The sequence below is a fragment of the Malaclemys terrapin genome, chromosome 4 (assembly GCF_027887155.1).
Source record: "Malaclemys terrapin pileata isolate rMalTer1 chromosome 4, rMalTer1.hap1, whole genome shotgun sequence".
Lineage (NCBI taxonomy): Eukaryota > Metazoa > Chordata > Testudines > Emydidae > Malaclemys > Malaclemys terrapin.
The window spans coordinates 133,345,796-133,401,047 of NC_071508.1; the positions used below are offsets into that span (position 1 = coordinate 133,345,796).

The 55,252-nt window shown below is 43.3% G+C and overlaps 2 protein-coding genes across 7 annotated transcripts; one reads left to right on the plus strand and one right to left on the minus strand.

Annotated features, from left to right (window-relative positions):
* Nucleotides 1-398: 398 nt before the first annotated feature.
* On the minus strand, nucleotides 399-15,010 carry CKB (creatine kinase B). 3 transcript variants are annotated; one of them, XM_054025470.1, is made up of 8 exons: nucleotides 14,906-15,010; nucleotides 13,054-13,269; nucleotides 11,761-11,915; nucleotides 10,156-10,288; nucleotides 6,073-6,244; nucleotides 4,140-4,263; nucleotides 3,018-3,207; nucleotides 399-765 (listed from the first exon to the last, which is right to left on the minus strand). In XM_054025470.1, exons 2-8 carry the CDS (start codon nucleotides 13,244-13,246, stop codon nucleotides 587-589), a joined length of 1,146 nt encoding a protein of 381 aa, XP_053881445.1. In that variant the 5' UTR covers nucleotides 13,247-13,269; nucleotides 14,906-15,010; the 3' UTR covers nucleotides 399-586. The 3 variants fall into 3 exon arrangements, with proteins under 3 accessions (XP_053881445.1, XP_053881446.1, XP_053881447.1); XM_054025471.1 differs by lacking the exon at nucleotides 13,054-13,269 and adding an exon at nucleotides 12,416-12,603 and having other exon boundaries at nucleotides 14,906-15,003; XM_054025472.1 differs by lacking the exon at nucleotides 14,906-15,010 and adding an exon at nucleotides 12,416-12,603 and having other exon boundaries at nucleotides 13,054-13,068.
* Nucleotides 10,297-54,786, plus strand: TRMT61A (tRNA methyltransferase 61A). Of its 4 annotated transcripts, none has more exons than XM_054025474.1 (4): nucleotides 10,297-11,255; nucleotides 24,061-24,425; nucleotides 40,122-40,388; nucleotides 53,341-54,786. In XM_054025474.1, the coding sequence occupies exons 2-4, from the start codon at nucleotides 24,095-24,097 to the stop codon at nucleotides 53,667-53,669; spliced, it is 927 nt and encodes a 308-aa protein (XP_053881449.1). In that variant the 5' UTR covers nucleotides 10,297-11,255; nucleotides 24,061-24,094; the 3' UTR covers nucleotides 53,670-54,786. The 4 variants fall into 4 exon arrangements, with proteins under 4 accessions (XP_053881449.1, XP_053881451.1, XP_053881450.1 ...); XM_054025476.1 differs by lacking the exon at nucleotides 10,297-11,255 and adding an exon at nucleotides 21,392-21,410; XM_054025475.1 differs by lacking the exon at nucleotides 10,297-11,255 and adding an exon at nucleotides 21,768-21,786.
* Nucleotides 54,787-55,252: the final 466 nt, after the last annotated feature.

Below are 55,252 nucleotides of genomic sequence, written 5' to 3' on the forward strand. Positions count from 1 at the left end.
TTACCCTTGTCAAGATATTGAAAGACTTTACCAACAGTACAGCAAGTGAATTCAAGGGCTGACTACACATGCTCAAGTCTTAGAGATGTGGCACTTTTACAGGACAGTATTGTAACTGAAGTGTGAACATTTGTTCTTTATGCCACTTAATAGGATTATAAAAAAGTTACAGCAAACAATTAACATCACAGGCGGAAAGACTGTTCCCCAAGAATTGCAACTGGGTGTATCAATTTCAGAATTCACTTCTGGAGGTAAGCAGCACAGCTAGGATGATACTACAAACACTGAGTCCTGCCACTCCAAACAGCTGGAAGAAACAGCCAAATGGCCCCCTGCCTTGTGCTGCCATGCTAGATTTTAGGATTCAGACAGATTTGTTTAATTAAAAAAACATGTCAGGCCAAAACAATAGTTTATTTCATTTTTTTCAGCAACATCTCAGCCATCAAAAAAATAAACTCTAACACAGATGGATGGAAGACTTTTCTACAGTGTTACTAGTGGGTTTTTGACCCCAGGGCTTTGATTGGAGTGATGTTTCTTATTCATCCAATAAGTTAGGAAGCATGGAATTAAAGTGCTTTCATTTCTGAGCTGGTATGAGGTCATCAATGGACTGGCCTTTTTCAAGGCGTTTTTCCATTTCAATCAGTAACTTCACACCATCAACCACCATCTGCACCAGCTCTACCTCAGAGAAGCCTAGCCGGTCAGCATTGGAGACATCAAACACTCCTCCAACAGCAGCAGTATCCACACCCCCTGAAGAAAGAGGAGATTCAGTTTAGAGTTGTGAAGTCCTTCACATCAGCAATACACATAGCAAGAGTCCACTTGGAGCAAAATAGTTTCCCTTGCTGCATTCATACCTGGTTATGGGCAGGGAGGTGGAAGGGCATGGCTTGAACAGAGGGATACTTCCAGTTTGCTTTCAGAGTAGCAGCCATGTTAGTCTGTATCCGCAAAAAGAACAGGAGTACTTGTGGCACCTTAGAGACTAACAAATTTATTAGAGCATAAGCTTTCGTGGACTACAGCCCACTTCTTCGGATGCATACAGAGTGGAATAAGTATTGAGCACACACACACATACAGTCTTAATTGGCCTCTCAGAGTTGGTAAGACAACTCCCACCTGTTTATGCTCTCTGTATGTGTGTATATATACATCTCCTCAATATATGTTCCATTCTATATGCATCCGAAGAAGTGGGCTGTAGTCCACGAAAGCTTATGCTCTAATAAATTTGTTAGTCTCTAAGGTGCCACAAGTACTCCTGTTCTTTTTCCAGTTTGCTGCTGAGTTAATAGTACAGTACAAGTTCTAGCAGACAGGACTCTCCCACTCCCAGCTTTATCAGTCTGAGTGACCCTTGGCAAGTAACTCAGCCTCTGTGCCTAGGATTATCTGCATCATTGGGATAGTATTCTACTGGACAGAAGTCAAGTATCTTGATGCTTTTAGAGAGGGTTTTGATATAAGTGATAAACTGTTCTTGGGGGACAAAAAACAAAACAAACAAAAACAAAAACAAAAAAAAACACCCCACACACAAAGACACTTTCCTTAGCCGTGACTGCAGCTGTAGGCACTCACAGTGAGTAAGCTGTCTATTCCAGACACAAGGGGATGATTTGGACATGGACTGTAAAAGGTGCTACTAATAGAATGCTGTAGTGCAGTTCTGTTGACCTCTATCCCATTTGCCTTCATCTAGTATACTATTTTTTATGAGGTCATCCTGGAGTACTATCCCTCTATTGTATGCACCCTTGGGTAGGGTGAATTGGGGCAACTGCCCTGGGCCCCCATGCTTTGCGGGGCCCTGCGCTTTGATAAAAATTGGGACTATCCTGATAATTAGCCCTTTGTCCTGCATCCCAACCTATGTACGATCAGAGTGCCATTTGTCCAGATATTCAGGAGAGAGGCAGGCAGGTGAGGCGGGAGGCTGGCAGGCAAGGGAGTGGGGTGAGGAGGTGAACGGGGAGGCGAGCAGACAGGAAAGGGGTGAGGCGGCAGGCAGCAAGGAGGAGATGGGGAGGTGCTGGATGGACAGGAGACTGGTGGGCAGGCAGGGGGTGGTGGGAGGCAGGCAGGGGGTGGTGGTGGTGTGGCGAGGAGGGGCAAACAGCAAGGAGACTAGCAGGGAGGCTGATTTGTCCCAAGCCCTGCACCTCCCCCTAGGGATGGCCTTAACTGCATGAGCTGGGAATTAGTCTTCTAGACCAGGGGTGGGCAAACGTTTTGGGCCAAGGGCCACACCTGGGTGGGGAAATTGTATGCAGGGCCAAGGCAGCGGGTTGGGGTGCGGTATGCAGGAAGGGGCTCAAGGCCAGAGACTGGGGCAGAGGAAGGGTGCGGGGTATATGAGAGGGCTCAGGGAAGGGGGTTGGTGCAGGAGGTGGCTCAGGGAGGGGTGTGAGGTACAGCAGGGGGCTTAGGGCAGGGAGTTGGGGGGGCACGAGGTGCAGGAGGGGTTCGAGCTCTGGCCCAGTGCCACTTACTGGCTCAGGGGTGGCAGTGGCACACACTGGGGCCAGGGCAGGCCCAGCCCCGTGCCACTTCAGGAAGCACTGCGGCCCTGGGGGGGCGCAAGGGGGATGGGGGCAGAGGGCTCCACATGCGCTGCCCTTGCTGCGCCTCCAGGTACCTCCCCTGAAGCTCCCATTGGCCGCAGTTTCCCGTTCCTAGCCAATGGGAGCTGCGGGGGGCAGTGCCTGGAGGCAAGGGCAAGGGCAATGCACAGAGCCCTCTGCCCCCTCACCCGGAGGCCGCAGGGACGTGGTGCCGGCTGCTTCAGAGAGCGGCACAGGGCCCATGGCACCACGGGGGGGGGCAATCCCGCAGGCTGGATCCAAAGCCCTGAGGGGCCGGATCCAGCCTGCGGACTGTAGTTTGCCCACCCCTGTTCTAGACACTACCTCTAGGTAATCCAGGCCCCAAAACTACTCTTGCCAATAGCAAAGTATTTAAAGGAAGTGATGCATACAGAACTGCATTCCATTTCTCACCTGTGCCTCGCTTCTGCAGCCTCAGCCTCTTGAGGATTTCTCCAAACTTCTCATGCTTGCCAAGGTTAGGTAGTTTGATGTGTACACCACCACGGAGACCTGTCCCAAGGTTGGATGGGCAGGTCAGGATGTAGCCAAGGTGTGGATTCCACATGAACTCATAGTTTTTGGTCTTAAAGAGAGTTTCAATCTAGAGAGAAAAAAAGCCTTTTAGAGAGACTGCCTGGTCTGTTCCTCCTCTAAAGGTTTGAGGATTTGATGACTATTTACAGTCTCATTAATGTATCTAGCTCCATGATTCACCATCCCTCCCCAGATAGTAGCATGACCGGAGCTGAACAGCTGCTATCAGTGGAGCCTCTGAAACCCTGAAGCTCCCTGGATTTAGAAGTGGGGGCAAGCAGCAGGGCATTTCCTTCTCCCCCGCGCCTCCCCCCACACAAAACCCAGATGTTTAGAACTTGACTAGTTCAGACACTAGGGAACAAAGTTAGATTTAGTTGCTTTCAGGGTACCATCTAAGCCCATCTGTTGATACAGGCTTGTGGGAAGAGAGCGGATATTTAGTGATGTGTTGTCAGGCTTGATTTAGTGGCGTTTGTTCCTCTTTGCATTGGTGGACATGGGGAGGAAGTGCTGGTTTTACTTCCCCCCACACACTAGTGTTTTAGCGAAGGTACTTTATGTAGTGTAGCACCACTACACATTTACTGAATCTCAAGACATGTTCCATTATTTGTCTGTAGGCAGTGGTAGTTCATATTGTGTATTAAACCCCATTTAAGAGGAGGAAGCCAGTCAGGATGTTAGAGGACCTTCCTTTAGACTTCATAACAATAACTTAGTCAGAGTAAGTGTTTGAGCCCATAGACCCCTGGAATTTACTTGTGGAAAGATACACTAAGATGCTACCAGATGCCTAAGCTACATTGTCAGATGTTTACACAAGTACAATACAGGACTTGTGCTAGCACTGAGATTCCATGCCACACAGTAGCAGTACATGGCAGTATATTTTTAGAGCCTGTTTTAAGTAAGCACTCTGAACACTGCATCAAGTCCTGCACCATTTAAGGCAAGAGCAATTCTCTTTAGGCTTCTTGTTACAAATGTTAACTTCACCTGTGTTAGCCCAGTACAGAAGCGGGTGAACACTTCCTTCATGTTGCCACCTTTCTGCATGGAAATAACTCTAAGGTGATCTTCCTCATTGATCCAGACAAGGAAGGTCTTGTTGTCATTGTGCCTAGAAGACAGAAGCCAAACAACTCATTTCTCCATTTGGAGTGGAGTTTTCCAGATGGCAATCCAAGGGAGTAAATCTACAATGGGTTAAGTCTAAATCAGTCCAACTCTTATCTGAAGAGCTCATGTTGCACTGAAAATTGACACTAAAGTCTCAGTGTCATTTACTCTTACATGACCGTTTCAGAGTTAAAACTGAATCTACTGTATCTGCTCTTGTAGGTTAAAGGGTCAAATCAACTCCATATATAGACCTTCCCGAAATATCAAAGCAATTCAGCTTTTTCTGCCCTTAAAATCTGAATAATTGTTATTTGACTCCTCCTTCACCCTGCTTAGGCATGCACCCGTTCCTATTAGCTTACTGCTCAACCTTGATGCCATGTCAAGTCTTAAATTAATTTGCAAGTCCCCAGGGACAGAAAGATTCAGTCCCTTTGTTCCATGGAGTGTCACTTTTGAGCAGTGTAAGGGGTGAAATACATTAGCATATATTCCTGAGATGGCAGCACTCTGCATCTTGACTATCTCACACCAATGGTATGCAAGGAAACATGATGTGCAACCTAACTGTCTTGTCAAGGTCAATTAAGTTACCTTACATGCAGCAATGACTCAGCACATGAGTAGATTCAAGAAACAAAATTTTGGATATTCATTTTAAGCTGCAGTTTAGAAGGAAGAATGCTGCAAGCCTGATGACCCATTGGTCCATCTACCCTTGCCTTTGGATTTTAGTTGCTGCTGCCAGATTAAAAAAATTTAGCCCAATACTGATAAGCTAGTCCACGACAGCAGTCAATCTGGGTATTGAATTAGTTAGCTGTCAAGATGAAGGTTACATAAAATGTTAAAAGCTTCCATTTAATTGGAGACTCAGGTTTTAGAGTCATGGCTCAGTCAACAAAGCTATCTAGTGTTGGTATCTCTTGCAGGCAGGTGATGAGTTATCTTGGAAAGGTGACCTACAAAACCAAACATGTTCAAGATCCCACTGTTGCATGAGAGACTGGAGGGATTCTACTGAGTGTAGCAAGAAGCTTTTAGTGACTCTTGTTGACCTGGGAACATTCACAGGAGTTCAACCTTCAGTGTAGAGGAGAACAAGAACATTTTTTTCTTCCACTAGTTGGTTGGGTGTTAGAGGTCTGACAAGTTAACTCCTTCCCTTTACTTGTTCCTGTGTCAAGACATATTGCTAGCTGTCTAGACAGAAAAGGGAAGGCCTGATGTTTCCAGTGCAAGAGAGCCACATAAGAGGCCAGGTCTTCTCCTTACCATAAGCAGAAAGACACAAGCACTAGTTCCCTTTTAGGTTTGCTTGGTTGACATTGCTGCAGAAGGCATTGCTTTTCCTGCAATGTGTTTTCCGTGAAGCCATTTTTACTGCAGTTTTTTTTTTTTTTTTAAGTCCCAAAAGGCTAGGTTGAGTTACTCATCATAGTGACAATGCCACTAGTTCACCATTAACTGATTTTAAGCTGCCTCCCTTAAATGAATTATTTCTGCAATTCTTATATCCCCAGTAAAGGGGCAGAGAGCCACAGACATGCCAATGAGGGTAAACTTAAAGTTTGAGGGCTTTTTAAATTTTAGCTTTATGGGCTTGATCTTGTGGCCCACTGAAGCAGATATTAAAGCTCAAATTTAAGTGAGAGCAAAAGCAAAGACAGTATGCAAGTTTCTGCCAAGTGAACACTAGTGTACAGAAGCTGTTTCATTCAGCTAGATCATTCAGGACCATAGATTTCTGCGTGGTACCCACTGCAGATGCGTTTAAAGGATTCTGGTTTCCATTGCATATACTCACCAAATACCTCTGCCATCAGGCCAATCTCGTGCCATTCCAGAAGCCAACAGGAGAGGAGAAACTGGTTTATCAAATAGGAAGTGATCATCAATCAGCTGCTGCTGCTCTGCATCAGTCATGTTTTTCAAAGCATAGTACTTTCCATTAAGGTCACCTTCCAGGCTAGCCAGGGCTGAAAGCAAGAGTCACATTTAGTACACAAACAGGATGCTAGGTGGTATTTTGATACGTTCCCAGCAATTGAGTGGCTAGATACACAAGCCTAGTGGCATTTCTGAAACTGATCAGTTTTGTTTCCTTCCTCCCCTTACTGTAAGGGACCATGCAGTGTTTGGTTCTTTCAGCTTTGAAGGATCGATCAGGCTGCTGCCCATTGTTGGGAGTTACTGTAGCCTTTATTTCTTTAAAGGGCATTTGTTTTCTGAGGAGCCATGAAACTAGATTTAATAGGACCTATATAGCTTATTCCACTTCTGGCTAGAAATTTTAATAGTACATGAATAAGCAAGGCCACTTCAGTCATTTAGAGGTTAGAGTAACATTACTTTCTGTATTGAGGAGTCCTAAACAGAGTTGTCTCAGCACAGAGGACAGCATTGCCACTGTACAAGACAGTCTCCTAAAATACATCCCACTGAAACCCACAGCCCACTTCCACGGTGTCATCTTAGTGGAAAGCTAGGTGGCTCTTAACTGCAGCTCTTGCATATGTTACAATACATCACTGAATTTGAAAAGTCTAACACCTGCTCTAGGTGAGTGCATGCTCACTTGCTATCCCACACAGACAGCAAAGCCTTCAAGGTCACAATCTCATTACTTAATACAATCCAATTGCCCTCTACTTGCTTCCAAATCACTTCCAGTTGAGAAAGCAGCTCTAGTTTTAGGTTAGTCATCCAGCTACATATGTGGTAATTTGACAGATTCCTAGTTCTGCATTTGGTGCTCTAATATTTGAGAGATTTTTGCAGTTGAGGAGGTAGGCAAAAATATTCATAGATTCATAGATTATAGGACTGGAAGGGACCTCGAGAGGTCATCGAGTCCAGTCCCCTGCCCGCATGGCAGGACCAAATACTGTCTAGACCATCCCTGATAGACATTTATCTAACCTACTCTTAAATATCTCCAGAGACGGAGATTCCACAACCTCCCTAGGCAATTTGTTCCAGTGTTTAACCACCCTGACAGTTAGGAACTTTTTCCTAATGTCCAACCTAGACCTCCCTTGCTGCAGTTTAAACCCATTGTTTCTGGTTCTATCCTTAGAGGCTAAGGTGAACAAGTTCTCTCCCTCCTCCTTATGACACCCTATTAGATACCTGAAAACTGCTATCATGTCCCCTCTCAGTCTTCTCTTTTCCAAACTAAACAAACCCAGTTCTTTCAGCCTTCCTTCATAGGTCATGTTCTCAAGACCTTTAATCATTCTTGTTGCTCTTCTTTGGACCCTTTCCAATTTCTCCACATCTTTTTTAAAATGCGGTGCCCAGAACTGGACACAATACTCCAGCTGAGGCCTAACCAGAGCAGAGTAGAGCGGAAGAATGACTTCTCGTGTCTTGCTCACAACACACCTGTTAATACATCCCAGAATCATGTTTGCTTTTTTTGCAACAGCATCACACTGTTGACTCATATTTAGCTTGTGGTCCACTATAACCCCTAGATCCCTTTCTGCCGTACTCCTTCCTAGACAGTCTTTTCCCATTCTGTATGTGTGAAATTGATTTTTCCTTCCTAAGTGGAGCACTTTGCATTTGTCTTTGTTAAACTTCATCCTGTTTACCTCAGCCCATTTCTCCAATTTGTCCAGATCATTTTGAATTATGACCCTGTCCTCCAAAGTAGTTGCAATCCCTCCCAGTTTGGTATCATCCACAAACTTAATAAGCGTACTTTCTATGCCAATATCTAAGTCGTTGATGAAGATATTGAACAGAGCCGGTCCCAAAACAGACCCCTGCGGAACCCCACTCGTTACGCCTTTCCAGCAGGATTGGGAACCATTAATAACAACTCTGAGTACGGTTATCCAGCCAGTTATGCACCCACCTTATAGTAGCCCCATCTAAGTTGTATTTGCCTAGTTTATCGATAAGAATATCATGCGAGACCGTATCAAATGCCTTACTAAAGTCTAGGTATACCACATCCACCGCTTCACCCTTATCCACAAGGCTCGTTATCCTATCAAAGAAAGCTATCAGATTGGTTTGACATGATTGGTTCTTCACAAATCCATGCTGGCTGTTCCCTATCACCTTACCACCTTCCAAGTGTTTGCAGATGATTTCCTTAATTACTTGCTCCATTATCTTCCCTGGCACAGAAGTTAAACTAACTGGTCTGTAGTTACCTGGGTTGTTTTTATTTCCCTTTTTATAGATGGGCACTATATTTGCCCTTTTCCAGTCTTCTGGAATCTCTCCCGTCTCCCATGACTTTCCAAAGATAATAGCTAGAGGCTCAGATACCTCCTCTATTAGCTCCTTGAGTATTCTAGGATGCATTTCATCAGGCCCAGGTGACTTGCAGGCATCTAACTTTTCTAAGTGATTTTTAACTTGTTCTTTTTTTATTTTATCCGCTAAACCTACCCCCTTCCCATTAGCATTCACTATGTTAGGCATTCCTTCAGACTTCTCGGTGAAGACCGAAACAAAGAAGTCATTAAGCATCTCCGCCATTTCCAAGTTTCCTGTTACTGTTTCTCCCTCTTCACTAAGCAGTGGGCCTACCCTGTCTTTGGTCTTCCTCTTGCTTCTAATGTATTGATAAAAAGTCTTCTTGTTTCCTTTTATTCCCGTAGCTAGTTTGAGCTCATTTTGTGCCTTTGCCTTTCTAATCTTGCCCCTGCATTCCTGTGTTGTTTGCCTATATTCATCCTTTGTAATCTGTCCTAGTTTCCATTTTTTATATGACTCCTTTTTATTTTTTAGATCGTGCAAGATTTCGTGGTTAAGCCAAGGTGGTCTTTTGCCACATTTTCTATCTTTCCTAACCAGCGGAATAGCTTGCTTTTGGGCCCTTAATAGTGTCCCTTTGAAAAACTGCCAACTCTCCTCAGTTGTTTTTCCCCTCAGTCTTGATTCCCATGGGACCTTACCTATCAGCTCTCTGAGCTTCCCAAAATCTGCCTTCCTGAAATCCATTGTCTCTATTTTGCTGTTCTCCCTTCTACCCTTCCTTAGAATTGCAAACTCTATGATTTCATGATCACTTTCACCCAGGCTGCCTTCTACTTTCACATTCTCAACGAGTTCCTCCCTATTTGTTAAAATCAAGTCTAGAACAGCTTCCCCACTAGTAGCTTTTTCAACCTTCTGAAATAAAAAGTTGTCTCCAATGCAGTCCAAGAATTTGTTGGATAGTCTGTGCCCCGCTGTGTTATTTTCCCAACATATATCCGGATAGTTGAAGTCCCCCATCACCACCAAATCTTGGGCTTTGGATGATTTTGTTAGTTGCTTGAAGAAAGCCTCATCCACCTCTTCCACCTGGTTAGGTGGCCTGTAGTAGACTCCTAGCAGGACATCTCCCTTGTTTTTTGCCCCTTTAAGCCTAACCCAGAGACTCTCAACACTTCCGTCTCCTATGTCCATCTTTACCTCAGTCCAAGTGTGTACATTTTTAATATATAAGGCAACACCTCCTCCCTTTTTCCCCTGTCTATCCTTCCTGAGCAAGCTGTACCCATCCACACCAACATTCCAATCATGTGTATTATCCCACCAAGTTTCAGTGATGCCAACAATGTCATAGTTGTATTTATTTATTAGCACTTCCAGTTCTTCCTGCTTATTCCCCATACTTCTTGCATTTGTATATAGGCATCTAAGATACTGGTTTGATCTTTCCTCCCAGTTTTGTCCTGACTCTCCTTTCTCTCTGCCAATATAGCCCACACTCCCTCTCGTTTCCGACCCATCTCCCCGGTCTCCATGTTCCCCACTTACCTGTGGGCTTTGCTCACCTGTCCCCGTCGAACCTAGTTTAAAGCCCTCCACCTCCTCAACTGTCAGCCTCAGTTTAACAAACATTGAAAGTCAGTCCATAAGATCAGAACTTTCATTTTACCTTCAACAGAAAGCTTCTCAATAGCCCGTCTCTCTCCTCTGCTACAATGAGGGGGAAGGCAGAATCCACGGATGCTCCTACCAGTTCTGACACGGGAGCTTAGCACGTAGTTGGGGTCCAGGTCATCACCACCCTATAAGAGATTGAGAAGTACAACCATGCCACCAAGTTCTGCCCTGAATTATGTACAGCCCCTATTAGTTTCATAGCATGATTTGACCCCAAAGCCTTCAATATTTGAGTAGGATTTAGCATTAATGCAATAAAGCCACCATGTTACTATCTCATATTTTAAGTGGATAAGCTAGTGTAGTGCATGCATACAATCCTCATGTCAGTGCTCTTAATACATTAGAGCTGCTTTCCTCTACTAACAGTTGGAAAAGATCAACTCATTAACAGAATTTTAGATCTGTGTTTGCCTATGTCCAAGTTTAGAGTTTTATTTCCCCTGCAGAAGTGGGCTCTAAATAATGCAGCTCCTTGTGTTTAGATGCTTGTCAAGACACCTTGTCTTGTAGGTGGCAAACAGAGTTATGAACTCAGGTTGCTACAGTTAAGAGTCTTCCCATTCAACTTTAAAAATCTACTTTATAAATAGTTCACATGTTAGGGATTCCTAGTAGTTTAATATTTCTAGAATAAACAATTGGAAAGGCAGGGAAAGATCCTGAACTCAAACTTGGGAATGGATGGGACATAGTAGTGACTGCAACAGCTCAAGTGGTTTGTAAGATCCACTTGTGTACCAGGACCCAGCCTAGAGCCATCCTTAAGGATCCTCCAGGGTGAGACAGGGCTGCCCCAGAAGTTGAGTAGAAATGTGGATGTTGAAGCCCACACAGCTAAGACAGGAGTAACTGTTCCACTAGAGCAGAGTGAGCTAAGGGCTGGTCTACCCTACCCACCGGATCAGCAGGCAGAGATCAATGTGTGTGTGTGTGTGTGTGTGTGTGTGAATTTATCACATCTATACTAGATGTGATAAGTCAACTGCTGAGAGCTCTTCTCGTTCTGGTGGAGTACTGGAGTCGACAGAAGCACAAGCGGAGTCAATGGGAGAGCATCAGCTGTCTATTTACTGCAGTGAAGACACTGTGGTAAGTACACTGGATCCCCGCTAGAACGTGGGGTTTTGGATCCATGCGCAGTCCCGCGTTACCATGGATTCCAATGAAGGTAATTAAATTTGGGATCCATGCACGGTCCCGCACTATAACCAAATTCACGCTATAAAGATGCGCATTTTAGGGAGGGTCTGCTGTACGTCAACTTCAGCTACACTATTCATGTAGATGAAGTTGTGTATCTTAGATCGACCCCGTGCGGTAGTGCAGGCAAGCCTTAAGTCACAGCAGTATCTCAGGTCACATAGGACAGGCGTACTGTAGTCATTCGGAAGTGGTTCCACCCAGCCTGTGGAGAAGAGTCCTTACTGAGACAGACTCCAGAGAGCAATAGCTAGGAATACAACAGATTCTAACAAGTGGTCACTCAAGTCACAGGAACAGATTCTGACTGACAGGGACAAGCAACTGCACTAGTTTTGCCCAGGCTTTATACTTTTGTCAGATGTCTGACCATTGCTGATGAAAGACTCTATACCTGTAGGTTATCAGGATTCAAGTCAGTCTTGTGCTGGTCACTTGGTTTGTAGCCTCCATGTCGGTCCTTGATAATTGGGTCAAAGAGTGCCTTAAACACCTCATAGGATTCTTCATCACCAGCTACGCAGCCTACTGTCATAATGAAGGGATGGCCTGGAGTGGTAATAGAATTGCAAGAGCCAGATTTGGGTGATGTTTAACTGTATCCCAGAACAGCATTAGCCAGATAAGTTTGTCCTTATAATGGTAGGTCTAGTCACATTCCTACATACACACACACATGACAAGAACCAGTTGAAGACAAATCTTAGACACTTTACATTTCATCCAGCTAATGAAATGTAAAGTTACTGAAAACCCATAACTGTTGCCAATAAGCCATATTTGGACAAGTGAATCTAGGTCAGGGCAAGATTTTTGTTCATAGTCAATTTTACTAGTTATAGTTTAATCAGATATTTTATGCTCAGGCATTGCAGCCATTAGAATACGCTGGGCTTGGACTTCATGGACAACTTGATTTTTGGTTCAGACTGCTACTGATTGAGTTGCATTGTTGTAGTTTGCTCACAAGAGTCACCTCCACAAACTTAGTCACCATATGCATCTCTTATTTCAGCTGGTTCACATAGAATATTCTCAATGCATTTTACCAGGATTATCAACCCCAGTCTGAATGACATCATCCAGGGTGAAGCCACTGGGTGTAACTCTGTCTCTCAGTTTCTTGTACAAGTCCAGGGTTAGCACCTTGGCCATGTGGTTGTTGTGGGCGCTCAGGTCCGGGTACTCCTCATCAGGAGGCAGTCTCTGATTATTTAGTTGGGCCATTTTGATATTGCTAGAGTAAAAATAAATACTGGAATGTTAACACATTAATAAATCTGCTCCCCCTTTTTTTCAAAGAAGTGCCACAGAACTTCATATAGCCAGTTTGGAATAGGAGAGATCAAAGCAGCCAAGTAAGCCCTCAGAATGTCAAATTTTTAATCATGGTGTTTGTAGATAAGTTACACTTTTAGTCAGATTTTGTTTCAGATCAAAGCATTTAGCAGAGCAGTTACATAATTTGAGTGTTTGGTCTGTCAGAACATGGCATGCATTTATAGTGTTCTCTGCATTGCCCAATGGGATAAGGCCACCTTTAACTCTTAGTGGGCAGTGCTTTTGGGCCAGGACTCACTGCTTGAGAGATTTTGACAGCTCTAGGAACCTTGGTGCTGCTATCAAGACGCACTTCCTGTAATGAGGGAGAACAGATGGTTGTGGATCAAGAGGCTCTGTCCTTTACCTGGGTTGTCAACCCCAGTTTGGATGACATCATCCAAGGTAAATCCACTGGGAGTCTGTTTGTCCCTCAACTTCTTGTACAGGTCCAGGGTCAGCACCTTGGCCATGTAATTGTTGTGAACACTCAGGTCTGGGAACTCATCCGCAGCAGAGTACTTCTTCTTCAGGAGGTTGTGGCTGTTTGAGAAGGGCATGACTGATGCCTGACTGCAAGGTGCTAGGGGAGAAGAAAGGGGAAACCTCACCTTCAGTGCTTGGCACGCCCTTCCAGGCAGGCTCTGGAAGGACGCCATGGCATGCAGCAAGGTCACCTTGGCATGTACTTCACCTGCCTGCGGCCCAGTAACCGCCTGGTCTCTAAGGCGCCTTCCACAACCTCCTAACAAGGGCACCCTGGGGGCCGGGCTACCCCCTTCTACACACGGGGAGGGTGCAGAGCCGGGGTGGGGAGGACTTGCCGCAGGTCACGCAGCAAGTCGGTGGGAAAAGTGCCAGATCTCCCCGACTCGGGGCTTCAGGCAGTGGCCAGCCCCCCTGCGGAGAGCTCTTTCCCGGCCCTGCCGGAGCGGGGCCCCTTCCGGGGAGGGGGAACCCGCGTTAGCTGCAGAGCCGCGCGTCCCAGCTGCTCCCACACCTGCCCCCCCAGCAGAGGTTACGGGCTCGGCAGCTGCCACCCAGCAGCCGCACTCGGAGATCAATGCACCGGGCCACCCACGCCCTCGGCAGGGGGCGCAGCCGCGAGCTCGGGGCTCCAGCACAGGCGCCCGGCTTTCCAGCCAGGAGAGCAGCGGCGCTCCCGACCCGGCCGGGTTATCTCCCTCCGGCCCCAGGCAAGCGGGGCGGGAGGCGGCTCAGGAGGGTGATGCGGCACCTGCCCGCGCCTGAGAGGCAGTGGGACGAGCGCGGCAACCGTTCCCCAGAACCCAGCACCTGCAGGGAGGGTGCAATGCAATGCAATGCAAGCGCCCCCCGCCAGGAGAGGGAAGGCAATGCAGCCCCTCCCCCAGGCTCAGCCGCCGGGGCCAGGAGGACGATGCAACCTCGCCCCACCTGGGGGTAGGGGAGAAGAGTGGGAAATGCAGCCCCCCGGCTCGCTGTGCGCAGCTCGCAACCGGGACCCAGCTGCAACCGCAACCAAATCCCGTAGGGAGCGTCCGGCTGCTGCAGATCAGCCAGCGCCGGAGGGGAGAAGGGAGAAGGTGAGGACTGACTGGGGAAGAGAAATTCCTCCGGTTTCCCCAAGCCTGGGGGGGAGACAAAGATCCCAAATACCCAGCACAAGCTCTGGAGAGCCCGGCACCCTCCCATCCCTGCGGGATCCCCGCTGGGGAGAGTTCGCCCATCCCAATAGCACTGCCCACCCACTTTGGGGACCGGGTTAAATAATCCCCTACACCAAGCCATTATGCAACAAACGCCTCATCCGAGTGGGGGGTGAATATCTATGTAAATACCCTGCTAAATAGCGGCTTAACCTGGCTTTAAAGTTAGAGCCGATCCAGTTTAACAAACCCTCTAGTGCCTGCATCGAGTTAGGGTTTAATTGGTTGCATTCTGGGCGTCCATATTATAATCTGTTTCCATCTCTCCCTTTATCTATAAGCCCCCCCGCAACGCCTCCCCTCCCTTTTTCAGGGTCCGGAGACACACTCCGGACCCTTTGGTAGCTAGCACTAACACACAATACATTTAGCTGCAATACAATATAGACCCTTCGGGTTACAATTTTGGGTGGTGGGGTTTTTTTTTTTTTTTTGGCCTCGAAATAGTGGTTTTAAATCAAACTGTCTAAAACAGGCTAAATAGATCATCCTCCAATTTTAGTGTTGCCAGTCAGGTCCCCCAGCACTTACCGAGCACCACAGAAACCGCCCTTGTTCTTGCTCTTACACCCCAAAGCTGTCAGAGAGCGACCTATATGAAGTGGAGTCTCACCCCCACAGCCTCACCAGTTTTATATACAGCAGGAGCTGGCCTCCCATTGGCTGGTATTTATATTCCATTCATTCCACTGGAAGATTGTAAAAGGGAGTGGCGAAGTCCCTTCGTCTATTATAACCTATTGTTACTTCCATTTTGCCAGGCCTCCTAGTCGCAGGGTGATGCTGGCTGTCTCCGGTTTCTCTGTGTTAGCCTGAGCTACAACTTTCCTTCCAGGCTATCTAAAAATATGAGGGGTTTTGGCTCAATCGTATGGGATTTATTTGCAATGCTCTTGTAAAATGCAAATACTGTATTAATGCACAACCACTTCCCATTATTACAGTGTTTCCCTGCACTATTAGACCCACACAGCGTTTTTGCCATTCAGACTTGCTGCCTTTAGTAAATATTTAACAATGACTATAATAATCTGATGTAATAAAAGTAAGGTCTTTGTGATGTTAGGACCAGCCTGATCTAAGAGTCATCTGAGTGATTAACTGCCTCTGTGTTCACTGGTTAGAAACTATGATAAGAATAATGGCTGAAAATCTAGTACCTATTCTCAGCCTCCTTGAAATATTAAAATAGTGAGTTTATCTCACAGTTTAATTTGAAGGAAAGCATACTTGATTAATAAAGTACACCAAGCCTCTTATTTTATTGTGTGCAAAAAAGGGGGGGAGGGGGATAGGTAGGGGAGAGGCTGCATTGGAGAGTAGCTGAAATGGTACAAAGGCATGATCTTAATTCCCTGTTGAAAACAGAAATTAAAAGACTAAAGCTTGCTCACCTTATTCATGAAAGTAGTGCTATTGATTTTAATGGGATTACTCAGGTGACTACAACAAGCAGGATTGGGCCTAAAGTTAGATGCTACTAAGGCTAAGGACAAAGCAAAGTTAATGACTTTACTTTCAACCTTATACTATTACACTTTATATTTCTTTCTGAAGCATAGTTATTACAGTAGGCCTTACATTTGTCCAAATGGGACAGGGGATTATACATTTATATAGGTTCAAATAAGAGGATTGTTATTTTAATGTAAATTATGACTGTCATGGGATATAAATCCTAGTTCCTCTCCCAATTCCTACCCCCACCATCATTATCCAAATTCAGATAAAGGAAGAGTCAAAGTATTGCAAATAAAAAGTATTTGGGATAAGGAATGAACGTAGACCATGACTATAAAATAAAAACTCAGTCCACTACAAACAAAATCGCATTATGTTTGGCACGGACAATATCTGAATTAATCAAGGTCCATCTGATATTCAGAGGTGCTGAGTACACAGAACTGCTGAAGTCATTGGGGACTGCTAGTCCTCAGGCAGGCACCCTGTCTCCAGGAACAAAAAACAAATCCTCTCAATATCCTTTCTATCTTTCAAACCATATTAAATCTCCTCCAAACTTTCTAAAGACCCCATCTGTATGTACCAGTCAGGTTTGTTCACAGTTTGCACAGACTTCTAGTGCACAATTCTGATCTCAATTATACTACCATAAATCGGCAGAGATGACAGTAAGTTACACTATGGTAAAATGAATGTGAGTGCAAAATCAGACCCATAGTCCTTGAAATAATACATTTAGCTATGGATGCTCTCAGTAGCAACTTCTTTTGTAATTTTGTCAAAGTTATTATGTCCCAATGTCATGTACAATTCAGATTCTGGATCATTTGGTGCAAAGTGCCAAGAACATGTTTGGTGCTATATTAATAATAATAACTATAAATAACAAAGACAAATGCAAAGTGCTCCACTTAGGAAGGAAAAATCAATTTCACACATACAGAATGGGAAAAGACTGTCTAGGAAGGAGTACGGCAGAAAGGGATCTAGGGGTTATAGTGGACCACAAGCTAAATATGAGTCAACAGTGTGATGCTGTTGCAAAAAAAGCAAACATGATTCTGGGATGCATTAACAGGTGTGTTGTGAGCAAGACACGAGAAGTCATTCTTCCGCTCTACTCTGCTCTGGTTAGGCCTCAGCTGGAGTATTGTGTCCAGTTCTGGGCGCCGCATTTTAAAAAAGATGTGGAGAAATTGGAAAGGGTCCAAAGAAGAGCAACAAGAATGATTAAAGGTCTTGAGAACATGACCTATGAAGGAAGGCTGAAAGAACTGGGTTTGTTTAGTTTGGAAAAGAGAAGACTGAGAGGGGACATGATAGCAGTTTTCAGGTATCTAATAGGGTGTCATAAGGAGGAGGGAGAGAACTTGTTCACCTTAGCCTCTAAGGATAGAACCAGAAACAATGGGTTTAAACTGCAGCAAGGGAGGTCTAGGTTGGACATTAGGAAAAAGTTCCTAACTGTCAGGGTGGTTAAACACTGGAACAAATTGCCTAGGGAGGTTGTGGAATCTCCGTCTCTGGAGATATTTAAGAGTAGGTTAGATAAATGTCTATCAGGGATGGTCTAGACAGTATTTGGTCCTGCCATGCGGGCAGGGGACTGGACTCGATGACCTCTCGAGGTCCCTTCCAGTCCTATAATCTATGAATCTATGAATCTATAATACACCAATAATTTAATATTGTATTTATGTGGTCTCTGATTTCTTCCCAGAATTGTTATGCACTCTTCTCCTCTGGTAACAGCTCCAGCTGTGATAAATCTCTTTAATTCCAGCCTCCGCATCCCACTAGGCATCCATTATGTTACAAAGGTCACTTTTAGGTTATTCCCGGATAAGATCACATGATCTTCATTGCATCATTGCTAACCCTATTTTTCATTTTCAGCAAGAATTTTATAACTCTTTCATTCAATCTCCTATTGCCTGGCTTCATTCCCTCTTTCCACACCAACAATGGAAAAACATCAACATATACAGGTCCCATTGGTGGGCTCTGTATATGCTGATGTTTTTCCACCAAATGAACACTTAGGCAAGAAACCATCCTTTATTATACCCATTTTTAGATAAGTAAATTGTGGCATAGAAAGGTGAACTTGCCCAATGTCATGCAGCTACTCAGTACAGAGCCAGAAATCCTGATTCCAAGGCCCCTGCTCTAATCACTAGACATACTCTTTCCCTTCCAATATTCCAGAAGCAGGAATATCACTATTATTATTACTTTATATTCCATCAGAGCCCTCAATCTGCCAGGCATCATTAACACACACAGGGAGAGAGACAATCCCTGCCCTACAAAGCTTTCATCTGAAGAAGACAAGCAACATGCAAAAGGTGAGGGAGTAGGAGTCAAACAAGCTATGTACAATTCACATGTATAATAAATACATATGAACGGTACCCAATAGCCCCTCATTCTGTCCATCATTATTTGGCAAATTTCTTGTAGTCAATATGGCAGAAGTGGTTTTGTCTGACTTAGCTATCTTTGGCTCACCTAGAATTTTGAGATTTGCTGAGAGTTTTATCTAAATTGGATCCATAGTCTTTCTGTTACATCAACCCCCAGACTTCTCAGGTGGCTTAATTGTAAATGTTGTGCAGTAGACTAAAGTTAATGTGCCACCAGACAGTGACTGACCATTATATCTAGTTCATCTGCTGAAAAACAGTATTTTCTTCAGGTAAGCCCTTATTTGCTGGTCCAGCTGCAATAATGGCAGCATTATATTGCCTTATATCATGGAGTAATTAATGTCCTGATGCTTGCTGATTTATACAGTAGGTTGCAGTGATGCAGCCCAAGATGGAGATGTGGAGTAATGATCCCAGAGATCTCCATGTTGAGCTTTAGATGGTGGAGAATTTAAGGGAAGTCAGACACAGGCCATGCAGTTAACTTCCCAAGTGGCTTAATTATTAATGTTGTCTGTATATGAGTGCAAAACGAGATGTGGGTTACTTAGTGGACACATCTTCTGAAATGACCCAGGTGAACCTAAGATGAGCCTGGAGAATTACAGGATAAACATTTCCTTGAGAATTCAGAAGAATGTCCAGAACAGAGGAGACAGCAATAGATGGTGAACTACTATCCCCAACAGTTTTGTGTCCAATTCCTGAGCTGGCAAGCTGGGGTATAAATTGCCATAAAACAGTACTTTGGAAACAAGCCAGAATGTATGTGGATCAATATACTGGAAGGATTTGGCTGTTGCTGCATTTGTTTAACTTAACTTCTCTTCCCACACAAATGGAGGATGAATTTATCTTAACCATTAAATATACCTGCCTGAATATCACATTTGGCATCTTTATTGGCAATTTGTTTCAATGTTTTGTCATCTTGGGCCCATTCGTGCAAAGGGCTGAGCATCTCCTATGAGTTGCCTAGCACGAACAGCTCTCACTGAAGTTAAAGGTAGCCAAGGGCTGTCAGTTCTCTTGCTGGATCAATTCTTAGAACAACCACCTTTTCCCAGAATGCCATTACTCCAAAGTGGTTAGGCAATGTGGTAGGTGCAGACACACAGGCATATGGTTGTAAGGCAGAAAGGCTGCAGGATATCTGGGGTAATACAATCTAAGAAATCTAAGAAACTGCATTTGTTATGTCCTGGCCAGAGAAGAGTGTAACAAACTGATTAAAAAACAGTTGTATTTGTAGGGTGAACAGGCATAGTTCACTCAAGAGGTAAACCAGACAACTGCTCCTGCTCCTTCTGAAGGCAATGGTAAAGCTCCCATTGATTTCAAAGGGAGTAGGATGGAGGTTCATCAATTCTTTCCTATAGACAGAGCGTCCATCCAAGTTTGCACAGATCATGATTTCATTGGTTTTCAGATCCATCTGCAGTCCTTGATCCTTTTACTTAATGTCCAATTCTCTGCTCATTGCTTCAAAATTTTATTGCAGAAGACACCTAAAATATTTTTGCCTTAACTATCGTGTATTAGACATTATCAGTTAATGAAGAAAAATGTATAGGATTATCTGCCTTGTCAGCATAGACAAGAATCTACAAATTCAAGATGGTTCAAGTGTTTTCTATTTGTGTATGCCCTTCCACCTGCCATTGGTCACTGTCAGAGGACAGGATACTGGGCTTGATGGACCTTTGGTCTGACCCAGTCTGACCATTCTTATGTTCCCATTCAAGGTCTCTGGGGCTCCTTTGCAAACAAAAAATAAAGTATTCTTCTACTCTTTCCTCTCTACCGAGAAATTTCCCAATGCCACAGGCCCATGTATAGGTCTATGCCACTGGTCCCCAAACTTTTTCCATCATGTCCCCCCTTTATCCCCTCCAGAGGAACCACGGTCAGGAGCCGTGGCTGGGAGCGGGGCCAGAGCCATGGGTGGGGCCCAGAGTGGGGCTGGGGTCAGGAGCCAGGGCCGGGAGTGGGGCCACAGCTGGGACCTGTGTGCTGTGTTTGGGAGCTAAGACTGGGGCCAGAGCTGAAGCTGGAGGCAGGGCAGGAGCGGAACGGGACAGAGTGGGGCTGGGTGGCACTCCCTCCCTGTCCCCCTGGGGGCTGGCCTAGGTCCCTCTGTGTCCTCCCTAGGTGAGGGAGTAGGAGTCAAACAAACTCCTTCTCCCTCCATGCCCCCCTAAGGGGATGCGCCCCACAGTTTGGGGACCATTGGTCTACACACTACTTAAAACTTTTAACATGGGGCTTAGGTGATGGTTAGAGTTTATCACTCTGGGTCTTTAGAACACTGATTCTATTTATCCTGATTTAATGTCCTTTTTCCCTATAGCCTACAAAAGCTGTGTGTAATGGCTAATTGTCTTCATCTGTCTTTTCCAGAATTAAACCCTTTGTATAATAGCAATGTATGCTAGAGAACTTATTTCTGAATTCTGCGTATTTTCCTTGATACTTAGCATGAAATCTTGACCCTACTGAAGTCAACTGCAAAAGTTGAATTACTTCAATGGGCCGAGGATTTCATCCTTAAAGTTTAAGATTGTGCTAGTTCTGTACTAAGTGCATTAAAAGACACCATCAAGACAAAAATCATATATATTTTTAAAATGTCTTTAAATTACAATCCTTAACTCTTATAATGGGCTCCATAGAAAAGCACTTTACAAAGGAGGTAAGTATCGTTATTAATATGGAAAGAATAAATCACTGAGGCTCTGTGTGGGTGCAGGAAGCCTCCTACAGAGCTCAGTACAGGATCAGGGTCCTGTAGCATTTCATGGTCCAAGCAGAATGAAAACAGACTAGGCCAATTCACTTTCATGCACTAGCAAAATGCTGCAAAAACCTGTTGATTTTTTTTTTATTTCATGAAAAAAATCTATTACTAATAAGTTTAGTAAAACCTGTTTTAACACACCCACTACATTTTGGATCCAGACTACTTCAATGTCCTTTCATTCAATGTCCTCTAAAGTCTCATTGAAACACAATGCAAAGTCCTTCATCAGCACAGGGAGATACTATTAAATACGCCCTTTCAGTGAATTCAGAATGAGCCCGTTCCCTCTTCCCCCAGCTGAGCAGGAGTGGGTAGAGTAGAACCGAACACACAGCCAACTCGGGTGAGTTCTTGTGCCACATCCCTGTGGCTCTTGGTTTTGGGGGGGGGGTGTGCATAAGGGAGAGACCCCTACATTGACAGCTCAGACTCTGACGTGAGTGAGACTCCTGGGACCACGGCTTAAATTGTAATGAAAGAGGTGCCAGGGCTCAAGCAATTTTTGTACTTCCATAACGTACATGGCAAACCCAGCAGTGCAGGGGCTATGACCTGCTAAGCCTAGAGGTGCGGGGCTCAGCCCTCCTGCCCGCAATGTGAGGACTGCTCCTCCCCGAGACAAGCCCGCAGCAGAAACCCTCCTGCTGATAAGAGAGCTTTAAAATGCGCCTTGCAGGGAATCCAGAATGGGGGAGTCTCCCCTCTTCCGGTCAGGAGCTGTGAGTGGGGGGGCACTGGGGCTGGGAGAGGGGCACGGAACTGCAGCGTTGCCGGGGAGGCAGCTGGGAGCCGGGCTCCTCGCACCGACTCTGCTCCTGGCGGGGTTGCTGGGCTGGCAGGTGCCAGCTCGCTCCGGCGCAGGGGGTTAAGGGGGAGGGAAGAGGAGCGTCAGCAGCCTGCGACCAGGGCGGAAGGAGGAAGCGGTGGTTTGAGCACCACGTGTGTGAACCCAGCCGGGTCCGGTGGCTCCCTTAATGTCCCCACCCGGAGGGGGGAACCCAGGCAGGTAAAGGCATCGGGTGTGGCTGCTGCTGCTGGGGGAGGCGGGTGTTACCCACACGCACCCACTGGCTTAGGCTGGGAGACTGGCACCTGGAGAGGGGCGGACACCCTGCGGGAGGCAAGGAGCCTGGGCCATCGGGGAGCCGGGAGATGGGGAGACTGTGAACCTAACTCTGGGCCATCTATCCCCTTGCTCACCCCACCCACGTGTTTCCCCCGCCCCCCTTGAGTGGCCAATGTTAGCTTGACCCTAGCTGCCTAGAAGCATGTCACTGGGGTGTCGTCACTAGCTGGACCCTTCACAGGTTAATGCTGCTGCTTTCTAATCCCTCGAGCATCTTCCTGTCTTCCCTCCTTGCCTCTTTTATTTGTGCTTCTAATTCTAAGCCTAGTAAATAGATAATCAAGTTAATTAACTCTAAAGCGGCCTCAAAGCAACCATTAGGTTTTCAAAACTGCACTTGGCTAATTTGCCTCTAGATCCTAGCAGCTGAGTTATTTGTATTTATAAAAAGTAAGTAGATAGAGCAGTTCTTCCTCTAGGGCTCTGTTCAGGAGTCAAAGATTTCCTTTGCATACAGGCCAAGGAGGATGATTATAATCAACGCTATAATTGATAGCCAAATACTGGATCTCGTGGCCCATATATTTTATAGGAGCGTTTGTAAAAGAATGCTGTGTTTCAAACCCACATGAAGAACTATGCAAGGCACCATAAATGTTGTGCCTTACTTCTTTGTTGCTCCTGATTAATGCACCAGATTTCTGCCTTTATAAGGGGGACTCTCTATTTTGTAATGCACAATTTAACCCTGCAGTAATGTGTAAACAACTGCTTCTCTCCAGTCTGCAGCTGGAGATGCAAAGTCTGTGTGGGAAAAAACTTCTCGAGGGCTGGAACGATTTTTGATTTACAGGAATATAAAATATTTTTTTTCCATTTCATAGCTCAGGTTATTCTAGCTTTGTAAAGTTAAGTAGCTAGTCACTCAATAAATACAATGGGAGAAAAACTGCAGCTTCAGTATATGCACAGCAACTTGAGAGTTAACTACTTGTATTGTTGCAGGTAGAAACCAAAACCCAACAGTAAATAACCCAATATCTTGGGTAAAAAGTATATCCAAGTTACCACATCAGCTAAAATCCACAATTAATTGATATTTGGTATCTGAAAATTAACAGCCCCTCAAAGCTTTACTCTTCTGCTCTGGCTTTTAAGTTCATGGAAGACTGTTTAAAGATGCATATTTGTAAATGTTTAATTGTTTGTTTAAAGGGATCACATTAAGGCTCTTGGATGACCTGACCTGAAATCTTAATGCCAGGGGAATCCCTCACTCTGTTTAGTCTCTCTTTTTTTTTTTTTAAATCAAGCATGGGTCAACCTTTGGTTATGTTGAAGCCTTAGTGAACCTGAATTTGAAACCAATTGAGTAGAAATTTTCCCGCTAGCTTTTGACACCATGGATAGCAGTTAAGCTTGCCCAGTTCTAGGGGTGACTCTTGCTCTGGATAGGATGTTTGTTGTCTTAAAGTCATAAATCACCAGAGAGAGAGAGCAGAAGTCACTACCTAATAGGCGTGCTTGAGAACTTGTGCAGTGGGGTTTAATAGACAGCTACAGTTCATATCTCCTGGTAGCTCGCTCTGTAACAATGTGGAAAGAATTGTTGAAAGCTGAAGAAAGAATTTGTTTGCTTAAACTTGTTTAAAATTATAAATGCAGCTCAGTGTACAATGGGACAAATGTTGGTCACGTTGAAGTCAATGAAAGCTTTTCGTGGGACAAGGATTTGGTCCAGTGTCCTTTGTGACACTTCTAAATGTTTCTTGAACTACATTAAGTTTAGTAGCCATCTTGTGTATAGTTTCTTCAAGCTTTAGGTATAGAATATGACACATTCTTGCTTTTATCATTCATAAATCCATATAAAACTCCATCATGGTCTAAAGGTATAAAACTCTCCTGTATGTTTCTTCTCCTTTAGGTAAAAATATCCAGCCAACTAGAAGATTATCACAATGAGTTTTGTTGAATACGGAGATACAATAAAAGATGGAGACACAGCTATCGTGTTCTTGGGCCATGAATCGATGTTTCCTGTGAAAGTCCAACATGGCAGTAAAACTCAGACTAAGTATGGGGTCATTAGACATTCCACTGATCTCATAGGCAAAAGGTACGGCTCAAAGGTGACCTGCAGTAAAGGAGGCTGGGTGTTTATTCTTCATCCAACCCCAGAGTTGTGGACTATGAATCTTCCTCACAGAACACAAATTCTTTATTCAACTGACATCTCTTTAATCACCATGATGCTGGAATTGAAGCCAGGATCCATAGTGTGTGAATCAGGTAATAGTTTTTAATAAGGGATTTTAGTATATAAACTCAGGGATTCTCAACATTTTTCTTTCTGAGCGCAACAACTGTTTTTCTGCATATAAAAGCCAGGGCTGGCAGTAGGGGGTAGCAAGCAGGGCAATTGCCTGGGGCCCCACGCCACAGGGTACCCCGCGAAGCTAAGCTGCTCAGGCTTCACCTTCAGGCCCAGATGGCGTGGCTTGGGGTGGCTGGACTTTGGCTTTTTGCCCTGGGCCCCAGTGAATCTAATGCCGGTCCTGTTTGGTGGACCCCCTGAAACCTGCTTGCGGCCCCCCCAGGGGGTCTGGGACCCCTTAGTTAACACAGCAGTTCTCAACAACACTTTAACTAGCAACAGACTTTGTTTTAGGCTTTAAAAATAGATATATTTTGTTCTGTTGCTGCTAGAATCTTCCTGGCCTACAGCTTGAATAATTCTACTTCATTTATGAATGTTAGCAAATACTCTGTTTTTCTGTACTGAAAAGACACTTATGTGACATTGGCTCAGTACGGCGGGCACCATGTGCAGAAATGTGTATAACAAGGTTAGTGAGTTTAAAAAAAAAAAAAATTATACTTTTTTTCCCCCCTTTTTTTGGCGGGGGGAGGGTGAAGTAGTGGGTTTTTTTGGGGGGGGTTCCTCTTAAAATTATGAGTTGGTCTTTGGGAATGTGCCAGTTTCCGATGAAATAGTTCAGTGTTTTTAAATAGTATTAGGTGTGGGGGGAGTTGAAACTCTTTTCTTCTTTTGGAAGATGTCTACAGAACAGCTTGTCTGACAAACCTCAAATATAAACTCTACATTCTTCTAAAATAACTTGAGCATTGGTAGAACTTACACAGGTTGAAAAAGAGAACAAAATGGTATGGGTTAAACTGGTAATATGTGGGATAAAATGGGAGCATTCACCAGGCTACATAATCCACATATTTGACCCTTCTTACACTATGTATGTGCTATATGCAGTACTGAAACGGCACACAAAGGTCAGCTGCAATGGAATGTACAATGGGTGGTTTGATGCCAATGGTGATCTGTGCCCTATGTTCCACTGCTTTTCATGCAGATGATTTTAACCCTCTGAATGGGTTAGTGGTGTGTTTTGCTTTGCTTATAAAGTGTGCTTTAAACATTATAAATGCTAGGCTGTTGCTTGCGATGCAAAAAGGGGAGTTCTTATATTTTATACTGAATGTTCATTATCATACTGGTTAAATATATTTTATAATTATCTTTAATATTTTTATTACTGCAGGCAGCATTATTAACAATTTCCTGCCATTTGATTACTGTCCTGTACTGTAGGGGAAATATATAATTTTTATTAATGTATATAGCTGCCTTTCTTTTTGAGGCATTTATTCTGTCTGCCTCCATTGAATCATTTTGTAAACCTGCTTGTCCCTTGACTCTCAAGAGCAGATGCGTAAAAGGAGTGCACAATGTTGTTGTGCCGTATTTTTGGTTAACGTTTCCCATTCCCACTCTTGCATAATATTTGGCAGCCTTTGAGGCATGGCTATTTTTCACACGCAGCTAAAATTTCATCTGTCATTCTGTTTCGTGCGTGTGTGTGTGTGTGTGTGTGTGTGTGTGTGTGTGTGTTTAACCCCTGAATGCTGGAAACTGGTATTTCCAGATGCATAAAGCACTATTGTGCAAGTCCTTGATACTGCTGAAACTCTGAACCCCACAAGTCCAGATTCTAGTTTGTACAATGATAGTCTTAGGGCTGGAATTGCAGAGTTGTTGTCGCTGTGCTGGTCCCAGGATATTAGAGAGAGAAGGTGAGTGAGGCATCCACACGGCCAGGAGGGCACGGAGGCAATGTGCCATAGAATGGCTCGACCTGGCTAATGCTTTTGGATCGATGACCCATCAGCACATTTTTGCCATGCTGTGAGATTTCAGGATGCCTGAAAACTTTCTCCAACTGGTCCGTGAACTGCATGAAGTTTGCACCACCACCATCTGCTGCACGGAAGGAGAGACGCCCAAAATTCCTATCCGTAGCAGTGTGAAGCAAGGCTGCCCCCTGAGCCCCATCGTTTTCAACTTAGCCATGGAGCCATTCATTCGAGCGATCTCCAGCGGTCTAGGTGGTTTTGATCTATACGACAACAAAGTGAATATCCTGGCCTATGCAGACGATCTGGTCCTGATTGCAAACAACCCCGAGAGTCTCCAACAAATGCTTGACATGACCAGCAAGGCTGCCAACTGGAAGTGTGCATCCCTGCATATCGATGGCAGTAGAAGAGATTTGGTCCAGGCAACGTCTTTTCAGATCCAGGGTGAACCTATGATCTTCTTCAAGGATGGGCAAGCGTACCAACATCTCGGTTGCCGTAAACTCCACCATCCCCGGAACTGACAGCCAACTGCGACCGGACATCATCATCACCAGCAAGGACCGGAAGAAGATCATCATGGTGGATATCACATTGCCCTTCGAGAACAGGACCCTGGCGTTCCATGATGCCCGAGCTCAAAAGGTAGAGAAATATGCCCCTCTGGCTGAAACCTTCAGAGCTAAGGGTTACCAGGTCCAGACACTGATCATCAGAGCCTTAGGCTCATGGAACCCCAGTAACGAGCAAGTGCTGAGAGAATGCGTAATCGGTCAACGCTACGATCTGCTGATGCAGCAACTCATGATGTCTGACACCATCAGGTGGTCGAGGGACATCACTGGACATCGACAATACCAGGAGGGATGAGCTAGAGTGCCGATGAGAAGCACAGTCAGGAAAGTAACAAATACTTTCCTCATGAATTGTATTTTCTAAATCAGCGGTCCCCAACCTTTTTCGTCTGGCAGGTGCCAGACGACGAGCCATGGAGGACTGCGGTGGCGAACGAGCATCCACCAAAATGCCGCCGACAAGCAGTGGCATCCAGAGGCATCGCCGCCAAAATGCCACCGAAAATTGGCGGCATTTTGGTGGTGATGCCTCTGGATGACGCTGTTTGTCGGCGGCATTTTGGCAGATGCTCGTCCGCCAGCCAGTACGTGGGCGCACTTAGGTGCCCCGGCGGGTGCCACGTTGATATATTTTGCTTTCCACAACCAAATCTCTGTACAACTTTTCATGAGTGATGTACCCAAGTATTCGGCTTCTAATATCTAAACTGTATTGTTAAATCTATTCACCTAAATTTGGGTTATTGCTGATTATACACTCTATGTATCATATGACTTTTAAAAACTAACTTTGTATTTGTAGATAATCTAAGCATTATACCCAGATGTACAGACACTCTTTTCCCAAACTATGTATTATATAATTTTTTTAACATTAGCTTTAATAAAAATTTTATCTCTCTTACTGGACCAACTTCTGTTGGTGAACGTTTAGCTGGAAAGTTTGTCTCTGTGCCCTCTGATCAGGGAAAGGTATTCTCAATGTCACAGCTAAATACAAGGTGGAACAGATTGTTTAGTAAGTAGTTAACACACATTCTAAAAAACTATTCAAGATGATGTGGGCCGTTAACAAAAAACTGGAGTTAGTGGGTCACAACTCAAATCAGCAGACAAAGAGGGTCATTGTAGTTCTCAACCATGATGACTACATCAATGAGGCCAACCAACAACTCTGACTCCACCTGTTATGAAGAATTCGAAGATTCCATACCACAGTTCACTCAGGAATTTAAGGATATCATCAAATCTTTCCCCAGACAACTCCAGGAGACACTCTACAACCTCATCACACATAATCCCACACCAAGAACCTTCTACATGCTTTCTCAGATACACAAACAAGGGACCCATCATGTCTGGCCATGGCACTCTTACTGAATGAATATCGAGACTCTCAGAAACCATCCTCATGCCACTCATCACACAAGGGGCCAGCTTCCTCTAGGACACAACCGACTTCCTCCACAAACTCCTCAACATTAACAAACCTCCCTCAGAACACCATCCTTGCCACCATGGATGTCACTTCCCTATACACCAACATCCCTCGCAGGGACGCAGTTATTGCATCTGTTTCATCCTCACCCATAACAATTTTACACTTTATCCAAACCATGGGAACAGCTATCAGTACTAAGATGGCTTCCCAATATGCCAACCTATTCCTGGGCCACCTTGAGGAAGAATTTCTGGACAAATGCACTATGAAATCAACTATATACCTGAAGTACATCAATGATATTTTCATCCTCTGGACAGATGACCTTACATTCCTCACTGGTTTCCACTACAGCTTCAACAACCCCACCCATCCATCAAACTTTCTCTAGAACATTCCCACACCAGCGTCACCTTCCTGAACACCAGTTAGCTTCAACAATGCTACAGACAACTATGCAAGAAACTCACGGATCACCACACCTATCTTCACAGATCCAGTAACCATCCCAAACACACCAAGAAATCTGTTCTCTACAGTTAGGCACTCAGATACCACAGAATATTTCCCACTTAAATCGCCTTCATCTAACAAGGACACTTCACCAAAGTAGTAGATCGTATAATGGACTAGGCCACCCAAATATCCTGAGAACTTGCTTCAATACAGGGGAGAAGAATCTCCAACTGTACATCCCTATTAACACCACCACCACACCAGAACCCATACAGGCTAGTATTAAACAATTACAACCCATATTCATATACCCATACTTATGTTCTTATACTCTATGAGGACCACCGCCTGAAATAAATGTTTCCCAAACCCCCTTTTCTGGCCTTCAGACAATTCCCTCCCACCTCCAAGCTCATCATCTCCTGACCCACTAATTCAAAGCAGCACCAGACCTTGCCAAAACAACAGATGCAAAACCTGCAGAGAGAGATCCACTGCTATGATGATCAATACCCCCCACAACACACTTTTCAAGATCCATGGGTCCTACATATGCCTATCGCTCAGAATTTTAAGTAACGTCAAAGCTGCCTAGAAAAAAAAAGAGAGGGGCACTTTTAAGTATTTCTGTACATCTAATAAATGAATACACTTAGCTCTGGTACACCAGAAATGTTTCACTCAAAGATCATTCCATTAAGTAAAACAAGGATAGTTTGTGGCAAGTTCTCCACTGATCTGTTTTAGTGGCTATATTATTATAGACAAAGTATTACATTTTGACCTTTCTAATAACAACTAACTACTGTACCTGTGGCCTGTAGTGCTTGAAGGGTTGACTTTTAATAAAAGAAAAAGCATTGCTCCGGCTTCATCTGGTTACTCCTTGAAATAAATGAATTTATGTAGAAGCACAATGCAAGTGACCAGAAATGACAATTTGAATAAAAATATTACAAGCGTTGACAAGTAGGGCCAAGGCTGGTATGATGTAACATGCTTTGGTGTGATCCTAAATCAGACTATATTCCAGCAATCCTAAATAATTAGTTCTAGATTAACCTTATGTGGCCTAACTGGGAACAAGCCTGCAGTGATTAACAGAAACAAGCCAGGAAATCTAGTCTAGCAATGAATGACATTCTGAGCCTGCTTCCTACTGATGCTGGTATTATATCCATCCAGAGCATTGGGCTTTTATTTTACTTTATTTTATACTGCTGGCATAATAGCAATGAATGGGTCAAATTTTGCTCTGTTACATTGCTGTAAATTAAGAGTAACTTCACAGACTGCAGCAAATTGCTCTGCATTTACATCAGTGAAACAGAGTAGAATTTAGCTTAATGTTTATATTAACAGCTGGTGTTGAATTTCCTCATTTCTTGTGTCATACCCATTAGACTGAAATAAGGAGGGAAAGATATAATGCTTTTGGTCTGAAATGAAATGGAATAAATTCTGCATAATACTATATCTCTAGCAATTTAAGTAAAAGAAAATAAAAATCCTTTTAGGGAAAAAATAAGATGACTAGAATCTTTAATTTTGTACCATTGAGTTCTGGAAATGGGTTTAGATATTTAAAAATGCAGTCATATGTGATATAAAAGTATTATTACAGCTTATTTTTCTACCTGCTTTATTTTTAAAGAATGGCTTGTTGCCAGTGTCTTCAGATATATGCCCGACTATTAAAATGATACAAATGCACTCTTCCCAGGTTTTGAAGAATCTAGGAATCTGGCTAATGTCTCATCTGTGATATTTAGTGGGTGAACCTTTCCTCTTCCCCATCTCCTGCTGCTATTTACATTTTAAAAAATGATGTTGTTTTAACTATAGCCAGCGCTATCTTTTAGAGTTAAGGTTACAGTAGAACCTCAGAGTTACAGACACCTTAGGAATGGAGGTTGTCCGTAACTCTGAAATGTTCGTAACTCTGAACAAAACATTGTGGTTGTTCTTTCAAAAGTTTACAACTGAATATTGACTTAATACAGCTTTGAAACTTTACTATGCAGAAGAAAAATGCTGCTTTCCCTTTATTTTTAGTAGTTTATATTTAACACAGTACTGTAGTGTATTTACTTTTCTTTTTCTTGTTTTTGTCTGCTGCTACCTGATTGCATACTTCCGGTTCCAAATGAGATGTGTGTTTGACTGGTCAGTTTGTAACTCTGAGGTTGTACTGTACTTTTTAGAGTACTGCTCCCAGAATTGGGCAACTTCACAATGAGAAAACCTGCAAAAAGTCAGATACAGGATACACAGCCTGAGCTTTGCGGACAAGAAAGAGACTCAAGATAGCCCTGAGAGGGTTAAAATACCTGTCTGTTGAAAGTGGCCTGTTGCTCTCAGACTTCCATCTCTGTCAGGTAGCTTTAATCTCAATCAATCTCTACACTTGGCAATTGCTGCATGTTGTAGGCTCTGTCTAGATTAAGGGATAGAACTGAATCTTCTTTCATGTCACTCTCTCCAAAACTACTCTTGACATCAGCATCCCAGACATGGCTATTTTCTATTCAGTGACCAGAGCTGCCCCAAGAACAATTTGGTTTTGCAGCAGCTTTTGAAGATTCCAAATTTTATTTTTGTTTCACATTGGAATGAAACGAAAACCTTTTGAATGTTTTTGCAAAATGGAATTGTGTCAAAACAGCTGTTTTCTGATGGAAAACCTGAGCTTTTCAATAAAGGTCTTTCTCTCTGGTCAGAATTCAGTCTTGGACCTCAGAAAACTTCCTTGAAACAGATACATCTCTGAAACATCTTAGCTTCAATGAAATGCCATTTAGTTGAAAGTGTTCCGGCCAGCTCTACCAATGATAATGTAACAATCAGCAGTCATAGGACAAACTCAAACCCACTTGAGCCGAACACGCACTGGAATATCTATGTTTCTCTCTGGCTACATCCTGTATTCAGAATTGCTAAATCTTCCTTCAGTGCCATATGAAAATAGATTTTTGGATTCCTCAATATTGAGAGTAGTACGGCTTCTTGTTTGGCTGACTGGACTGTGGAGATCCTAAGAATAACACCAAGCTATTCCCGAGCCTGTTCTAGAGGTGCTGTAAATCAGTTATGGAAATGTTTAAATTCATTCTGGTCACCCTTTATATTAAGGATACATTTATATAGAGTTTATTAAAGGGTTAATACAAGATTAATTTGTGGTTTCAGAATCCAGCGGGTCAATTGGCTGCTTAAACTTTCAATAACACCTTCTACTAATGTGCTTATAAACACTTATAACACATACTAGCATGTCTATAACATGATTATAACATCTGTTAATCATGTATAAACTTTATAAATGCACTCCTAATATAAAGCATGACCCAAAGCCCTGTAATGATTTGTTCAACTTGGGAACGTATTAACGCTAAGCCTAAGCTTATAACTTCTGCCATATATATCCTTTGGCTACTGCATGAGCAAAAGGAATCTGAAAAGAAAGTGAGAAGCTGATCTCTGTTTAAAAACGTCTGCAGTATAAGCCTGGCCTCATCTGTCAACACATGAGAGAATGTGGCACTCTGCTGATGTACAAGTAGGTCTAGCCAAAGCCCATTGAAGTCAAGAGAGTCTTTGCATTGACAGTAGTGAGTTTCAGGAAAGGCCCTTGATCTCCAGAGTGTTTGGCAACTGTAGTTAATGAAGCTACCCCTGCTGACAGTACTGTAGCCCAAGAGGGATATTGCTGTATAGCTTAAGAACTGCCCAAACATCTCCATTTTGCAGAAGGTGACTTCCTGTGAGAATCTGACTTTCTTTTCTCTAAAAGCGAAACCTCAGTCTTCATGTTCCCCATCCTGTCTGCTCGTGACGCCAGCCTTGATACCTTCTTCACCACTTTCTCCCACTTCCTTCCCGTATGACTAGGGCCCTGCCAAATTCACAGCTGTGAAAAATGAGTCACGGACCATAAAATCTGATCTCCCGCCGTGAAATTTGGTCTTTTTGGTGCTTTTACCCTATACTATACAAATTTCTCGGGGGAGACCAGCGTTTCTCAAATTGGGGGTTCTGACCCAAAAGGGAGTTGCAGGGGGGTTGGCCCTTACTTCTGCGCTGCCTAAGAGCTGGGTGGCCAGAGAGTGGTGGCCGCTGACCAATGGTCCAGCTCTGAAGGCAGCAGAGCAGAAGTAAGAGTGGCAATACCACACCATGCCATCCTTACTTCTGTGCTGCTGACAGTGGCTCTGCCTTCAGAGCTGGGCTCCCGGCCAGCAGCCGCTGCTCTCTAGCTGCCCAGCTCTGCCACTGCCAGCAGCAGCGCAGAAATAAGGGTAGAGGTACTGCACCCCCCTCCCCTATAACCTTGTGATTTCCCCCCCCCCCAAAAAAACCCTCCTTTTGGGTCAGGACCCCTACAATTACAACACTGTGAAATTTCAGATTTAAATAGCTGAAATCATGATATTTACAATTTTTAAAATCCTATGACCGTGAAATTGACCAAAATGGACTGTGAATTTGGTAAGGCCATACGTATGACCTTATGCATGGGAATGCACTTTCTAAACCTGTTTACCAAGCAATAACCCTCTCCTCATTCATCTCCCTTCCTAAAAACCCACATCAGTTGTGTCCTCCATGAGAGGAGAAGAGAGTGTGGGAAAGAGCTATTCTTCTCTGAAGGAAACCGTGTTGACCTTACTGAAGTAACCCTGAGACTGTATTGTTGTAACCTCTCTCTCCTTCCCTCTCTTTTTATTTTGTATTATTCCCCACTGCATGTGTCATGCCTGACTTTGGACAGTAAGCTTTTTAGGACAGGAACTGTGGCTTGAATTATTTCTGTGAAGTCCATAGCATGCCTTTGGGTGTTGAAAATAATGAATAATAATTCTCCTGTTCCCTGCATTTATTGTGCTTATTCTTGTTTTCCTGCCTCTTAGCAAACATTAATCTAGAGAGGCATTAGTACTGCCTAGAGACGATTTCTTTCCTGCCCTCTGAGGCTCCATCAGTTCCCACTGCTGACTGATGGCCTGCCACTACCTTCTTATTATTCGGTAGCTTTGAGAGTTGACAGACAAATGTGACTGCACTTTCGTTATTTTATTGTATTTACTGCGCCCAAAAGTATGATGCATGTGACCAAATCTTGCAGTCAACACCACAATTCTACTGATAGCTTGTTTGATATTATACTGACATGGTATTTGATAATGCTTTTTATATTTTTAACTTTTCTTACCTTGGAGCAATCTGAGATTTCCTGTGGGTTTGTGAGCTTCTCTAACCTTAACCCCTGAATTACTGGGATGGCAGCATAAACTATCAGTCAGATACACTCACATCTGCACAGCCACACACATCTATATTTTTAAAAATTAAATTTTTTGTTTATTTAAAAAAAAAGCAGAATCCGATGATTAGAGATTCTGGGGAAGATCCTGTGCACATAGGTGCTGCTGGAACTAGAATTTCTCCCCCTGGCTTGAAGTGGTTTCCATTATATGCAGAGTTTACAATTTGGTTCAATGGCTCTCAGCACTCCCACTATACAAATTGTTGCAGCACCCCTGCCTGTGCACATGGTCTGTGGCAACAAAAGCTAATGCAACTCAGAATCTGGCTTCCTACATACAAGAGTTGGTGGGTTTCCAGATTGTCACATTTAAATATCCCTTGCAAGGTGAAAACCAAGCTAATTTACTGCGTTTCCTCCACAGTGAGGGGAGCAGTTGAAAGATGCAGAAATACTGCATGGTATTTTTTTTGGCACAAATCCTTCTAGCCATGGAAGGCTGAACCATTGCAGTGCCCTGCAGCAGGGGAGGCTGGGAGTAGCACAAAACTAGCTCCCCAGAGCTTGAGGCTCATCAGGGGAGAAGAAAGGATTGTGAGTGAGCTGGTGGAGCACGGCCCATTGGTCTGCAGAGTCACTAGCCAGAAAGCCCGTGAGGTTTGGGCACAGGAGCTTAATCCCTGCCTCTGGTTCCTTGATCCTTAGGTTGGTCCCCCTCATACCATGTCTGTAGCTGGGGTTATGAATTTCGCCCACAGTGAGAGAGATCTGTAACATAGGGTTACCATACTTAACAAATAAAAAAAGAGGACCCTCCACGGGGTCCTGGCCCCGCCCATTTCCCACCCCAGCTCCGCCCCAACTCCGCCCTAACTCCGCCCCCTCCTCCCTCCCACTCCCAGCCACGCGAAAAGGGCTGCCCGAGCGCTACCGGCTTCACGATTTGCCGGGCAGCCCCCAGACCCTGCGCCCCTGGCCGGCACTTCCCTAGCGCAGCTGGAGCCCGGGAGGGGAAGCGCCCAGCCAGGGGCGCAGGGTCTGGAGGCTGCCCGGCAAACCGTGAAGCCGGTAGCGCTTGGGCTTCGGGCAGCCCCCCTTGCCTCCGGACCCTGCGCCCCCAGCCGGGCACTTCCCCTCCTGGGCTCCGGCGGCGCAGGGTCCGGAGGCATGGGGGCTGCCCGAAGCCGGTAGCACTCGGGCAGCCCGGCTCTTAAACAGAGCCGAAGAGTCAGGGGAGGAGCAGAGCAGCCGCAGGAGGGGAAGTGCCCGGCCGGCATTTTCCCGGACATGTTCGGCTTTTTGGCAATTCCCCCCGGACGGGGGTTTGATTGCCGAAAAGCCGGACATGTCCGGGAAAAACCAGACGTATGGTAACCCTATGTAACAGGAATCTGCTTGATGCCATTATGTGCACACACTGCAGTAATGTAACTCTGTGGCTGAACTTTTAAATCATAAAATATTTAGTCAATAAAGAGAAACATCAGGTTTGCAAAGCTCATTAATAATGACCATAGGCTTAGCCTGGACCTGCAGCGGCTTGAGTGGGATTCACAGATGGTATTTGTATGCATACCTGATTTCTAAAGCAGCAGCTAAGAACAGCTTTTTAATGAGGGTAAAGTAACCTAGATTTTGCTGTCTTTGTATTCCTGATACGTACATGGTAATGTGCTCTAGTCAAATGGGCATTGTTCTCTTCTAGAGAGCACACTTAGGTTGTATTATAAATGATCTTAAAAATGATCAAAAACTCAAATCATTTGGTGTAAAACTTACAAACTGTATTTGTCCCAGAAATTGTTCTGCTTTCAGCACATACCCAGCGAACACACTTCTGGGACAAATTAGCTGCTACTGTTTGGGAATGAAATCAATGAAATCTTATTGAAGTCAAGTGCTGAATTTGGCTCTTCTGATTTTAAATATTCCTGGTGTTGAGGGGGTATTTTGCGGGGGGGGGGGGGATTATTTTGGAGACATTATTGCAATGTGATAGTATCGTAGCACAATTTGTGCAATAGATCGCAGAAATCCAGTGCCCCCCCCTGCATTTTGCTGCTTTCTTAGATGGTCCTGTATCCCAGAGACAGCAGCCTGAGCTGATTTAGATCCAGTTTCCTGCTCCTAGCAAAAGCCCACTTTGGAGTGCTGCTGTTGGAAACCATTGTAGGCAGCATTTTGCTGAGTTCTACTCTTCAGTTGCTGATTAGAGGGACTCGGGAAGAAATTGAAGAACAAATTGAGGAGAGGAGAGAGGAGGAAACTATCAAGGAATGTTACTGTTACAGATCAGTAGCTGAGGAGGAAATAACCTTTTGAGAAGTAAAACCTCTCTCACGCTACACCAGAGAAACGTACAATTAACGCCCTGCATTCTGAAGATATTGCAGATTGGGTAGCGGTGGCTGTGTTTGATTACCCTGTGGATAGATGCTGAATGCAGTGAACTGCTGTGAATGCAGGGGTGGGAGGGGGAAATGCTAATCTGTGAAGGGCCCTATTCTGTGTGGTGTTGAGTGCCAGAGCGGGGCAGGAACTCGGCACTTCACAGGATTGGGTCCATAATGTTCAGTCCCTTTAGAAAAGCTCATTTCTACAAGGTTTTGTGACTCATAAACACTTTGTTCTCATAACAATGGGAAACCGAGAACGTTGGCAGAAAGGGCTGCCTGTGAGCATCTTTAGAAATGAGAGCGTTGATGACATTAGTATAATAGAATTATGGTTACATGTATTCTTCTTATGCGCATAGTACTCAAGTGATGACAGAGTGATTCCTGGTAACTTCACTTAAGGAACTGCCCTATTCAGAATATGCCTCTGCAAATGCCTCCCTTTAAATTCGACATCTAACATCCTGTTTTTTTCTGGTCTTGGCTTGAAGCATTTGTGGGGGATTCGAGAAAGGAGAAAAACATCTTCTGTGGTGTTTTAAGAGCAGATTTAAAAGGAAGATCATTAAAAATGTAAAAGAATATGAAGAAGGAAATGAGATACACACAAGCTGCCTCCCTTTCTGCTTATGTCACAGCTGTGCTGACAGTCCTTCTGTTTGCTTCTTTAGATAAATTGGGGATAGATCCAGAGACGGTGCAACATTAGCCAGTTGGAAGGTAAAATAATTACATTCCCAGGGGCTGCAAAAGTTCTGTCATGCAATCTAGCCTTCTGGCAGGAGACATTAGGACAGGATTTCAGTCACTTTAGCATCTCATGATCAATAGCTCACTGCTATTGTCCTAAAAATCAAACAGAAGATAGTATTACACTGTTGTGCACATATGTTAGTGTGTTCTAATAGTATCCTGCTTACCGTATCAGAATCATTTTAAGAGGTGGGAATGCTTGTGTGTGCATCTACAACTCATAGATAAAATACCTGTGTACTGTTTCTTAGGTGCACATGTTTATTGGCTCTTGCCTGGTGTGTTTTTAATGTTGACATGGATGTGCTAATTTTTCCTTTGAATAAATGTCTGCAGGGAAGAACTTCAGGCACCAGACACTTTCCTTGGGGTGCAGTGTGACTTAATGGATAGAGTACTGAATTGGGATTCAGGAGACCTGGGTTCTATTCCTGGCTCTGCTGCTGACCTGCAGGGTGACCTCAGGCAAATCATTTTCTTCTTTGCCTCAGTTTCGCCATCTGTAAAATGGGTATAATGATACCACCTTTTTGTAAAGTGCTTTGAGATCCACTAATGAAAAGTGCTGTATAAGAGCTAAGTAGTATTATTCCCTTGGCAGTGGCTTGGGTCTGTATCAGAATGCCAGGGATCACCCATTCCTTGTCTCTCCTTGCCTCACCCCCTTATTACAACCACCAGGATAAGGGTTGTGCAGTGATGCGCCTTAAGCCTGTTGGTAGAGTTCTATGTCGCAGTGCAGAAACCTGGGGCTAGATTCCTTGCTGGCGTAAACAGGGATGCAGCTTTGAACCTGCAATGGAGTTGCTTACTCTAGTGATGAATTTGGCCCCTGGGCTCTACATTTAAAGTCCTAATGTCTCACTTTCTGCATCAGTCACGAGAGTGCAATACCACCACAATATTCCCACCCCTCTCTGGCCAGGGAGCAAGAACCCTGGACCAACCATTCAACTCTGGTTTGCTGCATGGCAGTCCAAAATTACTCCCATTAGACCGCTGGGTATGAATTTTCTTTAATTTCTGCAGGATAAATGTGTTCTGATTACAGAACTACTAATCAAAGTACAACTTGGAATACTGTGCTCTAGTCAAATTAAAATGAAAAAACAAGTTTGAGGTGGTAGGTTTTTTTTGTTTTTGTTTTTAATTAAAATTAAGGTGGGTAGTCTGTAGTGTGAAGAGGTTTAGTAGTTTTGGGTTGTTTTTATTAAAGCATTGCTGATTAGTCATTCATCTGTTTATTTAAGAGGGCAGAGGGTCATTTTTTAAAACCTTCCCTAAATCAGTAAGACACAAAATCCTATGGTTCATTGATATAGACCCCAGTTCAGCATAGTACTCAAGCCCATACCTGACTCCAAGCATGTGGGTAGTCCTATTTCACTTCATTGAGTGCTTAAAGTCAGGCATGTACTTCAGTGGGAATTGAGGGCACTGAGCACCTCACAGTGATTTGGCCTATAGCACCTTGAGTATACATAGCACTGAATACTAAGAAGCAATAACAGTAAGTGATAGCGTTTTTGTCCTGAAGGGCTTTGCTTGTGTGGACACAAATAGGGCTTTCAGATATTGATACTTGTCAGCAAAATTTCACCTTTCGTTTTAATCAAGTCTTAAGTGAGATTTAAAAATTTGTTCTTGATTTTTTTTTCTCCAAAAAAGAAGTGTTGGATAATGGTTGGAGAACCTGTGATTCATGTGCCTGTAGTGTTTGTTTTATTTACCCATTTATTCCTATATCTCCTATCGCAGTTATAGATAGGCGCTTTCCATACAATCTAGTTTTCTTTCTCAACTTACTTGTTGGCTCAACAAGTGATTTGGGGTCTCATGAGGAAATTGCCTTCTGTGAACAATAAACCAGAAAGATAGGGGGGAAATTCATGAAGAAAAGATGAAAGGGAAATATTCAAGTCCCACGTGGGTTTTGATCAATGTTCATAGACTCTAAACATCTAGTCTGTCTTCCCGCTAACGTAAGGCTGTGTGCTGTTATAAATTTTACTAATTGATTTATTCATTCTAGTTTTTAAAATATTCTAAGAATTTGGGTTTATGCCTAGGGCCTGCCAAATTCATAATCCACTTTGGTCAATTTCATGGTTATAAGATTTTAAAAATCATAAATTTCATTATGTCAGCTATATAAATCTGAAATGTCATGGTGTTGTAATTGTAGGGGTCCTGACCCCAAAAGGAGGGGTTTTTTTTGGGGGGGGGGGAGGAGTGTCACAAGGTTATTTTAGGGAGGTTGCAGTATTGCTACCCTTACTGGGGAAGTGCTGCCTTCAGAGCTGGACAGCTGGAGAGCAGCGGCTGCTGGCCAGGAGAGCAGCGGCTGCTGGCCGGGAGCCCAGCTCTGAAGGCAGAGCCACCACCAGCAGCAGCGCAGAAGTAAGGATGGCATGATCTGGTATTGCCACCCTTCCTTCTGCACTGCTGCCTGCAGAGCTGGGTCCTCAGTCAGCAGCCACCACTCTCTGACCACCCAGCTCTGAAGGCAGCATCACAGAAGTAAGGGTGGTAATACCATACCATGCCGTCCTTACTTCGGCGCTGCAGTTGGTGGTGGCTCTGCCTTCAGAGCTGGGTGTCCAGCCAACAACCGCTACTCTCTAGCCATCCAGCTCTGAAGGCAGTACAGAAGTAAGGCTGGCAATACTACAACACCCCTAGAATAACCTTGTGACCCCCTTGCAACTCCCTTTTGGGTCAGGACCCCCAATCTGCGAAACACTAGTCCCCCCCCCATCCCCTGTGAAATCTTTATAGTATAGGGTAAAAGCACACAAAAGACCAGATTTCATGGTCATTGACATGTTTTTCATGGCCGTGAATTTGGTAGGGTCCTACTTATGCTGATTTCTTGGGAAGACAATTCCACAGTCACTTAGAGCTTCATGTCAAGAAGTGTTTCAAAGCTGCTGTTTTTTTGTTTAGGTACCGGAAGTGGTTCCCTTTCTCATGCTATCATCAGGACAGTGGCTCCAACAGGGCATCTGTACACAGTGGAGTTCCACCAACAGAGGGCAGAGAAAGCGAAGGAGGAGTTCCAGGAGCATCAAGTAGAACACCTGGTTACAGTGAAGAATCAGGATGTCTGTAAAAACGGGTTTGGGGTCTCAAATGTTGCAGATGCAGTGTTCCTAGACATTCCGTCACCGTGGGAAGCTATAGGACATGCACAATCAGCGTTAAAAATTGAAGGTATCTTCTCTTCTGTACATCGATCTGTATTTGCGTGGGTGCATGGCTTCTGTCTTTGAGCCTACATGTTAGGGGTATCCCCATTCTGTTGTGTGATCTCCATTCTGGTGTCAAGTCTGGTGTCTTTCTCAGACTACAAAAAAGTCTTCACATTTACAGAGAAAGACTTAGCAGAAGAAAAACAACTTTCTCCCACAGGTTTCTGTGACAGCTGCTGCAGTTGTCATGTGTCACATATAAAAAGCTTTTGAACCTCTGTCAAACATATTCTAACAGCTCCAAGAGTGTGTGGGAAGAACTAGTAACATAACTGACGAAAGCAAATCTCTGACATTTCACTGGAAAGATGTGTGTGTGTGTGTGTGTGTGTGTGTGTGTGTGTGTGTGTGTAATAGATCTTAAACAACACTTCCTGTTAATCATTGCAGGTTTTGGGTAGGAGAGATTCGATAAACACCACATATAATCCCTGAAGAGAAGTGGTTTTCCTTAAGCACGCTCACTTTCTTTCTTTCTTTATCCTACCCCTTTAAAGTTGGTGGGGAATTTTGTCATTAACTTCAATGAGAGTGGGATCCTAAGCCTTTTCTTCATGGGAAAGTTTTACCTGTTACACTGGTACAGTTATACTGATATAAGCCCCTGCACGAACACTCTTATTCTGGTATAAGCAACATAACTTAAACCGAATAAAGCCACTGTTATACTGGAATAAGTGTGTTATACTAGTCTTTGTTGGTTTACAGCAGCAGTTCTCAACCCGTGAGCTGCTTGTGGCCCAATCCGCACACAGCTGCGGCCCATGTGAGATCCTCAGGGCTATACAGGTAGTGTGTATATATATATTGTGTGGTTGTGGCCCACATAACAGATAGAGAGCTGCAGTTGTCATGTGCCACATATAAAAAGCTTTTGAACCTCTGTCAAACATATTCTAACAGCTCCAAGAGTGTGTGGGAAGAACTAGTAACATAACTGACGAAAGCAAATCTCTGACATTTCACTGGAAAGATGTGTGTATGTGTGTGTGTAATAGATCTTAAACAACACTTCCGGCCCACAATGGTAAATACATCTCTACCTCGATATAACGTGATCCAATATAACACGAATTCGGATATAACACGGTAAAGCAGTGCTCCGGGGGGGGCGGGCTGCGCACTCCGGTGGATCAAAGCAAGTTCGATATAACGCGGTTTCACCTATAACGCGGTAAGATTTTTTGGGCTCCCGAGGACAGCGTTATATCGGGGTAGAGGTATAGGTTGAGAACCACTGGTTTACAGTCACACCTTAACTTATAACAAAACAAAATGTTCCTGTGTAGACAACACCTTGGATGAGTTGTGATGTCCTTACCAGATGCTCTAGTTTAGCCATAAAGAGAGTTCTCTTAATCAAGAGTCTGTTCCTGCACGATGCAGAGCACCCCTTGCTAGGGCCCTGATTCAGCAAGGGACTTAGTTGATCACACGCTGAAGTCCATTTCTGTTCATTAAGGCACGGAAGATTGTGCCTAATTTTAACTACATTCTTAGGTCACATTCAAGACGAGGGACTTTAGCATATACTTAAAGTTCAGCACGTGTTAGGCCCTGATTCAGCCAGGTTCTTATGTGTGGAGTTCCCTCAGCTGCCACTGAAAAATTTCTAACGGTTTGCCAGAAGCAACATATACTTTAAAATGACAAACAAAAATCCCATAATAAATGGTCTGTGCTTGCAAGGGTTACAGCTGCATTCATAGCTGCTTCCAGTGTCTGCTGAGAGAGAAACTAATTCATACGGCGCTGTGTAATGCCCTTCCCATGCTCAAATTATCTAATCCAGTGAGCATAATTCTCAGCTGACTCCTCGGTTCAGATGAAGGAGCTGAATTGCACAGTACAACTTGAATTATTTAGCCAGTATATGTTGAGACTGCTAAGTAGCCATGCTTGAATCTTTCTAGGCTTCGAATCCTTGGAACATTCCAGTGTTTGAGATCCTGGAAAGCTGATTTATTTATGTAGCTCTGGAGCTATACCTTACTGTGTACTGTAATGTAGCGTCCACTTACCCAGTGCAAAGTAGAACAAATGTCACGTGGTTGCTTATAGGTCACCTTGTATTACATAGCAGTAGAAAGGCAAAATTGTTTATCGCCTTTTGTAGTTAGGATCATTGTAAACAAACCACAGTACCTGAGAACTGACAGTGCTCTAAAGGTATGTCTGTACGGCACACTAAGCCTGGATCAGTGGCATCTGGGCTTGTGGACTCGGTGATTCTAAGCCCGCACTTGAGTGTCCAAACTGCATTGTAAACTTGGGTTTACAGTTGTTGGACCTGGGTTTCTCAGCCATGCTAATGTGTGCATACTGCACTACGCAGACCTTCTGACTTGGGTCTGTCGCTTGTGCTACGTCCACTCTGGCAGGGCTTGGACTTGAGGCACAGCAGTACTTAGGCTCAGACACCGCTTCCCTTCCCCCACCAACAAGGTTCTAGGAGCCAGGTCCTGAGTGCTTGCTGACCTGAGTCAGACTGATTCGTGTGTGGACAGAATGGGGGCTTGGACTCAAACCTGAGTCAGAGCCCAGGCTTAGTGCAGTGTAGACATACCCTAACTCATCATTTGGGTTTTGTGCTAGCTTGTTGTGCTGAAGACTGATTTACAACATGAAGTAGCTTTTCCATTATCAGTGATGAAAATCTATTCTTTTTGTGGGTATAGTATAACTGGAAACAATGCTGATTGTTTATATATTTTGGAAAACTAAAAAGTGCTAGCAAGGTGACTGAAAACCCCCAACAGAATATTTGAATGTGCCTTTTGTTTGGCTGATTTCACATAATCAAAAGCTCTTCTGCAGAGTACACTTAGAGTCTTTACTCACCGAAACTCTTAGTGATGAGTTGAGTGGTAATTATCATTAGAGAAAATGCGTTCCCACACATCCCTCCCTATGTGCGGTCACATATAAGCTGTTCATACAAGAGATTTTATTCTAAGTAAGATGGCCACAATGCATAATACAAAAATTACTACATTGCTGTTGGATAGTAGTCATTTTATTTCTTAAAGTCTTAAGGATATATGCTTAAAATTAAGACTGGAATAAGCAGGTGCAAAGTACACCATTCTCTTGTCTCTTCCTTAAAAAATGAAACACAACAAAAACAGTATTTGTAATAAAAATATCACCTAGGAGGATATTAAGAGCTAACTTTTAGAGTACATGGTCAACAAAGCCTTAAGAGAAGTATTTATTTTTCCTCCTCTACTCAGTCCCAAGCTCTAAATAGCTGTAATTCATTATTTTCATAGGCTGATGGTTAATAGCCTTGTTTAAAGGATACATTTATCACTCATGTCCCTGCCTCAGATTGTCCTGGCCTCCCATTTAAAGCACTGCTATATTGTAGAGAGCTTGGAGAATAAAATGGCTGGTGGGTTTGTGGCTCGAAGGCCCTTATTTGTTGTTAATTATATGATCTGTGCCCATTCAGACTCCTCTGAACCTTAGCTGCATCCTTCTCTGCTGATTTCACTTTTCATACTTTCAGCAAAAAACATTGCCTTCTAATATCTCAGTGACTCGGCAGAGCGTCACGGCCTGTCTTGCTTCCATGCCCAGACCTATGCTCTTTCCTCGGCAGCATCTGCCGATTGATGTTTTTTCACAGTAATGGCTGCTGTTCACAGTGTCTGACCTTGATTTTTGGCTAAGATCTTATTAATCCCTTCAGGCTGAATCAAAACAACAAAGCTAGAAATCTGTCACTATAGCTCCATAATTTAAAAAAAATAACCTGTGTGTATAGTTCCTAGATATTCTGGAACTCGTTACTTACAGAAATCTCACAGCTGAATAGTGTTGAACCAAAGCTTTCTAATATTAATTTCCCAACCTCCTTTCCCTCCATCATAAATGTTATCCAATGCTTTCAAGGCTGCAGAAGACTAGGCAGAAGCTTGCGTCTATAATTGTGTTCATGCAGGCTTTTAAATTTTCTTGTAACGATGCAGGCAAAGTGCAGCTGTATGTTCAGTGGGTTTTACTCAAGACCCTTGTCTTATAAACCAATTTTTGGTGCTGCTTAGATCAACAGTCTGAGTACTGAACTTATAGAAACAATCCCTTTTTCTGTGTGTGTGCAGCGTTAACCCTTTTATCCAGACTTCCCGCTTCAACTTAAGTGTCGTACACCCATTAATTAAAAGAGAGAAACTTGCAGTTACTCTTAAGATATCGACTGAGGCAGATGACACAGTGTTGGCAGGTTAGCCTATTGTGGTGCTTGGCCAGGGCAGATAATTGGTCCACTGAGGTTATGCCTTATCAGTGAAAGGTTCCTCTAAAAGTCTTCCTCTGAGGGCTTGTGTCTGTTCATCTACCTACAGTACAGTACAACTCCGATGCTCTGCACTTCATCAGAGTATTCTTTCTTTTTCTTCCCAAGAACTTTGTTTTCTTTGTTCAAAATAGGTTTAAAACAGGCCTTTTGCTCCTATTTTTCCCCAGCACAACAATATAGAATGCTGTGTTGTAATCATTATCTGTTAGGTCTCATTATTCTCTCAGAAAGTGTCTATAAAAATATTACATAATCCCCCCCCCAACAGCCCTGTGAGGAGAGTAAGGAATTATTTGCACTGGGCTAACCTCAGCTTTCAATTTTAAAAAACCTTCAGTGTACATTGTTTCCAGCATGCAAAAGGTTTCACTGACTTTCTTTCTTGAGCCTCCTAGGTTATTTATGGTCCCCTGCCTATAGCCACCCAGGGCTGGCCTAGAGAGAAGTGAAAACCATGCCACAGGTTTTTCCCAATTTGGGGGTTGGTGGGGAAGACTCCTGACCAGACTCTGGTGGGGAGAAGAAGTCAGTGACATAAGGACTGATGCTAATAATAGTAGGGTTTGCTGCAAGCTACCTCCCCGCTGATCACCTGCAATTGAGCTGATCCTCTACTGAGCAGTCGTGAACTTGAGTCACAGAGGACTTGTCTACACTGGTTAACCTCAAGTTAATCACTTGCCAATTAACTAGAGGTCGCTAACACATTTTTACAGGCTAGTACAGACACTCTTGGCATTATAAATACTGAAGACCTTGTCGTTGTGGTATCTGAGCACCTTGCAGTCTTTAATGGGTTTGTAATCATAGCACCCCTGTGAAGTAGGGAAATGCTGTTATCCCCATTCTACAGATGGGGAACTGAGGCACAGAGCGACTAAAAGACTTGCCCATGGTCACACAGGGAGTCTGCGGCAAGGCAGGGAATTAAATCTAGCAGACAGGTACCCTAAGTGGAAGACTGTCCTCCCCCAGGACACACAGTACTCAAACTTTTGGTGACGCTCTTGTTGCCATGTAAGTTTGTTCTAGGATCAACTACAAACATTTGCCCCCTGGAATAAACCTTTGTAGAGTGTCAGAGCTAGCCTTTGTAAATGTGTTAGCTGTCTTGGATTAAATAGCAATCTGTTAATTTGAGGTTAAAAAAAAATACTATAAACAAAGCCACAGAGGAGAGGCTGTAGCGTGAGAGGCCATGTAGTCTAATTGGTCAAGCATAGGATGGAGAACAAGAGTCTCCTTCATTCTACTCCTAGCTGTGACACAGCCTCCCTCTTTGGCCCTTGTCAAGTCCTATAGCCTTCTGGCCTTAGTTACCCCATTTGTAAAACAGGTATTCTACACACTTCACAGGGATGTTGTGACACTTAGTTATTGTAAAGCCCTATATAAGTGCTCAGATTCAGCAGACTCCACATACAGCCCCCAAGTAGGTAGGAGCCTCACAGCAGCGCCAATCCCACAACTGTGGACATTTCTTAAGACACAAGTAACTATGTATGAACCAAAGGCCGAAGCAGTTGAGCTATGCTGCTCCTACAGTAAGAAACAGGGATGGAACAAACCTGAAATACCCCCCACACAACTCCTCAGGCCAGCCTTGCACACAGTGGTGCAATCACAGCTGACTCTTATCCAATGCCTTTTGGGAATGCACCCACCACCCAAAAAATATTGTACATAAAATTCTTGTTAACAGTCTGGCAAATGATTCAGTGAATATTTTCTGAATCGAGAGATCTTTCATTTTCTCTGACAACCGGATCCTCTAATTTCATTGCATCACCCACATGTACACTTGCTTAAAGGACATTCTGTCCCCCATTGGAAATGCAATATTTTTAGTGCCCTACTAGCACGGAGTAAATGCCATCGTGATGCTTTTCTGTGACACTGCTGCCTCGCCCCCACAAACTATTAGTGCCTATTTTTTTCTGGGATCCTTGTAATTTAACGCTCTTATTGTGACACTACACTGAAATCCCAAAACACTGTGAATTATGTTCTTTTTTCCTAAGAAAAATAAAATTACGTATTGTATCTCCTACATCACAGAATCACTTTCAACGTTCAGAATAATTGGCCCCTTCATGTGGAACTTAATGGTGCTTTGCTAACTCCAGATTCTCTGCTCGTAGTCTTTCAGAACACACCAGTGACAAATTAACCTAGCAGAGCACCTATATCTAGAAGAGAGAACTTGCAAAAGACAAGAGTGCATAATTTGTGTTTATATTATGTATCCTTTTGAATATTAAGTGTGCGTTAGAATTCTTGTGAAAGGGGGGGCATTGCCAGTTTTTCTTTTTTAACTGGGGTCATATCTAGAAGTACCAGCTCAGTTTTTAGCTAAGCAAAATTCCTCTTGACGGCAAGGATATGTTCATCATTGCTCAGGCAAATAACCAAGAGCCAAATTCTGCTAAATTTGGAATTACTCTTCAAGTCAGCAGAGTTATTCTCAGGTTTCACTTAAGTGACCCAGAATAGACATTGGTCTTTACTAAGCTGTGTCCCTTCATTATTAATTAGATGTCTGTCCAGTGCTTTGAACATACAAAGCACTATGCAGGTGCCAAATATTATCTCTTACCCCCACCCCCTTTTTGTATCTCTCTCTCTCTCTCTAATCTTTCCAACCTGAGCTGTGCTTTGACTTCTGTAAACTCTCAATCCCCTACTTATTTATAGTGGCTGCCAGACACTCTATGGGCTCATCCCCAGCCTATAGCTTGGTGAGATTTAACCTCTGCGTTAAACATTTCCAACAAATTCACTGCCTGTAACAGGAAGGGGGGGGAGACGCTTTCATACAGACTCATTATTCTCTTCCCCTCAACTGTAGTACTTGTCAGATGCATTATACATGAATAAACATACATTTTTAGACAGTGCCTCAGATCAAAAAGCTCACACAGCTTCCCAATGTGAGCAGGATTAATCTCAGATAATTACTCTATCAATTTATGATGACACATAGATCTCATTAAGCAAATGTAGTAGCAGTAGATTTTTCTCAGAGGAAAGCACTCAAATGAGCCAAACTCAGTTAAGAAGTTTCAGCTTTTGAGCTGTTTTTACTACTGTTGGGTCCAGTCCATCCCTGGTTGTCTAGAAACAGAGCAGTGCACATGCAAGCGAATGGGGAGCACGTGTCTTTACTCCATTCATGAAGGACTCCTCAACGTGGTCGAACAAAGCAATTCAAAGTCCAGTCTCTTAAACTCTAAATGCCTCTTGCTGCCTAAAGGACAACAGGGCTCATAAGAACTGTGAATGCTGGAAACTAGATTTACATCTGTGTGACGACTGTAATGTACCCAAGTTTCAGAGTAACAGCCGTGTTAGTCTGTATCCGCAAAAAGAAGAACAGGAGTACTTGTGGCACCTTAGAGACTAACAAATTTATTAGAGCATAAGCTTTCGTGGACTACAGCCCACTTCTTCGGATGCATATAGAATGGAACATATAATGAGGAGATATATATACACACATACAGAGAGCATAAACAGGTGGGAGTTGTCTTACCAACTCTGAGAGGCCAATTAATTAAGAGAAAAAAAAAACTTTTGAAGTGATAATCAAGCTAGCCGAGTACAGACAGTGTGATAAGAAGTGTGAGAGTACTTACAAGGGGAGATAGAGTCAACGTTTGTAATGGCTCAGCCATTCCCAGTCCTTATTCAAACCGGAGTTGATTGTGTCTAGTTTGCATATCAATTCTAGCTCTGCAGTCTCTCTTTGGAGTCTGTTTTTGAAGTTTTTCTGTTGTAATATAGCCACCCGCAGGTCTGTCACTGAATGACCAGACAGGTTAAAGTGTTCTCCCACTGGTTTTTGAGTATTTTGATTCCTGATGTCAGATTTGTGTCCATTAATTCTTTTGCGTAGAGACTGTCCGGTTTGGCCAATGTACATGGCAGAGGGGCATTGCTGGCACATGATGGCATATATCACATTGGTAGATGTGCAGGTGAACGAGCCCCTGATGGTATGGCTGATGTGATTAGGTCCTATGATGATGTCACTTGAATAGATATGTGGACAGAGTTGGCATCGGGGTTTGTTACAAGGATAGGTTCCTGGGTTAGTGGTTTTGTTCAGTGATGTGTGGTTGCTGGTGAGTATTTGCTTTAGGTTGGGGGGTTGTCTGTAAGCGAGGACAGGTCTGTCTCCCAAGATCTGTGAGAGTAAAGGATCATCTTTCAGGATAGGTTGTAGATCTCTGATGATGCGCTGAAGAGGTTTTAGTTGGGGGCTGAAGGTGACAGCTAGTGGTGTTCTGTTATTTTCTTTGTTGGGCCTGTCTTGTAGGAGGTGACTTCTGGGTACTCGTCTGGCTCTGTCAATCTGTTTTTTCACTTCAGCAGGTGGGTATTGTAGTTTTAAGAATGCTTAAACAGATTGACAGAGCCAGACGAGTACCCAGAAGTCACCTCCTACAAGACAGGCCCAACAAAGAAAATAACAGAACACCACTAGCTGTCACCTTCAGCCCCCAACTAAAACCTCTCCAGCGCATCATCAGAGATCTACAACCTATCCTGAAAGATGATCCTTTACTCTCACAGATCTTGGGAGACAGACCTGTCCTCGCTTACAGACAACCCCCCAACCTAAAGCAAATACTCACCAGCAACCACACATCACTGAACAAAACCACTAACCCAGGAACCTATCCTTGTAACAAACCCCGATGCCAACTCTGTCCACATATCTATTCAAGTGACATCATCATAGGACCTAATCACATCAGCCATACCATCAGGGGCTCGTTCACCTGCACATCTACCAATGTGATATATGCCATCATGTGCCAGCAATGCCCCTCTGCCATGTACATTGGCCAAACCGGACAGTCTCTACGCAAAAGAATTAATGGACACAAATCTGACATCAGGAATCAAAATACTCAAAAACCAGTGGGAGAACACTTTAACCTGTCTGGTCATTCAGTGACAGACCTGCGGGTGGCTATATTACAACAGAAAAACTTCAAAAACAGACTCCAAAGAGAGACTGCAGAGCTAGAATTGATATGCAAACTAAACACAATCAACTCCGGTTTGAATAAGGACTGGGAATGGCTGAGCCATTACAAACGTTGACTCTATCTCCCCTTGTAAGTACTCTCACACTTCTTATCACACTGTCTGTACTCGGCTAGCTTGATTATCACTTCAAAAGTTTTTTTTTTCTCTTAATTAATTGGCCTCTCAGAGTTGGTAAGACAACTCCCACCTGTTTATGCTCTCTGTATGTGTGTATATATATCTCCTCATTATATGTTCCATTCTATATGCATCCGAAGAAGTGGGCTGTAGTCCACGAAAGCTTATGCTCTAATAAATTTGTTAGTCTCTAAGGTGCCACAAGTACTCCTGTTCTTCTTTTTGTGTAATGTACCCAGTGTTGCATAGCTGATAATCCAAAGGGTATGACGCACAATGCAACCCACTGTCGGGGAAGTTCAAAACTATCCATCCCCAGCACTTCCATAGCTTGATGTAGCGGGGGAAGCCTGTCGACCTCTGTCCTAACAGTAAGCCTCACATCCTTTCTTAGGCTGAGCCAGTTTTCAGATGAGCAGTTATGTGTCTCAAGCAACAGTGTTTTCCCTACTCCAGAAATTCCACGTCAATCAGAGCTTCTCAGTCTTTCATATTGTTTCCCCGCACTCCTCAAATCTCTTATTTGCTTGCAGAATAGTAGCCTGAATCCCTTCCAGCTGAACTCCTCCTAAGCAAGTCCAATGTCATAAAAACCAAATCTGTCCTGCTGGCTGGTCTGTACAGGAAAAAGTATGTGGGACCCTTCTCCCAACTAGTGGAAGCCTTAAAGCAAGATGCTTAGTGGTTACTGCACTTAGGCTTATTTTTAGGTGTGTTACGGGGTGCACCTTGTATTTAATAACAAGAGGAAACACTTAATCCAAAATAAGTAGAAAAACTGAATACAACATACAGGTTCTTATACCGCCTTCATGACTGTAATATCTGAGTGCCTTCCCATAGTGCATTAAGCAATGTGACCCTTGTTCTGCACTTCCTTCTGCATGTTATCTTAGTTATTTCAAACAAACTCTTCCTTTACCACCAGGTGGTTTGAACACCCGATTTGTGTAATCCCCTTGCTCTCTGAACAGTCTAGTGTGTGGGCGGTCAGTGTTTGTTTTGCTAATCATCGCCAAATTTGGTATAGACATTCTGTGGTCAGCTAACCACCCCATGAAACAAAAATGCATGTTGTGGTTTCAAGGCTTGATGAGAACTGCCGATGGTCAGTATTGCAACAGCTGCGTGCAGGCTTCATGCTTTTGGCAAGTAATGCAGATTTGTATATCTAAAGCCATCTTCGGAGTCCAAACAAGTCAGCAGAATCTACTTACTACAAATGTAAAGCATTTTTGCTTTGTTGTTTAAACCACCAAAAAAGACAAGACTGAATGAAGCACTACCCTGTTTCCCCGAAAATAAGACATCCTCCGAAAATAAGGCCTACTTACAGTTTTGCCTCTCGTTGTAATATAAGGCATCCCCCCGATAATAAGACCTCCCCGATAATAAGGCATTTTTCATTTCTGAAAAATAAGACATCCCCTGAAAATAAGACCTAGCGCATCTTTGGGAGCAAAAATTAATATAAGACACTGTCTTATTTTCGGGGAAACAGGGTAGTAGAACACTGATTTCTCTGCAACTTCTTTCTCTGAGGACAAAGAGTTTATTGTGAAATGACATTTAACAAAGTTAGACACTTGTTTGGTTTCCTACACAATGAGAATGTAATGTCTTTCTTTACAACATGCATATATCATACTGGCTTTCTAATTATATAACAGAAATTCCCCTCCCAGCTTCTCCTCTATGCTGTAATGTCTACAAAGACTGTAGTAGAAATATGTACTAGTTGCCCCCCCCCCCCCCCCTCAAAAAAAATCCTGTCAGCTTCAGAGTACTTTTGGTAGCCATGCAGGTTAATCCATATAACATTTTGTTTAATTGGTACTAGCTGTATGGATGTGCAACTAAATTGCAATCATCAAGCTTGGTGGAATACACAGTATCCCAAAGTCACTTTTGCAGGTGATTATTTGATTTGTTTTTTTAATTGTGACTTCGGGGAATTGCTTGACACAAGGCTGCTTTGTTTTGAAGATGTGTGATAAGTACCATTGGCACGGAAGACTCTATTAGAAGACTAAAATAAAATCCAATCTGAAACCTATTTACTGCAGAATGGATTAATGGTCACGGAAAGAATGCTCCCCCAGTCACCATCCAGCACATCATTGCTGCACTGTAACTGGGGCATTACAGCAGCACTTGCATTCAAACCTGACACTGTCCTTTTTTAGATCTGTAGCTTTAAAAACCAAAAAAAATTTGACATAAACCAGTCCTCGTGTGGGACCAGTTTAGCCTCTATTTTTAGCAGGATGCTTTGCTGTCAAATACATGGGTTCTTTAACTGCTTACATAACTGTGCTTAGGAGGTTTGCCTGGATTAGTAGACCTGGAGCATGAGAGAGAGATGGGAAGGGATGCAAAGCAGATCGATATACATTTTCATCTGAAAATATTATAGCTTCAGTTTTTGTGTTCTTCCATCATTCCCCTCCCCCGATATAAGTTTTCAGTAAGGGCAGTTGCATCATGGGACATTACATCATGAGTGAGACCACATGACCTGGATTTATGGTAGACAGTGTCTCTATAATTCCTTGATCTGATTTGGCTGTGGCTTTTTAGAGTAAATCTGAATCGTTTTATTCCCAGCTCTAAAGGTGACATTGGGGCTAATGAAAGGGGAAGAGGGGGGGGGGGTAAAAATACTCAGTAATTAAAAGCAAAAGGCTGGGGGGTGCTTCAATGGGAAGGAAAGTAACTATATAATTTAAAGTCTTGTCTTGTGGTGCAAAGGTTTTGATGCATATGCCATGAAGCTGCCTGATCTAACAATCAGTAAACCCACACAGGGTTGCCTTTTACAATGTGTTTTTAATTTAATACTCGGAAGACATGAGAAGAGCTTGCTTGACTAGAAGGGTGAAGCTTTAATAACACTCCATCTATGGACTAGAGATTACTTTATTCTGTCTACACATACCATCTCTGACTCAAATAAACACAGCCAGTTTAGTTAGTGTGTGTGTGTGCTTTTATTATAAAGGCAATGCTGTAATGTGGAGCAGAGTTAGAAACTAACTTTCATCTTAGTGCATGAGTCAACTTCAGTTTATTGCATCAGTCCAGGGGTCATATGTGTTGATTCCAAAAAAATTCAGCAGTCTAATGCGATCAACTCTGCAGCCGAACCATGAACTAAAATCATGGACAAGTGTGTATTCCAAAAATGGATTAATCTGTCATCATATTTGTACTTATAAAGTGGGCTGAAACAGCTTGTAAAATCGTCACCATTTTTATGTTGACTCTATAAACGGCATAGTTATCTCCTTGGAGATCTTTATTTCTTAGGCATATTAGGTCTTTTAATTATGTACATGCACTGTACGAAGAGTTATGCTTTGCATAACTGAGAGAATTTGGCGAAGATTAATTAAGTTGTTTTCCTCTCTCCCCCACTGCCTGTCTTATTTTGTAGGTGGACGCATCTGCTCCTTCTCCCCTTGCATTGAACAAGTTCAAAGAACCTGCCTGGCTATGGAAGAACATGGTTTTACTGAGATTAACACTTTGGAAATTCTGCTTCGAGTATACAATGTTAGGACAATTAGCTTGCAAATCCCTGACCTTGGAAAAGCAGCTGAGGATAATTCTAGCACTGGGTTTGACAGCAGCAACCAATCAAATCAAGGTAGCTTATATGGTATTCTGCAGCAGGGAACTGCCCAGTTTAAAAGTGGTGTGCCACTCAAGGAAATGGTGGGTCATACTGGATATCTGACCTTTGCTACTAAAAGTCTATTTTAGCATACTTTGGGTTTGTTTGTTCTTTAAGGTCATCCAAACTTTTACTCGTCAGGGAATTCCATATATGGTCAGATCCATTTGGAATATGCTTTGTTTAAATAACACATGAGCACTAACCAGCCCAGCATAGACAGAAAGTTGAAGATCTGGAACAGCACTCTGTTTCTGCCAGACAGGAAAGATAAATTAATAGCTAATGGCAATTCATTGGAATTTGCAAAATAAAGCCACTTGCTGATAGGTTTTGTTTAAAATCAGCTGTTTTCTTTTTACTTTTTGGAATCCTTTCTTGATTTCCCAACCCCAATCAGACTCTGTTTGGGGGGTTTTGTTTGGCTGGTTGGTTTTTGCTTAAGTTATTCAGTATTTATGTCATTTTTGGATCTTTGGAAAGATCCTCATTGACTCATTTTAGATGCTGAAGTTGTGAGCTCATACAGCAGTCACATTGAGTGGTCACAGAATGGGTGTTTCCCTGGAACAATATTTGGCTGCACAGTATTTGGCTGCAGTGTGTTCAAGAACATGGTCTCTTTCTCCCATCCCAAACTGGCATCTAGTAATCAGATAGATTATACTGAAGTCTCACAAGCATGGTAGCTGTTGGATCTGGTCCATAAGAATATATTGGGAACATCATTAGAGGCTTCAGCCATGATGGCTCACTCAGGCCAATATCTTATGATAGATCAGCTGTTTTCACTTTTCGTAAGTCAATTGTGAGAATTTACCACAAAGTGTTTTAATGTTACCTAAACACCGCTTTGTAAGCAATGTATCTGAGTTCTATTTTTTTTTTTTTTTTTTTAATAAGTGCTACATTACTTGACTTGCTGCAACTGAATGATGGAAAAATCACTATTGGCAGGATTTCTCTCTTAATAAATTGTAACAGTGATGTAAACTTAATAAAAACATAAATCTTCTTTAGCAGTAATTTACTAGACCACTTATTATTTGGTCTCTTATATAAAGCTGGTTGGCATGGTTGATCTATTTTGAACACCAGATTAAATTTTGTATTTACGGATTAAAATTATTGTACATATTTCTGAGGCTCTACATGCCTCTTTCCTTTTTTTTTTTTTTAATAAAGTCTCTATTATGTTCTTCCCAATCACTGGTAATATCTCTCTGCTCATTGCTTCCCTGTATGTTGTATTTTGTGCAAAACAAAATATATTGATCCATGCTGGGCATGTTCTTTTTATATTGCAAACTGATGTATGAAAATTTGAACCCGGTTTCTTGACAAAAATAAACAAAGCTAAGCTTTTAACTAGTCACAGCAGAACACTAATCTGTAATGGTTTAAAGAAAGCTCAACCAACCAGGACAGCACAGATAAACTGTTGAGCAGATTAAAGGCAGAAAGCAATTCTGTTGAATTCAATCTGTTATATAAGAAGTTCTACAGATGTAGCTTTCCTCCTGAAATGATATGATTCTATTCCCTATGAATGTTAATGGCCTTGGAGGAAGCAGTAAGTGAGTTGCTATACCATTTGTTTAGTTATGTAGTGATAGAGTGAGAGTGTGTGTGTGTGTGTGTGTGTGTGTGTGTGTGAGAGAGAGAGAGAGAG

Bases quoted from the DNA above. Each gene is read 5' to 3' on its own strand.
- CKB (XM_054025470.1), bottom strand. From the start codon at position 13,246: ATGCCCTTCTCAAACAGCCACAACCTCCTGAAGAAGAAGTACTCTGCT. The intron at 11,916-13,053 runs GTAAAGGACAGA...TTACCACTCCAG, and splicing joins AACTGGGGTTGACAACCCAG to GCCATCCCTTCATTATGACA. The intron at 4,264-6,072 runs GTGAGTATATGC...TCTGTCTTCTAG, and splicing joins CCTGATGGCAGAGGTATTTG to GCACAATGACAACAAGACCT.
- TRMT61A (XM_054025474.1), top strand. From the start codon at position 24,095: ATGAGTTTTGTTGAATACGGAGATACAATAAAAGATGGAGACACAGCT. The intron at 24,426-40,121 runs GTAATAGTTTTT...TTTTTTGTTTAG, and splicing joins ATCCATAGTGTGTGAATCAG to GTACCGGAAGTGGTTCCCTT. The intron at 40,389-53,340 runs GTATCTTCTCTT...CTTATTTTGTAG, and splicing joins ATCAGCGTTAAAAATTGAAG to GTGGACGCATCTGCTCCTTC.